The following is a 53,123-nucleotide window of genomic DNA, read 5'->3' on the forward strand; positions in this document are numbered from 1 at the left end:
CACACACACACACACACACACACACACACACACACACACACACACACACACACACACACACACACAGTGCGAGTGGGACACAGAAAAAGCATCAAATACCTTGAAATCTATTTGCCCACCCAGTGGTGCTATCAGGTACAGTCTGCTGTCCTTCAGGTGGTGTTGTCCATGGACTACAGTCAAGGCCATTGTACAACTCACACACACACCTCCATGGATTTCCTAGAGACATCTAGTGTAATAGGTAACACTGGCAAACATGTAACAGGAGGGCGGTGTCTTGGCTGCACTTGCCAATCAGTCATCCCCACTGCTCCTATGCTTCATGTCCCTCCCCATGGCTTGTGTGGAGCACCATATAAATAATCTGAATCAGAGTTTAGGATTCCACGAGCACAGTTTCCAGAACCTCCCCTGTCATCTAGCTGAGTTCTCTCTGCCAGGGAGTTAACACTAAACCTGGCCATTAGCCCTCTCTAGCACCAGGCACCTTTTGGTCTATTCTCCACACAGGTATTTGCCACGAGCATCTTAAGCAACCATGATCATCACTGTCTCTTTGATTTGGGTTGTGGTGATCAGCTTTTGCTGCTGTCTGTGGCTTGCTCTGGGGATCCGTAAGAGGTAAGCAGAGACCCACGCGTTTTATAGTAAAATGTCTTTACATGCAAAATGTTGAATGGTATTCAATGTTTGATGGTCAATAGTCTAATGAAGAACACAGCATAATATTGTGGAATGGAACATGTGTCTGATAATGTGAAGGCTTTGGGTGTGGTATTCCTTTTAAATTGTACAACAACGTGCTTCAACACCTGCTGTGCTTGCTGTTTGGGGTTTTAAGGCTGGGTTTCTGTACAGCACTTTGAGATAGCAGCTGATGTACGAAGGGCTTTATCAATACATTTGATTTGATTTGAACAAACATATTTACAGCTGACCCTTTTATTGTTTTCTTTCTTTGATGTTATATGGTTTTATTTGTGTCACCTGTATTGCTCTTAAAATATAAATGGGTTCCATGTTGCAAAAGGTTATTCATTTTTATGGAGACTTTAGTGATGTCTACTTGCCAAAAAAGCCAGCTGTAATTTCGTGACATGCAGTACTTTATTTTGCTGTACAAACCTGATAGTTAAGTATAATTGGTAGTGTTATTCTGAGATTGCTGCAGTGGCATTGGGTTTTGTTCTGCTGGATGTGACTTACAACTTTCCAAAGTTTTGTCATTTGAGCACATCACTAGATTCTGACATCACCTTGTTGTTGTTTGCTTTGGGTTTATAAGACAACATTTAAATTAGGTTCAGATACAAGTATGGATTCACTGGACATCTTTAGGTGTCCTTTGGATGTTGCTTAACTCACGTATTTTAAACATCTCATGTCTAAACATCACCTTTGTGTTTCCTATGTTCAAGTATTTCCGATGGCTTGCTTTGGGCATTGCTTTATCATTGCTATGATGCTAAATGATTGGTGTTGCTCTTCAAGAAAACCAGGTGAACCACCAGTGGAAAATGGTTTGATCCCATACCTCGGCTGTGCCGTCCAGTTTGGAGCCAACCCCCTGGAGTTTCTCCGGAGCCGACAGAATAAATATGGGCACATCTTCACTTGCAAGATCGCTGGCAAGTACTTTCACTTCCTGTGCGACCCTTTCTCCTACCACGCCGTCATCCGCCAAGGCAGGCATCTGGACTGGAAGAAGTTTCACTTCTCTACCTCGGTCAAGGTAAAGACATGCCTAACTATGAATTGTTGTTCAACTAAATATTTGCTGATGATGAGTTAATCTATCCATATCTGTCAATGCAGGCTTTCAAGAGTCTTAAATTAAACCTCTCTTTATCTCCACCCAGGCTTTCGGCCATGACAGCATGGACCCCAGGCACGGTTACACCACAGAGAACCTCCACCAGACCTTCATGAAGACCTTGCAAGGTGAAGCCCTCCCTTCGCTCATCGAGACCATGATGGAGAACTTGCAGTCGGTCATGCTGCAGTCAGACACCCTCAGCCCCAGCAAGGATCGATGGGACGTGGATGGCATTTTCGCCTTCTGCTACAAGGTCATGTTCGAGTCGAGCTACCTGACACTCTTCGGCAAGGATCTGGGTAACGACAAGAATGCTGCGCGCCAGGAGGCCCAGAAGGCTTTGGTCCTCAACACCCTGGAGAACTTCAAGGAGTTCGACAAGATCTTCCCGGCGTTGGTGGCTGGGTTGCCCATCCATGTGTTCAAGAGTGCCCACTCTGCAAGGGAGAACCTGGCTAAGACCATGCTGGCTGAGAACTTGAGCAAACGCGAGAATGTATCGGACCTGATCTCATTGCGCATGCTGCTGAATGACACCCTGTCCACCTTCAATGACCTGAGCAAGGCCCGCACCCACGTGGCTCTGCTGTGGGCCTCGCAGGCCAACACGCTCCCAACTGCCTTCTGGAGCCTGCTCCACATGATTAGGTATGTACAGATGTTGGATCTTAATTTGAGCCAGCTTACTACAGCAGGAAAAGTGTCCTGCAGCAACAAGACATTTTAATTATTATGTGGATTACAATTCATGGACATTTCTATAGGGGTTGATACATTTTTCATTAGGGCAAAACAAGTCTGAAATGTCAATCCTTTTTAGAACTCAAATACAATACAAGTTTGTATTTCCTGCATTGTGGGGGGGGGGTGTATCAGCTTAGCTATCTTGTTCAAACAGCTGAACATAGATGCTGTGCTCATTAGGGTGGAGATAAGGGCTGAGCAATGTATTTTGTAACAGTCCTGTACAGTAAATTGTCATTCTCAACTACTGACTGCGACTTAGTGCTAGCTCACAGTAACTCCTGTGATAACAGAGGTGTCAAGAATGACTCATTGGAGAAACATAGCATTCCCTTTATGTCATAGAGCTGCAGAGAACAACCTGGTCCAAAGTGCATGTTGGGAATATTTTGATACATGATCTGTATAGTCTGAACTTGATGGTTTGACTTACCCTCCATCTTGTCTTGCCTCTTCAGGAGTCCTGAGGCTATGAAAGCAGCCAATGAGGAGGTGAAGAATATTCTGGAGAGTTCAGGTCAGCATGTCGACCCTAGAAAACCACAACTCACTCTCTCCCGGAAGGACCTGGACAACATGCCTGTAATAGGTAAGGGGAAGCTGCAATATACCAAAACTGATTAAGTAGATATTTTTCCAAAATCATGTTTGACACGAAAGTCAAGCTGTTCAGTGAATATGGTATTATAAAGAACCATGTCTTCTTGACCCTGCAGACAGCATCATCAAGGAGGCCATGCGTCTGTCGAGCGCATCAATGAACATCCGAGTGGCCAAAGAGGACTTCCTGCTTCACCTTGATAACCAGGAGTCGTACCGCATCCGCAAAGATGACGTCATCGCCCTCTACCCCCAGATGCTCCACTTTGACCCAAAGATTTATGAGGATCCCTTGGTGAGTGATGCTCAGTGTCTTCCCTTTAAAGATGAAAGGCCATATAACTAGGGTTAGGAGTGTCAGTCTTTCCTCTAACTCCCCTCTCAATCCACAGACCTACAAATACAACAGATATCTTGATGACAACGGCCAGGAGAAGACGACGTTCTACAGGGAGGGACGCAAGCTGAGGTATTACTACATGCCTTTCGGCTCAGGGGTGACCAAGTGCCCTGGGCGCTTCTTCGCCGTGCATGAGATCAAGCAGTTCCTGGCGCTGGTTCTGTCCTACTTCAACATGGAGCTCCTAGACTCAGCCGTTAAAGTGCCTCCTCTCGACCAATCACGTGCAGGTCTGGGGATCCTGCAACCCACCTATGACGTTGACTTTCGATACAAACTGAAAACTCAGTAAGACGGACTCCACTCATCTACTTTCTTAATAATGTACATTGTACATATTGTATATTTAAGAATTGAAGCCACAATGATGTACATAGGCTGCAATGTATTGTTCTAATGTCTTTTTGAAAACAAAAGCCACAGAGTGGTTTGTGATCGCCTCAGAATGGTAGCACTGGCGAAACTCCCATCCCATTTCGAAAGTGACATTGGTAGAACTCCATATAAGTGTTATCAGTAATATTTACTGCATCTTCCAGTTAATCATCATAACTATATCCTTATTGTCGACCTCCATCTTTGAACTGTGAAATCATTCAACATTGCAGAGGTAATTCTGTTTGTGACCCTCACTATCAGTAGTTAGTTGGTAAATGCCACTATTTACTGTGATGTTGAATGGCTCTAACTACACCGACTGAGTAGAGTAATGTGCATTGTAGTTCCATTGAAAGATTCCCTCTGCTAGGATGAAATACATTTTGGTAATCTGTATTCATGTTTACTTTGATATACTGTACAAAACAAGTATTAAAATGCATGCAATGTTTAATTTGATATACTTTATAAAACGAGTATAAAATCAATACATTTCTATAACAGTCTATTGTGTCATTCATTTGTTCATTCAGTCATTCGTTTGACCACACTCTCATGGTATTAGGTAATTCCATAAACCTCAGATAAGGTATCTCTCTCTCTCTCTTCTACATTGGAAGGTAATGTGGTACACCAGGTGCTGGTGTCCCATCTCAGGTCCATAAGGGCTTGGTGGTTAGTACTATTTGGGTTTTAATTAGAAAACTAGCCTTGGAATGAATAATTTAGAAGATATCAAGACTATGACAAAATTCAGTAAATAGACCAATAGAACAATGGGTCAGCTCCTAATGTCCTGTGGTAACTTGTCCAGTCATCATTAGATCATAAAACATTGATCATATAGATAGATAGAGTCAGGTCCATAATTATTGGCACCCTTGATAAATATTAGCAAAAAATACTGTATGAAATTGACTATATTGTATGTAAGAAACGGGAAATTCTATTATTTTATACAATTGCTCAGAGAAAGAAGTAATACAAGAAATCCAGTGACATGTATTCATGGGTGCCAAAGGAACCCAGGCTTCCCCAAAAAATTGACCAAGAAAAAAAAAATTGAAAAACATATATTTTTTTATTTTGTCTCTGCGTGTTTCATAATTTTCCTTCAATTCGCAAGAGGCTGAATGTATCTCACCGGAGAATGTATCCAAATGAGTAAAACAGCGCCCCTCTGTCTCTGTATGTGTAGGCCATCTATCTAATGTTGTCTGGTCAAAAAGAGCATGACATTGTTGCCGCCCATACTATTTAATACAAGGGAAGCCAGTGAGCATTTGGCCTCCCTTGATAAAAAAAAGTATAAAATAATAGCCAATCAGTGTTGAGCTTAACTGAGTGAGCTCAACTGTGAATGGTCCCGGCGCACCAACAAAAGTGTCAAGGGAAGCGAGTTTGGATTTGGCTTCACTCCTATTACATCGCATTGAGAGAAATACGTGATTGACTGAAACAACTTGTTGCATCTCATTGTGTTGTCGTCCTCCGGTGGCTAGGTAGCTAGCTAAAATTGTCACTTTCCTAAATTAGCAATGGATGGAGATAGGGATTCAGACTTGTGGCTTTACTTAATTCTCCGTACTGGCCAATGATTATAAAGGCGATTCTGATCCCTCCGTAAATTCTTACATTGTGCCCATGGACTGAGAGGATGGAACTTCAATATGTAGCTAGATGTAGTAGGCCAACGTCAACTAGCTAACGTTTCCCATGAAAGGAAGTTAGGCTATTGAGGAAGTGCTTTAGCCACGTAGCCTAGGACATAACTTTTAAAAATTGTGTACGGTATGACAGAGTCATAAACCGTTTCATCAACATTAAAGAGAGGAAGATGGCAAATGGCGTTTCTCTACAAGTAGGGGCAGTCAACATGTTTTTTCAACTTGCACGCACGCATACACACACAAAAATCAGAACCATGGACATCATATTCAGCTTACGTTGATTGGACTAAATTGTTTTTGGTTTCTTTTAGTTGTCACTGTATTAGACTAAGCATAGGTGATTGTTTTGATGTTGAAGTTGAAATGACGCTGGAATAGTAGAGGCAGCTATTGTTTTCTTTGCGACTTGCTGTAACTCTCCGTGGTTCTAAATCAATAGTTGTTTAGTAGTCCCAAAAGGTTGAAAACATTCACTTCCTTGACCATACTGTAGGTCATGTAACTGTTTGTTACATGCAATATGCTTTGTGGGCTTCACCAGACAGAGGTTGCTCTCCAGTTTTGTGATGTAACAAAGGTGTGGTTTAATTTATTCTGCCACTGTGTCGTTGTGTTGTACTCGGCCTTAGGCATTGACACTGAGTGTACAAAACATGAAGGACACCTGCTCTTTCCCATGACAGACAGACCAGGTGAAAGCTATGATCCCTTATTGATGTCACTTGTTGGTCATTTTTGGGGAAAGCCTGGCTTCCCTCGACATCCATGAATACACACCACTGGAGGAATACAGATGAGCCTTGTTTGATGAGATTGGAGAACATTCCGGCAGGGTGTTTAGACCATTCCTCCACGAGGAATCCTACCAGATCCGTGATGTCCTTTGTCTGCTTTAATGGACTGCCCTCTTCAATTGGTGTGCATGGCCAAAGAGCTCTATTTTCATGTTATCTGACCATAGTACCGCCTGGAGTTTGATAAACGCCATTGGCACTTGGGTTGGAACAGGTGCTATGGTCAGATAACATGAAAATAGAGCTCTTTGGCCACACAAACCAGTGGTGGGTTTGGAGTCGAAGACAGAAGCATATGCATAAAAGTACATCATACCTACGGTAAAATATGGTGGTGGATCTTTGATGTTATGGGGCTATTTAACTTACACTTGTCATGGGGCCCTTGTTAAGGTCAACGGCATCATGAACTTTACCCAGTACCAGGACATTTTAGCCAAAAACCTGGTCATCTTCCAGGAAGACTATAACCCCAAGCACTAATCAAAATCCACAAAGAACCGAGTGTACAAAACATGAAGGACACCTGCTCTTTCCTTGACAGACTGACCAGGTGAAAGTTGTGATCCCTTATTGATGTCACTTGTTGGCAATTTTTGACAACAAAATCAACATTTTGCAATGGTCATCTCAGTCTCTGGACTTGAAACTCCTTGAAAGCCTGTGGTTTGAATTGAAGAAGGCAGTCTATAAATGCAGACAAAGGATATCAAGGATCTGGAAATATTCTGTATGGAGAAATTATCTAAGATCCCTCCCAATGTGTTCTCTAATCTCATTAAACATTGTAGAAAAAGGCAGTGTCGTTATCCTCGCCAGAGGAGGGTTCGAAAAAATTGAAAAGAGGGGTGCCAATAATTTTAACCCCTATCGTTTTTATATATTTTTTTATTACTTCTTAAATAAAATATATATCTTTGAGCAATTGTATTCGTATAAAATAATATAATTTTCCCTTTTTTTGAGAACAAAATAATACCTCAGTCTTGAAATGCTTTATTTTATACAGTATTTTCTTTATCATCTTCATCAAGAGTGCCAATAATTATGGACCTGCCAATAATTATGGACCTGACTGTATGTGTGCCAGCTGGGCTAGACATCAACCCCAGGATGATAAGAGAACCAGTAGGCACAGTGTCACTGGCACATCGTAACCCCAACTGCTGCTGTCAGCACAGCTGTCTCACCAACAGGCCAACGGGTGCATTTGTGAGCTACCGTCTGTGAAAGTAGTTATTGGAAGAGCATTTCATGCCTCAGGCACAGCTTGGCTGAGCAGCCTTAATGACTGCAACACAATTAATAACTTTGATCCTATTTGATCTGTTTGTTGTTTTATATCTGTGCTTGATTTAATCCCAAAATGATGGTTCTCGCTGTAGTGTTCTAACTGAAGAACCCATCTAGCTTTATTTCTTTGGAATTTGATCTGGTTATATATAACCTACACCCAAAAGCACATCCTTGATGCTAATGATGCTTCAGAAGTGAAACATGGACGATTAGATCGACTTGAATCTCGTTTAAACTAACTTGTGATTAAATTGTACTGCAGTGTTTGCTGTTGAAATATTACTGTTGAATTGCTTGTTTGCTCTTCAGAGAGCAAACATTTCCTTATCTCCAGCTGATGCAGGAGCTGTTTGTTAAGGCCATCAAATTAAACAGTTGAGTTTACCACAGTTCAGACCCAAATGTGCCAATGTGGGCTACCGTCAATCATATACCAATACCATGGTACTGTATAACGGAACTATGTTAAAAATACAAAAGACAGGATAACAGGAGAAGATAATGATAACTTTAAAGATAGTCTTTCTTCTCAACTTTAGGCTATTCAAGGTGTTATACAAATCATTTCATGTCAGAGACTCCTGAGATACACTGCAGTCTTAGTTCTTACAAATGTCACCATAATCCCAGAAGCTTTCATAACTCTGGTTTAACTTTCCCTAGCCTGGCACCAGTTCTGTAGCTATGTGCTTTACCCTGACATGACATGTACAAAATGACCGTTTGGCTTAAAGCACATACAGATCTGAGATTTAGCGAACCTTACCCGCCATTCCATCCTAAAGTAAACCTAAGACGAGAGCCATTCAAAACAATTGAAAGTGTGACCTTTGAGCAGAGATGTCGCTTTGGATAAAAGCGTCTTCATATGATTTGCGGTCTGAGCCACAAGCGCGGGTTAGGAGAGAGTGTCTGTGTGAGGTCATTTAACTGGAACAGGGGTTACTCTGGGGCAAGATGAAGAATGCTATGAATGAAATCTGTACAGCTGGTCATTCATTTGGTCCCTTTGTTGTTGGGTGACTAAAGTTCAAACAGAGTTGAATGGAATTGCCCAATCTAGGGGGCCAATGCCAATGCGTTAACCCACGTCATACCCAGTGTTCTAGAATGTAAGTGTTCGGTTAGTCGACATCTTTAACTTCTGTTCTTATTCCCGGCGTGACATAAAAAATGAAATAGTTCACAAAGGTTATGCACTGGGCCTTCACTAGTCCTGAATTAACGGGCCGATATAGTCGTCTGTAGCACGGGCGAAAAAACGTTTTCAAAAGAATTCTCAGTACCCCCACATCTTCCCACGGCTATGGACTGGTCACATTGTTTGCAGTGTTCACAAACTAGGCCTATGTTACACTTGTGAGAAAGAAGTTTTGATTTATTACATAACATTTATGTACTTTTGTTTGCAGCGCTCCATCTGTGCATGAGTCTAGTTTCTCTTGCTGCGTTTACACAGGCAGCCCAATTCTGATATTTTGCCCAATTATTGGCAAAAGAGCTGATCTAATTGGTCATAAGTATATGTATATACGTGGCCTGCGCTCCTCATTTGGGAGTCCAAGCCTAGGGAGGTTACTATGAGTTGTTAGAAAAGTATTGAAAGTGTTCAATTTAACATAAATGTTATGTAATAAATCAAAACTTCTTCCGTTATTTCTGATATATACAAATGTATCAAAGTAAAGACGGATATGTAAATTGCCTTTTACATTGTAAAACCAGTTAATTGGTTTACAATTTGGTAATGGTATGGTCACGTATGAGGGCAAGTAGGCCTATGGCATATTCACCATTGGATCACTAAGGCTGCGTTTACACAGGCAGCCCAATTCTGATATTTTTTTTCACTGGTATTTTTTGGTATTTTGACCAATCAGATCAATTCTGAAAAACATCTTGTGAAGAAATCTGATTGGTCATAAAATACCAATTAGTGGAAAAAAATAATCAGAATTAGGCTGCCTGTGTAAACACAAGATCTGCAAATATATATATTTTTTTAAAAGGTAGAACTTCAATCTGCCTTGACTTCTGTTGATTTCCTGCCCTTACAACTGCTATACATGGTCCCTATTTTGTTGTTGGAGATATTAATATAAGCCGAAAAATGTGTCTTAACCTGCCATGTTTATGAGTCAAATAACATTTGCAGAGAAAGACAACTTATTTTAACAAGGAATGATTTTAATCAAATTTAAATGACAATGTACCAATAGTATTTCTGCAAAGTTTGCAGAAATACATTCCATATACGCCATACAGGCCTACTACTTAAAGTCATTTAAAACAAAACAATTGTCTTGAGCCTGTCAACAAGAGTCGTAAAAACAAGTCAGAAAAAAGTGCTCAACCAGAGTCACTTCTGTTACAATCCAAATCTGTATTCACATAAAACAAATGGATCTCCTGAATGACAACATTCATAAGACAGCCACTCATGAATCCATTGAGTGTACAGTAGGATGTGTCCTCTTTTACAGCGTCAATCAAACAATATAAATCAATTCAATAACTGAATAAGAGAAAGCCATGATAAACATTCTCCTTGCACACAATTACAATGATAATAAACCCATTTTGAAATCAAACAATTACAATGATTGAAACGAGATCATGTCTACAAATCCAATTGTTACAAATATAATTTTTTTACAGAGTGTCTCAGGGGTGGATTTGATTTTTTTTGTTGTATTATTAAATGTTATTTAACGTGCATTTATAACAGAGACTATCGTGCACATTTCTCCAGCGGTTGAGGGGGTTAACCTCCTGTCTCCTGGGGTCAACTGGAAGGTCAGAAGGTCAAAGATGAAAAGTCAGTGATCAACGTGGGCTCAGTGAATAGTAGTAGCCTTGGAGCTGAACATACTCAGGCTAAAGGGACTAGAAGGAGAGAGAGAGAGACAACGGGAGAGATCATACAGTTGAAGTCGGAAGTTTACATACACCTTAGCCAAATACATTTAAACTCAGTTTTTCACAAGTCCTGACATGTAATCCTTGTAAAGATTCACTGTCTTAGGTCAGTTAAGATCACCACTTTATTTTAAGAATGTGAAATGTCAGAATAATAGTAGAGAGAATGATTTATTTCAGCTTTTATTTCTTTCATCACATTCCTAGTGGGTCAGACGTTTACATACACTCAATTTGTATTTGGTAGCATTGCCTTTAAATTTTTTAAACTTGGGTCAAACGTTTCAGGTAACCTTCCACAAGCTTCCCACAATAAGTTGGGTGCATTTTGGCCCATTCCACCTGACAGAGCTGGTGTAACTGAATCAGGTTTGTAGGCCTCCTTGCTCATACATGCTTTTTCAGTTCTGACCACAAATGTTCTATAGGATTGAGGTCAGGGCTTTGTGACGGCCACACCAATACCTTGACTTTGTTATCCTTAAGCAATTTTGCCACAACTTTGGAAGTATGCTTGGGGTCATTTGGAAGACCCATTTGCGACCAAGCATTAACTTCCTGACTGATGTCTTGAGATGTTGCTTCAATATAAGTACATCATTTTCCTACCTCATGATGCCATCTATTTTGTGAAATGCACCAGTCCCTCCTGCAGCAAAGCAACCCCACAACATGATGCAGCCACCCCCGTGCTTCATGCTTGGGATGGTGTTCTTCGGCTTGCAAGCCTCCCCCTTTTTCCTCCAAACATAACAATGGTCATTATGCCCAAACAGTTCTATTTTTGTTTCATCAGACCAGAGGACATTTCTCCAAAAAGTATGATCATTGTCCCCATCTGCAGTTGCAAACTGTAGTCTGGCTTTTTTATGGCAGTTTTGGAGCAGCGGGTTCTTCCTTGCCTTTCAGTTTATGTTGATATAGGACTCGTTTTACTATGGATATATATACTTTTGTACCTGTTTCCTCCAGCATCTTCACAAGGTCCTTTGCTGTTGTTCTGGGATTGATTTGCACTTTTCGCACCAAAATACATTAATCTCTAGGAGACAGAACGCGTCTCCTTCCTGAGCAGTATGAATCTCTAGGAGACAGAACGCGTCTCCTTCCTGAGCAGTATGAAGGCTGCATGGTGTTTATACTTACGTACTATTGTTTGTGCAAATGAACGTGGTACCTTCAGGCGTTTGGAAATCGCTCCCAAGGATGAACCAGACTTGTAGAGGTCTACAATTTTTTTTTTGATATCATGGCTGATTTCTTTTGATTTTCCCATGATGTCAAGCAAAGAGGCACTGAGTTTGAAGGTAGGACTTGAAATACAGTGGGGCAAAAAAGTATTTAGTCAGCCACCAATTGTGCAATTTCTCCCACTTGTGCAAGTTCTCCCACTTGTGCAGGTTCTCCCACTTGTTTGTAGGTGACCAAATACTTATTTTCCACCATAATTTGCAAATAAATTCATTAAAAATCCTACAATGTGATTTTCTGGATTTTTCTCCTCATTTTGTCTGTCATAGTTGAAGTGTACCTATGATGACAATTACAGGCCTCTCTCATCTTCTTAAGTGGGAGACCTTGCACATTTGGTGGCTGACTAAATACTTTTTTGCCCCAATGTACATCCACAGGTACACCTCGAATTGACTCAAATGGTGTCATTTAGCCTATCAGAAGCTTCTAAAGCCATGACATCATTTTCTGGATTTTTCCAAGCTGATTAAAGGCACAGTCAACTTAGTGTATGTTTTTTATTTATTTTTTATTTCACCTTTATTTAACCAGGTAGGCTAGTTGAGAACAAGTTCTCATTTGCAACTGCGACCTGGCCAAGATAAAGCATAGCAGTGTGAACAGACAACACAGAGTTACACATGGAGTAAACAATTAACAAGTCAATAACACAGTAGAAAAAAAGGGGAGTCTATATACAATGTGTGCAAAAGGCATGAGGTAGGCGAATAAATACAATTTTGCAGATTAGCACTGGAGTGATAAATGATCAGATGGTCATGTACAGGTAGAGATATTGGTGTGCAAACGAGCAGAAAAGTAAATAAATAAAAACAGTATAAAAACAGTATGGGAATGAGGTAGGTGAAAATGGGTGGGCTATTTACCAATAGACTATGTACAGCAGCAGCGATCGGTTAGCTGCTCAGATAGCTGATGTTTGAAGTTGGTGAGGGAGATAAAAGTCTCCAACTTCAGCGATTTTTGCTGTAAACTTCTGACCCACTGGAATTGTGATAAAGTTAATAAGTGAAATAATCTGTCTGTAAACAATTGTTGGAAAAATGACTTGTGTCATGCACAAAGTAGATGTCCTAATCGACTTGCCAAAACTATAGTCTGTTAAGAAGAAATTAGTGGAGTGGTTGAAAAACTAGTTTTAATGACTCCAACCTAAGTGTATGTAAACTTCCGACTTCAACTGTACATACCTGAACACATATGAAGATGGCACAAAAACACACACATCACACACACACAGAAACTCACCTCTTAAGGTTACTAGCTGATGATGAGGAGCTTTGCACCAGCCTCTTGGGAGAAGAGGAGGAGGAGAAGGGGACAGGGACCTGAGATAGCCTGGAACACTTGGGAGGGGTGATAGAGGTCTGACTGGTCTTTGTCAAATTCAACCTGGAGAAGGATGGTACAACAAACAATAAGGCTTTATAACCATTTAAAAATAGTATAGCACTAAAGTTGAACACAGGGTTATGTCTGTCGATGTACAATGCAATCAACGTCAACGAAGTATTGATGGATGTTTAACCACATTCACTTTCGCACAGCACACGCCCATACCGTGAAGTGGTGGCAGACCTGGATGAGCGACGGCCTTTCAAATCCCTGAGTTTATCTCCTTGGGTCAGACACTCCCTGTAGTTATTCTGCAGATGACAGAGAGAGGGCGACAAACCAAGACATGCAGTCACAATCATTTCACATCCTAAGCAAAATGCCAGCCCTCAAAAGACTTAGACAGGGTCAGACCATTTCAGATTATAATGCAATGAATAAAACTGACCTGAATCCTTATTGTACAGACAGTCCTATATGTAACACCACATGTGTCAAATACGGGCCGAGTCTGGCCCGTGACACATTTCTATCTGGCCCGTGAAATGATTTGGGATGTCAATTCATTTTGGCCCGCTTCCATACCGCCTGCTATGCGCTGCACTAGAAGTCACAGCAAGCAATGCACGAGCCAGCCAGTGTTTAAAAGTGGTGTAAGCCAAATGTCCATGCCGAGTTTCGGTACCGACTAGTCATTGCTGTAACCTACATAAAATGTCATCTTGGTTGTCAAAAGAGTTAAGATAAAGGATTCCCACGAGGGTATAAATTACTACTAAAGGACAATAGGACACACAAGCGAGTATAAATTAGTAAACTTTACAAAATTACAACCTGATTGCGCCCGCAATAGGTGAATTCAAAGTTCCTTTGCGCTGCTTTTCTGTGTCCCGTTTACGTTGCTTTCGTGTGTCCCATTTACAGCTCGCAGCAGAGGGAAAGTGTACAGACACATGCCACAGTCCTAGCTAAGCTACAAATATGTTGTGGTCTGGCAAATATGTTGTAGCTTGACAATGACTAGTCCAAAAAAAAAAACACCATTGTCAAAGGAATTGAACAATTCCTATAGATATATATTCATTAACCAATTCAATTGAAATCACTGTCTGTTTCTAAGAATTTGTAAGATCCTCATTTGCATAAAACAGACAGAGACCAGTCTTATCAAAATTAGCCAATCGCATTCTCGAGAGCGCTGCTCATAGACCCATGTACAACAGTTTATATATCACATATGAAGTCATAGGTTATAAAATGTCTCTCCTCCTCTCGACCAGGACAAAGCAGGTTCAAAAGTTAATTCCAACTCACTAGCGCACATACCTGACACACTATATCTGGATGAACTCCTGAAGTCTCACCATAGTCTATTACCACTTAGCAGACAGTTCCAGATACGGAAAACCTGGAGGGGCTCCCGCTGTCTTATTTGATCGCCACAGAGTTATAGCTGAGTCGGTTCAAACATAGGTTAATGACACTCTTTGCTTACTTTAGACACACACACATACATTCCTTCATCCACAATGGCTATAATTTCCAATTACCCCTTGTCCATGCTACATAACCTCTTCCTTAGGAACTAACATTATTAATCAGATATTGTAAAACAGGTTAGAGTTTAATTAGTTATAGTTCTATTTAAATGTAAATATTGTTTAGTCATTATTCATAAGATGCCTAACAACCATGCAAAGGAGAAACATGTGGGACTATTACAGCAACATTTGAGAAGTAGCCTAGGCTACCTACTCAAATCAAGACATTTTGATTGCACCATACAGCAATGTTGCATTCTGCCACACCAGTGATCCATGCAGTGCAAGATTATTATTATTTTTTTAATGTTACAACAACTGAGCTATGTTTTTGTTATTCGGCGTTATGAAATACTTTTTGATTAAGGTCACAGGAATGCACAAGCGTAGCAGCAAAGACTGGACAAATATCTCTTCTTTTGTTTCAATATGTTAAAATGCTATATGCAGAATCCTACGTAGATAAGTGGACATTATAAAATGGACATGGGTAGCAGTTGTAGGACTATGCAAAAAAATGTTTTTAACAAATATAATAGGCTATGTCTGGCCCGCAAATTCGTTGAGCTTTTTCAATATGCACTGGTTGAATTTGGCAGCCCTGTGTTTGTTGCACAATACATTTCTATCTGAACGTTCTGTGACATTACACCCTTCAGAACAGGACCAGGACACCCCATTCAAACTGTAAAATCACATTTAAAAAACATCGAACTAACTCTAACCAAACCGGATTTATCTCAGGTAGGCAATCTTTCTATAATATTCGCCGCCTATTTAAATGTACTTTATTCTATTTGCAGTACTATTTGCAGTACTAGAGAGATTTGGGTTTGGTCCTGTTATTCCTTTCCTGGATTAAGATGTTGTACTCATCCCCAGTGGATTCTGTTCACACCAACAATGTTACCTCCAGCTACTTCCTCTCCACAGAGGGCCAGGCAGGGTTGCTGTTTATCCGTATAGGGTAGGGTTGCTTATATCTGTGTAAGCCTCTTGCTATCGCCCTGCGGGCGGAGGAGAGGATTAAGGGAATACTAAGAGGCGACATAACTCACAAGGTGTCCTTATATGCAGACAATCTTCTTATATACATCTCTAACCCTATGCCCGCTCTCTTAGACATGCTACAAGGTTTTGGTTGTCAGCTAAACCTAACAAAATGTGTGCTCCTCCCCATTAATCCATTCGCAGAAGGAATTGGGTATGCCAATTTCCCATTGAAGCATCGGGTCATTATTTATTTGGGGATAAAGGTCACACGCTCATTTAAGGCTCTGTCCAAACATAACTTCAAAACACTCCTGGACCGCACTAAGCAGGATTTCATTAGGTGCTCGTCTCTTCCCATTTCATTAGCAGGTCGCATTAATTCTGTTAAGATGCCTGTACTTCCTAGGTTTTTGTACCTATTCAAAATGATTGACATTTTTCTGCCAAAGTCGATGTTCAAACAACTGGACAGTTACATTTCCAACTTCATTTGGAATAAGTCAAAATCCACGAATGAGAAAGGTATATCTAGAGAGGCCTAAGCCCACAGGCTTTTTTACACTACTACTGGTCGGCAAATATTTCTAAATGTGTTTATTGGGTTTCTACATTTGAAAACAAGGACGGCCCAACTTGGGCCATCATAGAGTTACAGTCAAGCCTTCCAACGTCTCCGGTATCGCTCCTGTGCTCCCCAATGCCCATGAACCTTTGCATCCATGTTTTGAACCCCATTGTTAAGAACTCCCTTAAAATCTGGTCCCAATTCCAAAGTCACTTTAGCCTTTAACAAGCAAGTGGCTTCTCTCCATTAACATCTAATCATCTCTTCCCAGCATCACCGATTGACACGGCATTCCAGTTCTGGCCTAGGAACGGTCTGCTGTTTTTTTGTGACCTATTTGTTGATAACACATTTGTCTCATTCGATACTTTGAGGGTTGACCATAATATTCCCAATACCCACTTTTTTTTAGATACCTGCAAACTCGCAGCTTTGCCAAAAAACATTTCCCTTCATTTCCACTTGAGCCCACTAAGTGTCCAGTCGAGAGGTGCTTAGATCTTAACCCTTATCTGAAGGGCACAATCTCTATACGACATAATACAGAACATTAATCCGCCTCCCTTTGCAAATACAAAGTCTGCATGGGAGCAAGACATACAATGGGGCAAAAAAATATTTTTTCACCAATTGTGCAACTTCTCCCACTTAAAAAGATGAGAGAGGCCTGTAATTTTCATCATAGGTACACTTCAACTATGACAGACAAAATTAGAAAAGAGAAATCCAGAAAATCACATTGTAGGATTTTTTATGAATTTATGGTGGAAAATAAGTATTTGGTCACCTACAAACAAGCAAGATTTCTGGCTCTCACAGACCTGTAACTTCTTCTTTAAGAGGCTCCTCTGTCCTCCACTCGTTACCTGTATTAATGACACCTGTTTGAACTTGTTATCAGTATAAAAGACAACCTGAAACAGTCACACTCCAAACTCCACTATGGCCAAGACCAAAGAGCTGTCAAAGGACACCAGAAACAAAATTGTAGACCTGCACCAGGCTGGGAAGACTGAATCTGCAATAGGTAAGCAGCTTGGTTTGAAGAAATCAACTGTGTGAGCAATTATTAGGAAATGGAAGACATACAAGACCACTGATAATCTCCCTCGATCTGGGGCTCCACGCAAGATCTCACCCCGTGGGGTCAAAATGATCACAAGAACGGTGAGCAAAACCAGAACCACACGGGGGGACCTAGTGAATGACCTGCAGAGAGCTGGGACCAAAGTAACAAAGCCTACCATCAGTAACACACTACGCCGCCAGGGACTCAAATGCCAGACGTGTCCCCCTGCTTAAGCATTTCAAGGTCCTGGAGTGGCCTAGCCAGTCTCCAGATCTCAACCCCATAGAAAATCTTTGGAGGGAGTTGAAAGTCTGTGTTGCCCAGCAACAGCCCCAAAACATCTCTGCTCTAGAGGAGATCTGCATGGAGGAATGGGCAAAAATACCAGTAACAGTGTGTGAAAACCTTGTGAAGACTTACAGAAAACGTTTGACCTCTGTCATTGCCAACAAAGGGTATATAACAAAGTATTGAGATAAACTTTTGTTATTGACCAAATACTTATTTTCCACAATAATTTGCAAATAAATTCATTAAAAATCCTACAATGTGATTTTCTGGATTTTTTTCTAATTTTGTCTGTCATAGTTGTACCTATGATGAAAAGTACAGGCCTCTCATCGTTTTAAGTGAGAGAACTTGCACAATTGGTGGCTGACTAAATACTTTTTTCCCCCACTGTAGGTGGCGGGCTACACGATGACATATGGCAACAGAGTATTGAGTGTATCCACACATCATCATTTTGAATAAGGCGTGGGATTTTGTCAAGTGACAGATTGGGAAAATACACCCAAATGTTGACCAAGTGTTTGAGATGCCACCAGAGTCCAGCGACTGTGGGACCCATTTGAGAGGCATTCTCACATATTTGTAATACAACTGTTAGCACCAACCCGGTCCCTGACATTTTTGGGGTACTTCCCCTAGACCAGAATGCTACCAAGCATCAAGCAAATGTGAAAGCCGCCCTCCTTTATGCAGTGGGTTAAGGAGGTGATGTCATCTCTGCCTCTGGAGAAGGTTAGGTACACTGTGCATGGGTCCCAACAACAGTTTGACTTAAACTGGTCCCCATTAACATAATACATGGAAAGTATTTTACTTAGTGTAACTTGCATAGTTTGGTAAGCGGTCATGTCTGTTCTAGTGGCCATTTGTGCTGATAAGAATTTTTATATAACTTTATCCCCATTGTTTTTATTTCTATTACTGTTTGTTTCTGTTTTTCTGTCCTATTTAACTTACTTTTATAGATGCCTTGGTGGGTGGTTTGTAGGGAGGGAGGGAGGGAGGGAGGGAGGGAGGGAGGGAGGGAGGGAGGGAGGGAGGGAGGGAGGGAGGGAGGGAGGGAGGGAGGGAGGGAGGGAGGGAGGGAGGGAGGGAGGGAGGGAGGGAGGGAGGGAGGGAGGGAGGGAGAATGAGGGGTTGGGGTTGTATTGTTTTTGTTGTTATATCTTAAGTCTATAAATAAAGTTAAAAAGTAAAACATACAAACAGGGATGGGGGGTAACGGATTAGATGTAATCCGTTACATGTAACAGATTACAAAAAAACAAACTAATATGTTATATTACCAGCAAAAATATAGTAATCAGATTACAGATACTTTTGAAAAACTAGATTACTTCTTAGCATTACTTTTAAATTCAGAAAGGATGTTTGCATCATTTTATTTGGACACCTTTTTGTTTTCTCAATGACATTCAAATCCTAATTGAAAAAAGGCTCAAGTTGACATTTGTTCCCACCTGAGCGAGTCTGACCACAAGTCAGAGACCACTATGATGACACACCAAATGCGTTTGATGAATCTCGGGGAAAGAGCAGGAATAGGCTTTTGAAGGCATATAGTCCAAGCTACATCTTCCAATGGAGTGACTGCTGTTTGGCAATCAAAGATTATCCAACTTGAATAAATGCTTGGAGGTAAGGATAACAGCAGTGGTGTAGCCTACGGGCGATTTTGGATATCACTTATTATCTAAACTGAACAAAAAATAAACGCAACATGCAAAAACCTTAAAGCTTTTACTGAGTTACAGTTCATATCAGTCAACTGAAATCAATTCATTTACGCCCATATCTATGGATTTCACATGACTGGGAATGTATTCATTTATTTTTATTTCACCTTTATAACCAGGTAGGCAAGTTGAGAACAAGTTCTCATTTACAACTGCGACCTGGCCAAGATAAAGCAAAGCAGTTTGACACATACAACACAGCGTTACACATGGAGTAAACAAACATACAGTCAATAATACAGTAGAAAAACAAGTCTATATACAATGTGTGCAAATGAGGTGAGATAAGGGAGGTAAGGCAATAAATAGGCCATGGTGACAAAGTAAATACAATATAGCAATTAAACACTGGAATGGTAGATGTGCAGTAGATGAATGTGCAAAGTAGAAATACTGGGGTTCAAAGGAGCAAGATAAATAAATAAATACAGTAGGGGATGAGGTAGTTGTTTGGGCTATTTACAGATGGGCTATGTACAGGTGCTATGTACAGGTCCTGCCAATACAGATACAGTATGCATCTGTTGGTCACAGATACCTTAAAAAATGGTAGGGGTGTGAATCAGAAAACCAGTCAGTATCTGGTGTCAACACCATTTGCCTCATGTAGCGCAACACATCTCCTTTGCATAGAGTTGGTCAGGCTGTTAATTGTGGCCTGTGGAATGTTTTTTGTCCCATGCCTCTTCAATGGCTGTGTGAAGTTGCTGGATATTGGCAGGACCTGGAACACGCTGTGGTACACGTCGATCCAGAGCATCCAAAACATGCTCAATAGCAATGTTCCTTTAAGCTGCACACATGCGTGGGCGCTCATCTCCCCTCGGCCTGCGCAAAGAAGTACTCGATTGAACTTCACTCAATTTTCTAGAGTTTTCCTCTTTAGTTAACACTATCAACGTTTCGCTCTACTGTGGCAATATTAGCCACATTCAATGTAACATATCGTAACAAAACAAACAATGAAGATGGTATGCTAAATTAACTTTGCTAGAGATTGTCTTGTAGGTACAGTGCATTGGAGTAGGATTCTATTGCATTGACAGGCTCGAATCAGGCCTGTACTCTACACAGACCGGTGCGCCATAACCAATCAGAGCTGTAGTAGGCCTATATGTAAATAGCCATTGCCATATATAGATCTGTGCCATTCACTTTGAACTGGACTATGTTTAGGCTACAGTGTGAGTGGTCGTGACTCGAAGTGGCGGTTCTAGCTAGTATGGCTCCCTGGGCGAACCCCCCTTTCAGCTTTTTTTAATCTAAAAAGTTATCCTTTTTAGATAAAACTATACTAAATATAATCACGTCACCAAATAACTGATTAAAACACTATTTTTCAAAGGTCTACAGTAGCCTCAGCAGCACTCTGTAGGGTAGCACCATGGTGTAGCCGGAGGACAGCTAGCTTCCGCCCTCCTCTGACTTCAATACAAAACCTAGGAGGCTCGTGGTTCTCAAGACCTTCCATAGGCTTACACAGTAATTATGACAACTTCCGGAGGACGTCCTCCAGCCTATCAGAGCTCTTGCAGCATGAATTGACATGTTGTCCACCCAATCAAATGATCAGAGAATTAAACTAGTACTGAAAGCATAAACTACTGCTAGCTAGCACTGCAGTCTTTAAAATATGTATTTGACTCAAAGAGTCAAATACCATGCTCTATGCTCTACCTACCAACTGACCAATAGTTTAACAGTTTAACAAATTCATTTCTTCCAAAATGATGGAGAAGCAAGAGAGAAAGATTTTTTTTTCACTTTCACTTACTTAGCTAGCAAATGCAGCTAGTTTAGCCTACTGAAACACCCTGCTCAAACAGAGGGATGCTATGTTACCTAGGTGGCTATGACTGTCCAAAACAACACTGGAACTCTTCCAAGTCAAGGTAAGCATTTGCTACTTACAAAAGTATTGCCACCGGGCCCGCCAGTGAAATGCATGATTGTAGCGGGTTTACTAACACGCTAGTTCTATTAGCTATGACGTTACTTTAGCTAATATGGTGACATGGTGTAGGCTGTGTGTAGCGGTTTGGCTTGGAAAGGTATTTTCGCCTGGTCACATACAGCTGATGTGTTGTGCATTGAAGTCCACAAACGGAGGGAAGAGGATACAACAATGGCTGTTATGAGAGTGAACTCCGTTTTACGCATGATCAGGGGTGTGTATTCATTCCGCCGATTCTGTTGAAAAAAACGCTTCTTAAATGGAAGCAAACAGAACAAAATGGGGATAAACATACCAGAATTTGTCCAATAGAAACTTGTCTCTCGACGTGTGTGCACCTATACAGTTGAAGTTGGAAGTTTACATACACTTAGGTTGGAGTCATTAAAACTTGTTTTTCAACCACTCCACAAATGTATTGTTAACAAACTATAGTTTTGGCAAGTTGGTTAGGACATCTACTTGGCGTGTGACACAAGTAATTTTTCCAACAGTTGTTTACAGATAGATTATTTCACTTATAATTCACTGTATCACAATTCCAGTGGGTCAGAAGCTTACATACACTAACTTGACTGTGCCTTTAAACAGCTTGGAAAATTCCAGAAAATTATGTCATGGCTTTAGAAGCTTCTGATAGGCCAAATTACATAATTTGAGTCAATTGGAGGTGTACCTGTGGATGTATTTCAAGTCCTACCTTCAAATTCAGTGGCTCTTCGCCTGACATCATGGGAAAATCAAAAGAAATCAGCCAAGACCTCGGAAAAAAAGATTGTAGACCTCCACAACTCTGGTTCATCCTTTGGAGCAATTTCCAAACTCCTGAAGGTACCACGTTCATCTGTACAAACAATAGTACGCAAGTATAAACACCATGGGACAAGACCCATCATACCGCTCAGGAAGGAGACGAGTTCTGTCTCCGAGAGATGAACGTACTTTGGTGCAAAAAGTGCAAATCAATCCCAGAACAACAAAGGACCTTGTGAAGATGCTGGAGAAAACAGGTACAAAAGTATCTATATCCAGAGTAAAATGAGTCCTATATCGACATAACCTGAATGGCCGCTCAGCAAGGAAGAAGCCACTGCTCCAAAACTGCCATAAAAAAAGCCAGACACGGTTTGCAACTGCACATGACAATCGTTATGTTTGGAGGATTAATGGAGAGGCTTGCAAGCCGTAGAACACCATCCCAACCGTGAAGCACGGGGGTGGCAGCATCATGTTTTTATTTTTTATTTCACCTTTATTTAACCAGGTAGACAAGTTGAGAACAAGTTCTCATTTGCAACTGCGACCTGGCCAAGATAAAGCATAGCAGTGTGAACAGACAACAACACAGAGTTACACATGGAGTAAACAATTAACAAGTCAATAACACAGTAGAAAAAAAGAGTCTATATTCATTGTGTGCAAAAGGCATGAGGAGGTAGGCGAATAATTACAATTTTGCAGATTAACACTGGAGTGATAAATGATCAGATGGTCATATACAGGTAGAGATATTGGTGTGCAAAAGAGCAGAAAAGTAAATAAATTGTTAACAGTATGAGGATGAGGTAGGTAAAATTGGGTGGGCTATTTACCGATAGACTATGTACAGCTGCAGCGATCGGTTAGCTGGAGGGGGTGTGGGGGTGCTTTGCTGCAGGAGGGCATGGTGTACTTCACAAAATAGATGGCATAATGAGGTAGGAAAATGATGTGGATATATTGAAGCAACATATCAAGACATCAGTCAGGAAGTTAATGCTTGGTCGCAAATGGGTCTTCCAAATGGACAATGACCCCAAGCATACTTCCAAATTTGTGGCAAAATGGCTTAAGGACAACAAAGTCAAGGTATTGGAGTGGCCATCACAAAGCCCTGACCTCAATTCTATAGAAAAGTTGGGGGCAGAACTGAAAAAGCATGTGCGAGCAAGGAGGCCTACAAACCTGACTCAGTTACACCAACTCTGTCAAAAGGAATGGGCCAAAATGCACCCAATTTATTGTGGGAAGCTTGTGGAAGGCTAACCGAAACGTTTGACCCAAGTTAAACAATTTAAAGGCAATGATACCAAATACTAATTGAGTATATGCAAACTTCTGACCCACTGGGAATTTGATGAAAGAAATAAAAGCTGAAATAAATCACTCTACTATTATTCTGATATTTCACATTCTTAAAATAAAGTGGTGATCCTAACTGACCGAAGACAGTGAATTTCTACTAGGACCAAATGTCAGGAATTGTGAAAATCTGAGTTTAAATGTATTTGGCTAAGGTGTATGTAAACGACTTCAACTGTACGTTGTAAACTTTCATTCATAGGCTAGGTTAGCAACCTCATGATGGGTATAGGGAAAATGTGAGTATCATGTAGTAGCCTAAACCTATTGCTGTTACATTGAACTGGGAGAATGGAATATGAAGTCATCTGTCACACCCTGATCTGTTTCACCTGTCTTTGTGATCGTCTCCACCCCCCTCCAGGTATCGCACATCTTCTCCTGTGTATTTATACCTGTGTTCTCTGTTGGTCTGTTGCCAGTTTGTCTTGTTTGTTCGAGTCAACCAGCGTTTTGTGTTTCACCTGCTTTTTCTAGTCGCTCTTTTCTTGCCCTCCCAGTTTTGACCCTCGCCTGCCTGACCACTCTGCCTGCCCAACCCACAGCCTGCCTGACCACTCTGCCTGCCCAACCCACAGCCTGCCTGACCACTCTGCCTGCCCAACCCACAGCCTGCCTGACCACTCTGCCTGCCCAACCCACAGCCTGCCTGACCACTCTTCCTGCCCAACCCACAGCCTGCCTGGCCACTCTTTTATTGTCCCCTGCACAAGGTGGACATGTGTAATGATCATGGTGTTTAATCAGCTTCTTGATATGCCCCACCTGCCAGGTGGATGGATTTACCTTGGTTAAGGAGAAATGCTCACTAACAGGGATGTAAACAAATTTGGGCACAATATTTTTGAGAAACAAACTGTTTGTGCGTATGCAAACTTTCCGGGATATTTTATTTCAGCTCATGGAACATGGGACCAACACTTTACATGTGTTTGTATTTTTGTTCAGTGTACGTAGGGCATTGATGTGAATCTCACTGCTACTCTCTCATTTAGCTATTTGTGCTTTACGGTGTTGTGAATGGCTGTTCACAAATGTATATGTGTATTTTAACACAATGGTTGAATTGAAGAATTGTAAGCTGCTTATTAATCATTGTTTTTGTGACCAGGGGTTTTATTCATCAAGAAATCTGTTACCGTTTAAGAACCAAACTGAAGCAAACAGAGTAAAATAAGAGTTCCTATCAGAGAATTCAGGTAGGTCCCTTCCCATTTTGTTCCGTTTGCTTTCGTTTTGTAACAGAATCGGCATAATTAATATGACCCAGTGGACAGCCAGTAAACTCCCCTGTGGTACTGTGCTCCGTACTGTCAAAAATTAGTTTAATAAGACCACGAGTGGGGATTTTATTGCTCAATCGAAAGCTGATAAAAAAATGTTTTTAAATACATAGGCCTAACGGACAAATGCCCAAACTCACACTCTTTTGATAGACCCAAACAGCTGCAAATTATCAAGATATCAGTGTCACCAACAAACACGTAAACAATAGGCCTCTATAGCAAATGCAGCATATGGCATACATTTTTCACATGCAAAAAGAAAGCAATGTGTTAGAAGCAGCCTATATAACCAACCCATTAAGTAAAATCCAACATCCATTTATTACCAGCTATGTAAACTCTAACAATGATTTATCCTGCAATGGATGCTGTTCAATTGGTAATATTGACTTATGTCTTATTCTAATGCCTCTTAAGCAGGTTGACATTTATTGGGATGAGTCTTGTCCTTGAGGCAGAACTGAGAGATTTCCACTAGATGGGCCAGCTGCAGAACACAAATTGTCTATATTGTAAAAATGTATGAAAACCAAAAATACAATTTGGTCTTAATTTAAGGTTAGGGTTAGGCACTAGGGGTTAGCAGTGTGGTTAAGGTTAGGTTTAAAATCGGATTGTATAACTTTGTGGCTACTGTGTGCCACCTAGTGACCACTCTGCAGAGCTGCCTCCAGGACAAGATGCATAACGAAAATGCTCTTAAAGGGAAAGTAATCAAATCACATTACTGAGTTTGGGAAATCCCAAAATGACATTACTGATTACAATTTTGGACAGGTAACTAATGGATCACATTTAGAAAGTAACCTACCCAACCCTACAAAGAACCATTGCCAAAGTCACTAACCTCATCCAGGCTGAAGGACTTATAAAGAACGGTGTTGATTGACAGGTCGTCCATGCTGGAGACGAGGCAAGTCACTTCCTGGTCCAGCTTTGGCCGCTGGCGACGCTGCTGCTGCTTCTGTTTGGTGCGATGCATGTCACCCTGCACCCACATACTGTGCTGCTTACTAAAGAGAGAGATAAGGAGTCAGGAGGAGAAAAATATTCAACTGTACCAAACTTCCACAGATATAAGAGGCAGATTATAAACTAAAATTGATTAAATTGTTTTCCCCCTCAATCTACACACAGTACCCCATAATGACAAAGCGAAAATAGGTTTTTAGAAATACCTTATTTAAATAAGTATTCAGAACCTTTGCTATGCAACTCGAGCTCAGGTGCATCCTGTTTCCATTGATCATCCTTGAGATGTTTCTACAACCTGATTGGAGTCCACCTGTGGTAAATTCAATTGATTGGACATGATTTGGAAAGGCACACACCTGCCTATATAAGGTCCCACAGTTGACAGTGCATGTCAAGCCATGAAGTTGAAGGAATTGTCAATAGAGCGCCGAGACAGGATTATGTCGAAGCACATATCTGTGGAAGGGTACCAAAAAATGTCTACAGCATTGAAGGTCCCCATCAGCATTGAAGGTCTCCATCATTCTTAAATAGAAGAAGTTTGGAACCACCAAGACTCTTGCTCGAGCTGGCCGCCTGGCCAAACTGAGCAATCGGGGGAGAAGGGCCTTGGTCAGGGAGGTAACCAAGAACCCGATGGACACTCTGACAGAGTTCCAGAGTTCCTCTGTGGGGATGGGAGAACCCTCCAGAAGGACAACCATCTCTGCAGCACTCCACCAATCAGGCATTTATGTTAGAGTGGCCAGACGGAAGCCACTCCTCAGTAAAAGGCACATGACAGCCCGCTTGAGTTTGACAAAAGGCACCTAAAAGACTCTCAGACCTTGAGAAACAAGATTCTCTGATCTGTTGAAACCAAGATTAAACTATTTTGCCTGAATGCCAAGTGTCACATCTGGAGGAAACCTGGCACAATCCCTACGGTGAAGCATGGTGGTGGCAGAATTATGCTGTGGGAATGTTTTTCGGCGGCAGGGACTGGGAGGCTAGTCAGGATCGAGTGAAAGATGAACGTAGCAAAGCACAGGGAGATCCTTGATGAAAACTCTCCCCAGAGTGCTCAGGACCTCAGACTGTGGCGAAGGATCACCTTCCAACAGGACAACAACCCTAAGCATAAAGACAAGACTCTGCAGGAGTGGCTACGGGACAAGTCTCTGAATGTCCTGGAGTGGCCCAGACTTGAACCCGATCAAACATCTCTGGAGACCTGAAAATAGCTGTGCAGCGACGCTCCCCATCCAACCTGACAGAGCTTGAGAGGATCTGGAGAAGAATGGGAGAAACTCCCCAAATACAGGTGTGCCAAGCTTGTAGCGTCATACCCAAGAAGACTCAAGGCGGTAATCGCTGCCAAAGGTGCTACAACAAAGTACTGAGTAACGGGTCTGAATACTTTTGTAAATGTGTCCATTTTTGTCCATTTTTTCTTTGTCATTTTGGGATATTGTGTGTAGATTGATGAGAGAAAACAACAACAATTGAATCCATTTTAGAATAAGGCTGTAACATAACAACATTTAGAAAAAGTCAAGGGGTCTGAATACTTTCTGAATGCACTGTATCTTTCACTGGGTCTTAGTGTGACATATTGGGGTTTATTCCTTACTCTTCTAGAAAGTCCTGCTGAGGTCCGATGATCGATCCAGGCCTGCAGATCCTGATCCAGGCGATGGCGTCAGCCGCTGTGAAACGATAGTGCTTCATCAGGTAACAACCTATCAGAGTCCCCGTACGACCCAGACCCGCTGTGAATGGACAGAGGGGAAGAGTGGGCATAAAAGAGTGAGAGTGAAGAGAAAAGACAGTTCTTTATGAGTGTCACACACCTGTCTTTGTGCTTGTTTTCACCACCCTCCAGGTGTCGGCCATCTTCCGCATTATCCCCAGTGTACTTATACCTGTGTTCTCCGTTTGTCTGTTGCCAGTTTGTTTTGTTTCATCAAGCCTACTAGCATTTTGTTCCATGCTCCTGCTTGTCTCTAGTTCCTGTTTTCTACCATTCCCGGTTTTGACCATTCTTCCTGCCCTGACCCTGAGAAAGCCTGTCTTTCTGTACCTTGCCATACCACCCTGGAGTACTGACTTCTGCCTGCCCTTGAGCTGCCGTTTGCGTGCCCTCCCTGTTTTTGTAATAAACCTTTGTTGCTTCGAAACAGTCTGCACCTGGGTCTTCTCCTGAGCCTTGACATAGAGTAATGGTGAGAGAGGAGTAAGCGTACTGTTGAAATGTCAGCCTATTGCTGCCCTCTAATGATGAGTCTCTGTGTCACTGCATGCTAGAGTCCAACACTGAATAATGACCTTATTTACTACTGAACAAGCAACAGAGCTAAGTATAACGTACACGACGGCTTTATGAACTCATTAATACACACACAAAGTCTCTCACCCTTGCAGTGGACAGCCACAGCGCCCTCTGTGCTCTCACACACGTGGAGGAAGCGTCGTGTGATGAGGTCACTGGGAGTGGTTCCATCCACGAAGAACAGGTCATGGTGCTCGAAGCCGCCTTCAGTGAACCGCCGTCCGTCGTAGATCTTCCTGTTGAGCCGCACCACGGCGGTTACATGATGCTCCTGGAAATACCGGAAGTAGGCCTCTGGAGCATGGAGAGGGTATCCTGTGAGGGAGGGGGGGGACAGGGTTGGGGTCAGTGCCATTATAGTGGAGGTTGATGAAGGACAGTCATTTGGGGCGGCAGGTAACCTAGTGGAGAGTGTTGGACTAGTAACCGAAAGGTCGCAAGATCAAATCCCCAAGCTGACAAGGTAAAAAATAAATCTGTCATTCTGCCCCTGCACACGGCAGTTAACCCACTGTTCCAAGGCCGTCATTGAAAATAAGAATTTGTTCTTAACTGACTTGCCTAGTTAAATACATGTAGGTATTCTGTACTATCAACTGCCATTCAATTTACTGTGGCATGACAAGCGCTGTAATTGTCTCTTAAAACCATGAACTATGAAAAACATGTATAGGCAGCAAGGGAAAAGTCACCATTCTCTATCTTGCTTCTTGGGTGAGGTCCACTAAAGGCCAAAATCTTCCCAGGAATAATCCAGTTCATGTCTCCATTCTCCACTCGCTCGTAATGCTCATACTCTTCCACATCAAACGTCTCAAAGTTGAAGAATCCACATTGCAGGGCCTACGGATGGAGAAAAAAAAGAAAAGCACACAGGGTGGTATTGAATCAAACCTGACATTAATTGTTGTTCACAAGAAGACCAGTACTTAGGAGCCACTTACATACACTGTAGAGTCATTACTATAGACATATCCTTGCAGTCACAAGGACCTGTGTCAACGTGGGGCCAGGAGAAATTGCGGCTCTTCCTCATCTTCTCTTTTTCTCTTATTGATTACGCACTCCATTGCGCAACCCTTCTGGTCTTCGCAATTCGCTGGCACTTGATTGGTTAACCAATCCATTAACTGGATATAGAGTCCACACAACAGGTTGCGTGTGAAGAATTGACTCCCTGACTAAAAGGCTAGGGTGACCACCATCACATAGAGCAGGATCGCATCCAGGCGAGCAACATTTTGAAATGCTCAGATAGAAATGTTTTGCAGAGAACTAAGATAAGTCCATATTCTACATAGTTGAGAATCATGTCTAATCTAAATTCTATATTTCTATCTGAACGGAACATTCTGGAGTGAACCCATGATGTAACCCTTCCTCCATGTTGATACATGCTAACCATGTTTCTCCCCCTGTGAGCATAATTGGACTAAAAGATTAACACTGCGAACAAGACAGAGAGAGGGAGGGAGAGAGAGGGGGATATTGAGAAAGAAAATGGATTCGTTGAGGCTATTTAACCTGTCTATGGGTCCTTTCAAACTCATAAAAAGGCTGGGTAATATGTTATAACATGTTTGAATGCTACACTATTGTAAATGCCATAACTGTTAATACACAATGGAATACTCATTTATTAAGAGGATGTACTACTTATAAAAAGTCTATTAATACTTATTACTGACAGTTATAACTAATATCAAGCATTGGAAGACACCAAATACCCAGGACAAGAGGGACAGTCTAATAATATCTCCTTGTTTATAGTAAATAGCAACCCAAGGCTCAACTGAAAATAAACAATGCATTTTTACCTTGCGTATTCCTTGTAAACAGTCTAGGATGGTCAAATTGTACGTGCAGTCTCCGAGAGCAGCGTCCCTAAAAGAGAAGAACAAATGGTGAGTTCATTTCACATTTAGAGACTATTGTTGGCTGTGCATCACAGTGTGTTGAAATGGCCTAACATGCTTGCTGGAAAAGCACTATTTCCAACCATCCTGTTGAACATGAAATGGTCGTCACTTCAACAGCTAACCTCATTATAAACGTTTCCAATTATATTTACTCAACATACACCCAAACGGTGACAGTGTCATTTGGTATGGTGTCGTATCATCCTGTGATGTCAGGATGATGGGGTTACAATGTGGCATTGAGTCATCAGGAATCTAGAAAGTTCTGCAGGAATTTTGCCATCATTCGTCCACATTCTCATTTCAGTCAGTGGCACAGCCCGGCTAAACTGTGATTTGCGGCATATCGGAGTCTAATGCGAGCACATGGATACCAGTTATAGAAAAGAAACAACAAATATTCCCCTTTGTTCAGCGGTACGCTACTTTAACATTATCGGTGTCAAACATTAGGCAGTTAGGCATAAAGGCATTCGGAATGAAGTTTGGCAGTATTTGTGTATGAACCATTCATGCAGGGTGTTATGTACGCAGCATTAGCCTACCAACCTCTAAATGTAAGATTGGGCGCTAGAGTAACTGAATAGTTAGCTGGAGAGGTGTTTTGTTTGTTTACCTGAAAGGCAGATATGCAGTATTGTTTCCTGAGATGAGGCTCCTGTAGGCCTCCTCTGGGCTTCTCTTCAAATAGATCACCTGAAACAGACGTGTGCATGCGTGCGTACGCATTAGAGACAATAAGAGAATAACATAATAAAGACAAGAAGATGAACACTCACAGAATAGGCACCAATAAGTACTGCAGCATTGGCCCTCTTCCTCTGGTCATAGCTGGTGTAGTGAATCACCCTCTTTCTGGAATGAGTGAAGGACTGAAAGAAACCAGACTATCAACATTTCAAATCATGAGGTGTTTGTTAAACGGCTTCTACGTTTGGTTTTATAGGAAATATTGTGTTGGAAATGACATTGCGATTACACAGTAATAGGAGCAACTTCATGGAAAGGGTTATCAAAAGGGGTAAAGTAAAGTGCATATTGAGGAAACCCCCTTGGAGTAATGGTAATGTATCTGTGTCTTACCTTGAGCTTCTTGTTCAGTTTACAGCAGTACCTGTACAGCATGCCCAGATTCAGGGGTCCAAAGTCAGCATAGAAGCTGAGACACAAGCCCGAGAGAGCAAATGTAAATAATGTAAGGAATAGTATAACTATTACTCTTCAGTGGAGGAAGGTAATATTACGTAGGCCTGAATACTGTAAATTAACAACTACAGAATAAGGTACATGTAATACACATTTTTTAAATTTAGAAATCAGATTATAAAATCCAATTTTACACATGGTAACTGGTTGCCATTAGGCCTAGACCTACTGATTATTGGTTAGGCTAAATCCAGAGGCAACACGTGTTTTATCTATGTGGGCTACAGTGTCCTGAGTGACTCCCGAGTGGCGCAGCGGTCTAAGGCACTGCATCTCAGTGCTTAGAAGCGTCACTACAGACCCTGGTTTGATTCCAGGCTGTATCACAACTGGCCGTGATTGGGAGTCCCAAAGGGCGGTGCATAATTGGCCCAGCGTAGTCCGGGTTAGGGTTTGGCCAGGGTAAGAATGTCTTAACTGATGTTCCTAGTGAAATAAATGTTGAATATTTTTTTAATAATAAAACAGTTGGGTCTGACATTTTTGACACACTTGATGAAGGTGAGCAAAGATTACTGTATGAAATAAATTATTTAAATGCTAGACTATATTGTACACTCACATTTTTGGGGTACCAAAAAATGTCTGCAGCACTGAAGGTCCCCAAAAACACTGTGGCCTCATTCATTCTTAAATAGAAGAAGTTAGGAACCACCAAGACTTGTCCTAGAGCTGGCCGCCTAGCCAAACTCAGCAATCGGGAGAGAAGGGCCATGATTAGGGAGCTGACCAAGAACCCGATGGTTACTCTGACAGAGCTCCAGAGTTCCTCTGTGGAGATGGGAGAACCTTCCAGAAGGACAAAAATCTCTGCAGCATAACACCAAATCAGGCCTTTATGGTAGAGTGGCCAGATGGAAACCACTCCTCAGTAAAAGGCACATGACACCCCGCTTGGAGTTAAAGCCAAATTAAAGGACTCTGACCATGGGAAACAAGATTCTCTGGTCTTGAGAAACCAAGATTGAACTCTTTGGCCTGAATGCCAAGCATCACGTCTGGAGGAAACCTGGCACCATCCCTACGGTGAAGCATGGTGCTAGCAGCATCATGCTGTGGGGATGATTTTCAGAGGCAGCGACTGGGAGATTAGTCAGGATCGAGGGAAAGATGAACGGAGCAAAGTACAGAGAGATCCTTGATGAAAACTTGCTCCTGATCACTATGGACCTCAGACTGAGGCAAAGGTTCACCTTCCAACAGGACCATGACCCTAAGCACACAGCCAAGACAACGCAAGAGTGGCTTCAGGACAAGTCTCAATGTCCTTGAGTGGCCCAGCCAGAGCCCGGACTTGAACCCAATTGGACATCTCTGGAGAGAGCTGAAAATAGCGGTGCAGCGACGCTCCCCATCCAACCTGACAGAGCTTGAGAGGATCTGCAGAGAAGAATGGTCGAAACTCCCAAAATACAAGTGTGCCAAGCTTGTTGCGTCACACCTAAGAAGATTCGAGTTTGTAATCACTGACAAAGGTGCTTCAACAAAGTCCGGAGTAAAGGGTCTGAATACAAGTTGTGATACTAGTTTTTCAATTTTTAATACATTTGCTAACATTTCAAAAAAACTGTTTTTGCTTTGTCGTTATGGGGTATTGTGTGTAGATTGATAAGGAAAATGTTTTATTTAATCAATTTTAGAATAAGGCTGTAACGTAACAAAATGTGGAAAAAGTGAAGGGGTCTGAATACTTTCTGAATGCACCGTAAACCCCTGGTGCTTTGGTCAGATTACATGAAAATAGTGCTGATCATGAAATTTCTCCAGTACATCTGTCTCCAGACATGAAACCCATTGAAAACCTGTGGTTTGATTTGAAGAGGGTAGCCCATACAACAGGCCTACTTACTTCTCATAGAGAAATTCATCATCTGTGCTGAAGTAGTGAGAGTTTGCTGTAGTTTTCGGTTTGGTTCTAAGGGTTGCAAAATACAACCGGTCTGTAAGAGAATGAAGACCATGTAAAACAAGGGCAAAGAGATAACAACAATAAGAATAATCATATTTATTTTCCCACGCTCAGTGACCCACATTGGTGGTTCTTAAACCCTTTCCATTTCCCGAGGCTTAGCCTTCTTTGTTTCTTCCAAAACATCAAACATTCATTAACACCGGAAATATAAAGTTACTCTTCCATTAAAATGTGAGTCCATGTAGGCCTATGTTTGGGCTGGTGCAATCAAATTTCCGTTCTGGGATATTAATAAAGTACTAAAGTCACTAGAAACTGTACAAACAATGCTCATAGAAACTAACTACACGAATGAAAAGCATTGATTCCACATACAAATGAGTTAAACAGCTGTTAAATCACGTTCTAAACGTTGGTGGGCGAAAGCAATCTAATGATGTGCCTGAACAACACGTCCATGAACTCTCGCGCAATAAGTGGATGTTATTCAAGCCAAGTTGCGCAACTACTTTTATTGTGTTACCTTTGATGAACTCGGACGCTCCAAGTAGTACATATTCATCTGCCATTTCATTCGTCGTTAAAATCTCAAAATTATATAGGGTCCTTCAACAGATGAATTGGAGATGGAGGGCGCAAATTGTTGGTGCAAAAATAAGTTATTTATACGCGTCCCCTTTTCAACTAAACTACAACACACAATACGAAATATTCCTCTTGTTTATCTTATATTGACGAACTGGTGAAGAGTCAATAAAACATATGTTTCTTAACCTCAACACAGGGCACGTCGCTATGGTTTAGTTGAGTCCGGCCAATCAGCATTTAATAGGAGGCGGCTCTGACCTAAGAAGTAAATCCCCTGTCAAGTGTCTGGGCTGCGCAGTGATGGTTACTCATCTAGCCTAGCCAAGTACAATAAGTGCCACGTCTTTTACGCATGAGGATTCAAGAATGTTCTTTGTGGATTTGTGTGTCATATTTCAGTTGTTATTTTACATTCTTAAGTTTACTTTTCCACTTTTAGTCTTATAATAGCCATTTTACAATGTTTTTTTCAGTCAGTCTTCGTTTTGATATGTCTGAATTAAAAGTACATAGACCTAACTGTAGGTTTGTAAAAGCTGTAAAACAGTCACATTTATAGTGTGGTTAACATTGAAGTGATGTAAGGTGCAAGCCACCAACACAAATGGCACACTCATCTTGGTGTGTGTGCTTGGCATTCCCTGTGGCACGTGATGCAGTCCTTTAACTAACTATATCTTCCCACCTGACTATCATTATGCCTTGCTACATCTCCAAAGCAGGACGTGCCACTGAAGTGTTTAACACCCCCGACATTAATTGGGGCCAAGCTTCCTGCCATCCAGTACCTCTTTACCAGGCGGTGTCAGTGGAAGGCCTTAAAAAATTGTCAAAGACTACAGCCACCCTAGTCAGAGACTGTTCTCTCTGCTACCGTACGGCAAGCGATACCCGGAGCGCCAAGTCTAGGTCCAAGAGGCTTCTAAACAGCTTCTAACCCCAAGCCATAAGACTCCTGAACATCTAGTCAAATGGCTACCCAGACTATTTGCAGTGACCCCCCCCCCCTCCCCACCCCACCCCACCCACTCTTTACACCACTACTACTCTCTGTTGTCATCTATGCATAGTCACTTTAATAACGCTACCTACATGTACATACAGTACTACCTCAAATAACCGGTGCCCCCGCATACTGACTCTGTATCATTACCCCCCTGTATATTGCCTCGCTATTGTTATTTTACTGCTGCTCTTTAATCACTTGTGACTTTTATCTCTTATTCTTATCTGTATTTTTTTAAACTGCATTGTTGGTTAGAGGCTCGTAAGTAAGCATTTCACTGTAAGGTCTACACCTGTTGTATTCGGCGCATGTGACTAATACAATTTGATTTGACTTGAATAGCTGACAGGCAGTGGAGAGGCCAGGTGCATCACTGCACATAAAATAACAGTCAAGGCATGAGACACGCAGCTCAAAAAGCTCTGCTGTTGATCTTTTTTTCAGCCATACAAATGTAATTTACTGTAGAACGGATTCCCCTCTTTTCACACATCTCAAAATATTTAATTAATATGAATCAATTATTTTTGAAAGATTATTATTCATTAAGTGAATGATGTTCTTCACCATTGTAGTCGGTTAAGTCTCGGTGAATCAAGTCATGCCCATCAAAATAGTCATTTGGGAATCGCAAACAGTAAAAGGAAACCATTTAGCTGTAACCTTCCTTTCGAATTGTGTCGTTGCAGAACATTTAGTAGATACACTACTTTAAGTTGATTTGCACATTGAATTTATGGGAAATATCAGCTCAATAGATGCTAGTAGTCAGCCTGATGTAAACACTTCTAAAAAAGGTAAGATATAAAGCATATCGGCTCTATAAAAAGTTTTTCCCCAAAAACCTTCCCAATTAAATGTTGACTGCAAAGTAGGCCTACCTGGCAGAATGATATCATGATGATTTGTATCAAATTTGTATTGCATACTCTGCCATCACATGTGCAGTACAGAAACACAGCTAGCCTAACACAAATGTACTGTGACTAAAACTGCACAGGGTGTTTGCCTTTCACACCAGTGAGCCGGTTGCACTTCCTTGTTCTGCCGTTTACTACATTGGTGTCAGAAGTGGGAATACCAAAAGGCTAAAATCTCACGGTGAGGTCGCTAGGGGTTGTACAAAGGTTGTTTCGTATTATTACAAGCAGTGCAACTCTTATTTTATTTCTTATTATGATGATTTTTTTCCCCCACTGGCTCACCTCACTTTTCTATTTTTTTGTAACTGTTACAGTTTATTAAATTTGTATGACCTTGGGGACAATACCTAGACTAGCCTCTACCTAGACTAGCCTACAATGCCACAATGCAATGAATATTGCATTATTGTTTTCAAGTGAGTACAATTCTATTCTAGATGTAAACTGCAGTGCAAATCTAATTTAAATAATGGTGCAAAAGGCCTGTTATTTGAATATCTCATTCCATTTGGATCAGTTGTGGGTCGACTCTCGACAGATTGTATGGTCTAGAAAGGTACGGTACAGGACAGTCTGGCTGTATTTGTACTTCTGATACTGATGCGCTGTCTGTTCCCGATCCTTATTCTCCCAAGTCGTCCTAGGCCTATGTTCTCATAAGGCCCAGTTATTCAGGACAGCTTAAGCTTACAAAGCTTAAGCTTACTACAAGCTCAATGCAGACGCAAGTTCTGGAGTGTTGCAATGTCATTATTCGTCACAAAAGGGATCACACCTTGAGATCTCCTTGTAATAAGCTTCGGCATTCAACATTCTTTTTTACTTCCTGAAAATTGAGACACGCTTATCATTCCTTCCGCAGCAATGGAGGCATTGTCGTTGCTTGATTCCTTGATCTGATCTATAGCAGTGGAGATCGGTGCCGTTTAAGATGAGGATGATATTTTTTTGAATGAGCATGGCCTTATTTCTATTACAGCATATTATATGACTGTCATTCATATTCCGATCACCCAGCTCAATGTAACATCGACAGTGTAGCGACCCGCACAGACAGCTGTGTGTTATGAGTCATGCTGTTCGTTAGTTGTATTGTACTTAGCAATACCCAGTTTTAGCAGGTTGACTGGCATGTCGGACCACCGGAATGCCTGCAATGTTCTGGTGCCGGCCATCCTTGTGGTTGGTGGAGCGGCGGGGGGTAGCGGGGGGTGTTGGAAGGGGGGTGGAGCACCGCAAATTTAAGACCATGCTTAGCCATTGTTCTCCCTCTTTTACGGCTGGTCTTAACAAGAGAAGGGTCATCGTTGTTTGATACTGTTGTCCTTGGTTTATTTGGCGTGGGCTATGGCCAAACCTGTGTTGAGTTTGGTTAATAAACCGGGAATTCGTAAACGCAATCCTCTGGACATTTGTTCATTTCTGATCTAGCCAGGTCATTACATTGGTGTCAGAAGTAAAAACTTAGAAAAAAGTTAGCCAGCTCGCTAGCTGACTACCATGGCTAGCAAACGTTGCGTGAGAACAGGGGTTGAAAATGTTTTAAGGGAATCCGAAAGTGAAGGAGACAGGAGACGATTATGGCTAAGGAGGTGCGTGTGCATGGACATCGGAGGATCTGGCCGAGGGGATCTCCAGGGCATCAGAGCACAGAAGCCTCTTGAGGGTGAATGTTAGAAGGATGGCGGCTGAAGCGGGCATGGGTGCTTCTGCAACTGTGCTTCGCACGGATTCTGGGCGGCGGACCGAAGGGGTGAGGTCGACGACGGACCGGGGAGCAAGACGAGTGCAGATGGAGCCTGTTGTGGTGGGCCGGACTTTTGTCATGTCCCTGTCACTGTGGAGTGGGTGCCCTACTCTGCCCTGGAGGACACTGGGTCCACAGTAATCCTTGTGAGGCCGGATATTGTGCCAGTTTGAGCCCACAACTCTGCAGCTCGGCACAGTTACAGGTGGGCTGGCAGCCATGAAAGGGAAGGGAATAATGACTCTGACAAGTAGGGGGCAGGTCTGTGCGTCATCCTGTGTGGGTGGCGGCTGTGCAAGACCCTTGTATTCTGGGGTTGGACTTTCTTAGGAGCACAGGCTGCCAGTTAGACCTAAATGGGGGCACAATGAGCTTCCAGGGAGGGCCGGCAGTCAACATGGCGCCCCCTAATGTCACATTCACATAACCAAATAATCCCCTTACTTCAACAGTTAAAGCAGCAGAGACTCATGGCAGCCCCTCTGTCACCTACGGCTGTGTGTGTTACAGTCCCCCAGCTACCTCCATGACACATCCCTCCGTGAGCCCTGTCCATGTCCCTCCAGCCAAGCTACCCCAGATGGGAGAGGAGAGGACACTGTCTGCAGTGAGGGAGATATGGGGGAGGAACTGTGTTGGTCTTGACACCGAGCAGCAGGAATGGTTGTGGCAGTTGCTGTTTGAGTTCAGAGACAGCTTTTCCCTGTTTGAGCAAGAGGTGGGTCAGACTCATCTGGTGCAGCATGAGATCGACACAGGTGATGCTCGGCCCATCAAGACAGGTCCCCACTGTATCCCGTAGGCATGCCAGGATGCAGCAGACAAGGCTGTCTGGAGATGCAGTGGGCAGACTTTATCGAGCCCTCAGACAGCCCCTGGGCGGCACCAGTTGTTATGGTTCCTAAGGGGGGCAAGCTGAGGTTCTGTGCAGACTACAGGCGGCTGAATGAGGTAACCAGGAAGGACTCATCCCCCATACCACGCATCAATGAGTCGGTGGACCTGGTTAGGGGGTCCGCCTGGTTCTCCTCAATAGACTTCCAAGTGCCCCTCTCCCCAGAGGCCGGAGACAAAACTGCATTTTCCACTAACAGAGGACACTGGCAGTTCAAGGTCCTGTGCAACGCTCCAGATACTTTTGAGCGTTTGATGGACAGGGTGCTGGATGTCATCCCCCGACAGCAGTGTCTGGTATACGTCGACGACATCCTGGCCCATGGCAGCTCATTCCAGTCAGTCCTGGGTGTGCTAGAGCGTGTGCTGGAGAGAGTGGCTACCGCAGGCCTGAAGCTCCACCCCGAGAAATGCCATTTCATGAGGAGAGAGGTGTCCTTCTTGGGCCACCGAGTGGGGAAGGAGGGGATCAGCACCATGGAGGACAAAGTGGAGGCTGTCCGAGATTGGCCCAACCCCACCGACCAGCAACAGCTGAAGAGCTTTCTGACCAAAACTGATATGGGACTGAATACACAAGCACCATAACAAACTGGGAAAATGTTTAGGTTATACAAGCAAATATAAGAGTACTGGCCAGGGAATATTTTTAAATTATAAATCTGATTATTTCACATGGAGATGTGGGAAACTAAAAAGGCTAACTAGCTTGGTATGTTTTTGGCCAGTCTAAAGCCAGCTAGCCAAGCTGCCAGCTAGCACTTACTAGCAAGGGAAGGTGAATTCCTTGTTTTCACAAACTGAAAAGACAACAAAAGAAACACACAAAAAACGTTGCTATCGTCCCATTGTGAATGGGAGTGGGACAGATGAAGATATCATGTTGCCAAAATGTGTCCACTACTAAAAAATCTGACTCCACTCGTGCTCGCACACACGTAGGTCAATGGAGTTAAGCTTGTAGTAACCTTTAATGCGTGTTCTGCCTCCTTTCCAATCCGAGCGACTATTCCTCGATCTCAAACCTATGTCCCATACCCATCGTTTAAAAAAAAATTAATTATTTCACCTTTATTTAACCAGGTAGGCTAGTTGAGAACAAGTTCTCATTTGCAACTGCGACCTGGCCAAGATAAAGCATAGCAGTGTGAACAGACAACACAGAGTTACACATGGAGTAAACAATTAACAAGTCAATAACACAGTAGAAAAAAAGAGTCTATATTCATTGTGTGCAAAAGGCATGAGGAGGTAGGCGAATAATTAAAATTTTGCAGATTAACACTGGAGTTATAAATGATCAGATGGTCATGTACAGGTAGAGATATTGGTGTGCAAAAGAGCAGAAAAGTAAATAAATAAAAACAGTATGGGGATGAGGTAGGTGAAAATGGGTGGGCTATTTACCAATAGACTATGTACAGCTGCAGCAATCGGTTAGCTGCTCAGATAGCAGATGTTTGAAGTTGGTGAGGGAGATAATTGTCTCCAACTACAGCGATTTTTGCAATTCGTTCCAGTCACAGGCAGTAGAGAACTGGAACGAAAGGCGGCCAAATGAGGTGTTGGCTTTAGGGATGATCAGTGAGATACACCTGCTGGAGCGCGTGCTACGGATGGGTGTTGCCATCGTGACCAGTGAACTGAGATAAGGCGGAGCTTTACCTAGCATGGACTTGTAGATGACCTGGAGCCAGTGGGTCTGGCGACGAATATGTAGCGAGGGCCAGCCGACTAGAGCATACAGGTCGCAGTGCTGGGTGGAATAAGGTGCTGTAGTGACAAAACGGATGGCACTGTGATAAACTGCATCCAGTTCGCTGAGTAGAGTGTTGGAAGCAATTTTGTAGATGACATCGCCGAAGTCGAGGATCGGTAGGATAGTCAGTTTTACTAGGGTATGTTTGGCGGCGTGAGTGAAGGAGGCTTTGTTGAGGAATAGAAAGCCGACTCTTGATTTGATTTTCGATTGGAGATGTTTGATATGAGTCTGGAAGGAGGTTTTACAGTCTAGCCAGACACCTAGGTACTTATAGATGTCCACATATTCAAAGTCGGAACCATCCAGGGTGGTGATGCTGGTCAGGCGTGCGGGTGCAGGCAGCAAACAGTTGAAAAGCATGCATTTGGTTTTACTAGCGTTTAAGAGCAGTTGGAGGCCACGGAAGGAGTGTTGTATGGCATTGAAGCTCATTTGGAGGTTACATAGCACAGTGTCCAAGGACGGGCCAGAAGTATATAGAATGGTGTCGTCTGCGTAGAGGTGGATCAGGGAATCGCCCGCAGCAAGAGCAACATCATTGATATATACAGAGAAAAGAGTCGGCCCGAGAATTGAACCCTGTGACACCCCCATAGAGATTGCCAGAGGACCGGACAGCATGCCCTCCGATTTGACACACTGAACTCTGTCTGCAAAGTAATTGGTGAACCAGGCAAGGCAGTCATCCGAAAAACCGAGGCTACTGAGTCTGCCGATAAGAATATGGTGATTGACAGAGTCGAAAGCCTTGGCAAGGTCGATGAAGACGGCTGCACAGTACTGTCTTTTATCGATGGCGGTTATGATATTGTTTAGTACCTTGAGCGTGGCTGAGGTGCACCCGTGACCGGCTCGGAAACCAGATTGCACAGCGGAGAAGGTACGGTGGGATTCGAGATGGTCAGTGACCTGTTTGTTGACTTGGCTTTCGAAGACCTTAGATAGGCAGGGCAGGATGGATATAGGTCTGTAACAGTTTGGGTCCAGGGTGTCTCCCCCTTTGAAGAGGGGGATGACTGCGGCAGCTTTCCAATCCTTGGGGATCTCAGACGATATGAAAGAGAGGTTGAACAGGCTGGTAATAGGGGTTGCGACAATGGTGGCGGATAGTTTCAGAAATAGAGGGTCCACATTGACAAGCCCAGCTGATTTGTACGGGTCCCGGTTTTGCAGCTCTTTCAGAACATCTGCTATCTGGATTTGGGTAAATGAGAACCTGGAGAGGCTTGGGCGAGTAGCTACGGGGGGGAGCGGAGCTGTTGGCCGAGGTTGGAGTAGCCAGGCGGAAGGCATGGCCAGCCGTTGAGAAATGCTTGTTGAAGTTTTCGATAATCATGGGTTTATCGCTGGTGACCGTGTTACCTAGCCTCAGTGCAGTGGGCAGCTGGGAGGAGGTGCTCTTGTTCTCCATGGACTTCACAGTGTCCCAGAACTTTTTGGAGTTGGAGCTACAGGATGCAAACTTCTGACGTATTTCATTACGCCGAAGATACCGCTGTAGCTAGAAACCTCCACCTAATAATTATCATCAAAAACAAACATCATCACCATCACAATAAACTTAAATGGGAGGCAACAGTCATAATGTAGTTGGCTTAACAGACAATGTGTATTATTTAACATTACTATTAAAATAGTACTCAATTGTTTACAAGTTGCTAGCTATCCCATAATGCCATCACCGAAAACCACATCTTTTTATCTTCTTCAGTGGTTTGGTCACTTCCTGTTCTTTGATGGACTCTGGCTGGACTGAAAACGACGGAAAGTTAGAGAAAATTCAAAGTATGTAGCGTTAATCTTGCAACGGAACCGTCAACCACAAGGGGGTGTTACGATTTCACTCCGTTGTGGACTTCCCCATTGAAATGAATGACATCCGGCGCATACTTTTAAAATGTATTACCTATTATGTGTGGCATAAACACGACCAGTCACAATGTTTTAATCTGATTATGCTATTTCAAATGTCTCCTGTAGGCTACCTGTGCATGTTCATCCACTCCAATATAATTCCAGCATCCAAACTGTGCACCGGTCATTCGAAGAATGGGAAGAGACATCGGTTAGAAAACAAAACACCAAAACGTTTTATGACAATCGAAGTTTGTCAAGCCAAGCCGTCGATGCTGAGTAGGAAGGGATGTATTTTGTGTTTGTTCGAGATTGACAAACTTTATATAATTTTGGTGTTGAAAACGCAAACCATGATGAAGCACTCAAAGTCGGCAATCGGGATGCAGTTATACATTGCTTTTGGGTTGTGTATGGTGCATTGACACAGAAACCTGTTGGTGGAAAATTTGTTACATATATTTGATATAATTATAAATATAGCCAGTGGCAACCTGTCATTCAGGACAGGTGGGTTTGAGCCCCACATGTTATTTTGGCATTAATACGTATCACATATCAGTTTGAAAACAATGTAAAAAAAATAAATCATTGAGTTGATAAATCCACGTACAAACATGGTCTCTTTTTTGATTTCTTCAGGAAGGCAGCTCCAAAATGCAGGTTTTTCAGCCTAGCTCAGTGCTTTCTGTGGTGGTGAGACACTCCATCACCGCCAAGTCTAAGGGTATACCTCCAAAATCCAAGCCTCTTGGGTGGTACCATAGAGTTACATCCAAGAAGGCTCAAGGTCATTGGCCACAGATAAAATTATGTCAAATCACATTATATCTACAGTAGCTTTCATTGGACTGATCATGTCAACATCATACTTTCAAAATCTTAGTTAGCAGTCATCATGAATCAAGTCAACAATCTACTGGCAAATCCTTTTTAGTCCTTGTCATATGAAGAGAAATAATGAAGAGAAATTATAGACAAAATGTATCAGTGCTCATCAGCCATTGGACCTAAACATTACACAACAAGTTGGAAATCGCAAATTCAACAATGAGTGGTTTGGAAGGAATCAGTGACAGTGGATAACTGCAAGCACTGTAAAGAAATCACTAGCCTGCGATTCAGTGGAGTGGCTGTGTGGTCCCAAATCTGGGATTGAGTGTCTCTTTTCCAAGTTTAAAATGATAAACATTCAACATTGGCCATGCTGTCAATGAAGCATGATTTGTGCTGCGTTCAAAACAACTGTTAACTCTGACCTGCGAAACATTGACTTCAGTGAGTTCAAGACAACTTGGAATTCTGGGGTACCGAATGGGAAATACTGGGAAATACGTTTTGAACGGTCATTCTACTTGGAATTGTAAATCGGGAACTCTGGCCTCTTTCTAGAGCTACGACCTTTCAGAGTTCCCAGTTGTCTTGAAAGCACCATAAATCCAGAGAATGCCAGACTGATGACAACATTTTCCCACGAAGGATCGCCGTCCCACCTTCATGTTCAAGTGAGCACAGCACAACAAGGTGAGTCCAAAAATGTCTTGTATGCTGCTGCATAAATTATGTAATATGCCAGGGAGATATTATTACTTTCTTAGCTACAGTATACATAAGTGTATGTTGTGTAGTAAGCTGTTAGTAGCCCATGTGCCTCACCCTAATAATTTGATCTATTTACTCCTCTTAATTTTGCCTACTGTTCTGACTTGGTGGTGCACATGTAGCCTATAACCTGTTTTAGAGAAATGTGATCATCAAAATTTGTAAGAGCGTTCATTGTCTGCTTATATGCCCCCTTTATTTATCCTATGGTTCTGACTTGGTGTACAGGGAGAACACTGTAAGAATTCTGTCTGAATTCTGACGGTGTACATTTCAAAAGTCCTAAACAAATAATTATATTGACTACATCCATCCTAGTTCACTCATTAATCAAATCAAATAATCAAATCAAATTTGATTTGTCACATACCAATGGTTAAGCAGATGTTAATGTGAGTGTAGTGAAATGCTTGTGCTTCTAGTTCCGACAATGCAGTAATAACCAACGAGTAATCTAGCTAACAATTCCAAAACTACTACCTTATACAAACAAGTGTAAAGGGATAAAGAATATGTACATAAAGATATATGAATGAGTGATGGTACAGAGCGGCATAGGCAAAATGCAGTAGATGGTATCGAGTACAGTATATACATATGAGATGAGTATGTAAACAAAGTGGCATAGTTAAATTGGCTAGTGATACATGTATTACATAAAGATGCAGTAGATGGTATCGAGTACAGTATATACGGCAGCGTAGCCTAGTGGTTAGAGCGTTGGACTAGTAACCGGAAGGTTGCGAGTTCAAACCCCCGAGCTGATAAGGTACAAGTCTGTCGTTCTGCCCCTGAACAGGCAGTTAACCCACTGTTCCCAGGCCGTCATTGAAAATAAGAATGTGTTCTTAACTGACTTGCCTGGTTAAATAAAGGTAAAATAAAAAAAATACATATGAGATGAGTATGTAAACAAAGTGGCATAGTTAAAGTGGCTAGTGATACATGTATTACATAAATATGCAGTAGATGATATAGAGTACAGTATATACGTATACATATGAGATAAATAATGTAGGGTATGTAAACATTATATTAAGTAGCATTGTTTAAAGTGGCTAGTGATATATTTTTTCATCAATTCCCATTATTAAAGTGGCTGGAGTTGAGTCAGTGTGTTGACAGCAGCCACTCAATGTTAGTGGTGGCTGTTTAACAGTCTGATGGCCTTGAGATAGAAGAGATAGAAGCTGTTTTTCAGTCTCTCGATCCCAGCTTTAATGCACCTGTACTGACCTCGCCTTCTGGATGATAGAGGGGTGAACAGGCAGTGGCTCGGGTGGTTGTTGTCCTTGATGATCTTTATGGCCTTTCAGTGACATCGGGTGGTGTAGGTGTCCTGGAGGGCAGGTAGTTTGCCCCTGGTGATGCGTTGTGCAGACCTCACTACCCTCTGGAGAGCCTTACGGTAGTGGGCGGAGCATTTGTCGTACCAGGTGGTGATACAGCCCGACAGGATGCTCTCGATTGTGCATCTGTAGAAGTTTGTGAGTGCTTTTGGTGACAAGCCGAATTTGTTCAGCCTCCTGAGGTTGAAGAGGCGCTGCTGCGCCTTCTTCACGATGCTGTCTGTGTGGGTGGACCAATTCAGTTTGTCTGTGATGTGTACGCCGAGGAATTTAAAACTTAAAACTTGCTACCCTCTCCACTACTGTTCCATCGATGTGGATAGGGGGGGGGGGTGTTCCCTCTGCTGTTTCCTGAAGTCCACAATCATCTCCTTAGTTTTGTTGACGTTGAGTGTGAGGTTATTTTCCTGACACCACACTCTTAATCTAAATTAAACTAAATTAATCTAAATTACGGATTGCCTCTTATCCACTTGTCGCCCCCTTATGCCATAGTTTGTGCATCCAAATTGTCAGTAGAAATCACATTTGTTTAAGCAAGTCATCCATATCGGCTATGTTTTTTTTAAAGGCAGTAAATGAGGATGAATGAACTCTTTCGCTGCCAGACAAGGCTCTGCTGATAGTCAGTTGTAGCAGTGGTAAAATGTTGGGACTGCTGTTGGGACAGCTTTATGTAGGCCCTAACAGTTTGTGGGCACCGTTTGTCACCGTTAAAGTGCAATTAATGTATTGTTTAGTGTTGTGTTGTGTAGTGGCTTTGTGGGCATGCATCCCACCTTATTTAATTTTTTGTGCCACCAAGATGCACATCCTAAAAATCGCCATTGAATATAGCATCAAAATGTTGATCTGATTTCCCCCTAGCTGATCATTGTCTGCATCCGGCTCTGATCATAGTGTAATGAGATGAAACTGGCAGGGAGAATGAGCTCCTCAGTAGTGGTCAGCGAACACTTAACCTTCTGGCCCATAGCCCTGCATTGCATCAACTGTGCCACAAAACAATGCTGGAGGGGTCAAGTCGATATTCACGTGTATAAGGACAGGTTTGCTACAGGCATTGTTATTTGTAGTAATCCCTAATGTAGCTAGAACTAGTGGTGTCTCAAAGCAGCCTCATAAAAGTTTAGTCATACAGTCACGCTTGCTATTCAGAATTGAAATATCTAGCCAACATTTTAAGTTGAATAACATTGCTTGTGAACTTTAGAGCTGTAACAATTTGATGCTTTGGTTTAAGGCAAGTACAAACGTATACTAGTAGTTGCCTAGTCATCGCTCCTGCTCGAGTCATTATGAGTGATGCGAAACAACGTCATCTCACTGGCTTCTTCTCTGGTGATCTAGCTCTCATTGGCTATTGCTGATCACACGTTCTCAAAACTTGTTGTTGCAAATCTCACACTAGACGAGCATTGCATATTTTGTCCCGAGAAAATCCAACGTGTTTGAAAATATCTGTATTTCTGGGACTGCTCAAAGGCACTTTCAGTAAAAGTAATTTGGTTTAGCTAACTAGCAGATTTTGCCTACATCAACCATCATCTGATAGCCCAGCATATTTTTCTGATGTCAATCATGTGTTTAGGAGGCACTAACTAACTGCCTTGCATACAATTTGTGATGAGAGAGGGTGTTGTTGCAGAAATAGGCCTATGCTACAACATCAAAAATAGTTAATTTTTTCAAGCAGGGTGCCTCTTTTTTTTATTTTGAGCATCTGGCCCCTGAAAGTCATGTTCTGTGCATGGCCCTGATCCAAGATGAGTGTAATTTATACAGCGAGACTGAGATGATTTGCCCTACAGTCTTAATATGCTGAGGTCTAAATCTAAAAGTAGACTTGTGCAACATTCCCTGGAGTGTACTGGTTACTCTAAACTTCCCCTATATCATGCCTGACATGTAGACGGTTCCATCTATTCTTATCTCCAAACCATCTGCCCTAATTAATCAATTAGGTGAGAGCTTAGACAGGGTCATGGAAACATGGCCCAGCACACAGTCATGGATACTAATCCCATGGCCGGTGGGAACTAGGTGAGATGAGACACTACTCAGTAGGTAAAGCTGGGACCTTCAGGTATTGCACATCTTACTATCAGGAATTGGTTGCCTGGTTACATCCCTGGACACCTCAGCACCATGACTGAAGCTTTATAACTTTCCTTCCATTTTATTCCATCACTAACACTGATCTGAAAGCACTGACCACTTGAGAGCAATATGGTGGATACCTATCCAGCTATTGTGTGTATCAGTGGTCATATAGGAGTAGGTAGTTGCCCCCAACCAGCAGTGAAGAGTCAGATGTTAGAATTGCAGGTATGCAAAGAAATCTGATCCTAGATCTGTGTGTAAGGGCAACTTCTGCCTCAAGCGGTCATTAGTGAAGGACAAGATGGAGGCCCATTAACGGCACTGAGATCTGGATCTGTTTTAATCTCTTGAAAGGGATGAGCATACTGTTCTGCTATTGTTAAGAGAAAGGGATTGAGGTCATAATGCTCATGTATTCGGGAAAGCAGGATTACTGTGATGTTAAGTAGTAAACAAACAAATAATGCCAGAAACTGTGTCTGTACTGTGTAACAGCTGATAACGCTATTCAAGATTTAACTAGGGTAAAAACTAAGGTGTGTGACCGCATGCAACCTGGGATTTCACCTTCATCCAATATCGGCCCTTCCCCAATATCAAGGGTTAAAAGCAAGTGGAGTATGTGTTGTAAGACAAAGCATTCATCCTTTGTTCATTTCCTTTCTCATTGGTGAAATCACAAGGCCACTGTCCAGCTAGATAAAGTGGGTGTGGTATAGCCTGCTGCTCCACAAAGAGTCACATGGTTTGATGCTGTGTTAAGACAGAACAGATGTGGTTCCATCACAGGGAACTAATGACTGAAAGTGCAAACTAGGAAAATAGGAAAAGGTTAAGCAGAATGTCATTCTCTGTCCATAGCATTTCTGTTCAGCTATGTTATATGGCGAGATGTTCTTATGAACAGAGTGCACAATGTACCGAATATGGTGACAGGTTTATAATGGAATGACATACCGAATCTGAAGAATAGAGCCATTGAATCATGTGTTTAGACTGGACACATGCACATCCATGGCTGGCCAGAGGCATCTGTGAAACTGAGCTCATCAGTCCTGACTAATCAATATGAATCTAACATTCTTTATCAGTGTGGCTGAAATCCTTTGAACTGTGCATCAAGGTACTTTGTGTGGCTATACTGCTCTCTCGTGGCAAACTCAGACCGGTATGTCCATCGCTGAATTATGCAGTTTATTTGGATGGCTCCTATATATTTTAAATCTTGATATAGTTTGTAAATATTCTGATAGGCTTGTTGCTAAAAGACCCAAAGTGTGTGCTGCGTGAGTATCTGACGAGAGTAGGCCAATTAGAATTAGACCTATACATAATTGACGGTTTATTCACGTGTCATCATGCACAGCCAAGCCTAAGACACAAATGTTCACACTCGGCATATGGAAATATTGCTAACTTGTGGAAAAAAATATAGATGGACGTTTTTTTTGCAAATAGCTATTTGAGAAAAGGCTGGTAAAATTGCAAGCGCAGCAACAGTCTCAAGGGCATTGGATGAGGATGAGAAGGATTTTGGAGCATCTGTCTGCATGGTGACGTCACTGACCCTGCTCGTAATCCTCTCGCGCTGAAAGGATGCTAAATTGCTATCGTCAAGAACGACTTATAATAGTACAATTCTCACCGAAGAAGAATGCCGAACGAGGATGTAGGCTATTAGATTTGATTTGAAACTATTTTTTCCCGGCATCGAATCAAAATCCCTCGAATTCTGGAGACGACCTCAGACGTGATATGAAGTGCTATGCGACTGGGGATCATTCCTGAGGAAAGAATGCGTCATGGACCAGAATAGCCTATATGCAGTTAAAATCTGTGTCGTTTTATTTATGTGGGTTGTATTTCAATAAGTTATTTCTCTTTAGATAATAGACAACATATATGCGCACGGTTGGTATTTGGCAGAATTTGTATGTTATTTTATTTACCCTAATCATTGTTGCCCTTCAAACAGACACGGGCTAAAAGTGTCATCCTTTTGGTGATTTCTGTATTTTGTATTTTTCATCTTTGCGTTTTTCGGTGAATTTGGGCGTTGCAGAATTTTCAAATGTTTGCATGCGATGTCGGATTAGTGGTGTTGCAGGCTATGGTGTTTGTTTGGCCTAGATGATCTCCCCTCCATCTCTGAATGAATGTCTGAGGAATAACGGCCTTGGTATTTTTATATGATTATTCTAGTCATACTACTATGGTAAATAACATGTTTGCTTATGCTTTATGACAGGCGCGTAAGGACATCAAATGTGCCACCGCTTTTCATTTTAAGGCGTTTCATTGTGGTAGCCTACAACCTCCAAATCCAGAGCAATGCATACCCTTTCCTACAAGGACTAAAATGCACTGCCGTCCCTAACCAACTTGATTATCTTATAATGGCTGCCGTGGATTATCTCGTAGGCGTATTGGTGATCTCCTTATGAATAGCCGAGGTTGAGTCAACGACATTTCAGGGGCCAAACATTATCCAAATTCGAGACGCAGGTTTTAGGGATAGACAATTGAGTTATTGTTGACCGACTCAATTGGCTGCAACATCTTATATGGAAATTAGGCTACGCTATATGGAATGCACCCCCATTCGAAGGGACAAGGACCGGTTTTCTCTTTTGGTGAGAATATGGATAGCCTTGCCTAAAATGGATACCGGTGACGCCTTTTTCTCTCCATCCATGATTTAGACTCCGGCTCTCCGTGTTCACAGCGGACCTTGATTTAAAGTCATTCAATTAAGGCACGCGGTGAATGCCAAGAGCCGAGCCCTCGGCCTACAGCACTAAATGGACGCTGTTTTTTATTTATTTAACTAGGTAAGTCAGTTAGGAACAAACTAATATTTACAATGACTGCCTACCCCGGCAATACCTGGACGCTGGCACAATTGTGCGCCACCCTATGGGACTCCCAGTCAAGGCCGGTTGTGAAACATCCTGGAATCGAACCTGGGTCTGTAATGAGGCCTCTAGCACTGAAATGCAATGCCTTAGAACGCTGCGCCACTCGGGGGCTCATTTAAAATCATTGCATATGTAGCCTAATCAATAACGCTTAAATTAGTGATTCTACCACCAAATATAATTTCCTATACAGATTTCACTTCGTTATCGTTGCAGGGAGACATACATGTTTGCCATTTCAAGCCAGCATTATGTGGTGTGGTGCGGCACAGAGGCGCTGTCCACGATACATGGTGCTGAATTTGACCAAAGTCCGATGGGGCCAGTGTCATCATGCTGTTAGTCTGCCTTTGGCTGTCTAGAGCGGATGTTGACATCAAAACAAAGCAAACTCAACTCTTATGTAATTGAAAGGCAAGAGTAATCCATCTCAAATGCTGTCCTCCATTGTGCATGGTGTGTTAGGCCCACATTTTTTTTAAATCACTGTTTTTTTAACTTCATGCCTAATAAAGATTTATTGAGAAAAAAAGTTGTGTTTAGGTATTGATGATCTCTCCCTCTCTCTCACACACACACACACACACAAACTCACACACACGCGCACACACACTCAAGCACACAACGCACACACTCAAGCACTAAATAGTTATATAACAGAACTAGTGTCATACTACAGAGGTGGAGCTGACTTTGCAGCATATTCACACAATCAAAAATCAGCACACATGCAGCGAAGCTTATTTCCCGAGTTCAATTACAGTAATTCAAGTTTCATTCATTTTCATGGCCAAGAGGATTTAACTTTGTGGGGTCTTGTCATTCTTTAATATAGGGTTAACTTAGCATGTAAACATCCCTCTTTTGGGGTGAGTACTAGCTGCCCTTTTCACAACAGTATTCTGAATCCTTACAAGAAAAACTAAACATTTACACAAAAATTATGATTTGTGAGAATTACAGAGTAAAATCCCTGTCCGCAAAGAATATATATATATTTGACATTTATTGAAGATATTCATCTTCTTTTACAAGCAGCCAGAGGAATCCAGGGAGATCCCGATTGTGGCGATGCTTTACATTTCCTGAAAACTTTCTACCCACATTTACATTGAGAAAAAAACCGAAACGTCCCTTGTCTGTCACAAATGTTGAATACAATTATGTTTGAACTTACTCTGCCAATTGCCCAATGGGGTAGGTCTCTCAGCTGGTCAACATTTGAGACAACATATCCACAGGAAAGAATAAAATAAACCCATGCGCAAAACCATGTAAACGCCTGCAAGACTTCAGTTAGTACATTTAAGTATTACATTTACATTTAAGTCATTTAGCAGACGCTCTTATCCAGAGCGACTTACAAATTGGTGCATTCACCTTATGACATCCAGTGGAACAACCACTTTACAATAGTGCATCTAAATCTTTAAGGGGGGAGGGGGTGAGAAGGATTACTTTATCCTATCCTAGGTATTCCTTAAAGAGGTGGGGTTTCAGGTGTCTCCGGAAGGTGGTGATTGACTCCGCTGTCCTGGCGTCATGAGGGAGTTTGTTCCACCATTGGGGAGCCAGAGCAGCGAACAGTTTTGACTGAGCTGAGCGGGAACTGTACTTCCTCAGTGGTAGGGAGGCGAGCAGGCCAGAGGTGGATGAACGCAGTGCCCTTATTTGGGTGTAGGGCCTGATCAGAGCCTGGAGGTACTGAGGTGCCGTTCCCCTCACAGCTCCGTAGGCAAGCACCATGGTCTTGTAGCGGATGCGAGCTTCAACTGGAAGCCAGTGGAGAGAGCGGAGGAGCGGGGTGACGTGAGAGAACTTGGGAAGGTTGAACACTAGACGGGCTGCGGCGTTCTGGATGAGTTGTAGGGGTTTAATGGCACAGGCAGGGAGCCCAGCCAACAGCGAGTTGCAGTAATCCAGACGGGAGATGACAAGTGCCTGGATTAGGACCTGCGCCGCTTCCTGTGTGAGGCAGGGTCGTACTCTGCGGATGTTGTAGAGCATGAACCTACAGGAACGGGCCACCGCCTTGATGTTAGTTGAGAACGACAGTTTGTTGTCCAGGATCACGCCAAGGTTCTTAGCGCTCTGGGAGGAGGACACAATGGAGTTGTCAACCGTGATGGCGAGATCATGGAACGGGCAGTCCTTCCCCGGGAGGAAGAGCAGCTCCGTCTTGCCGAAGTTCAGCTTGAGGTGGTGATCCGTCATCCACACTGATATGTCTGCCAGACATGCAGAGATGCGATTCGCCACCTGGTCATCAGAAGGGGGAAAGGAGAAGATTAATTGTGTGTCGTCTGCATAGCAATGATAGGAGAGACCATGTGAGGTTATGACAGAGCCAAGTGACTTGGTGTATAGCGAGAATAGGAGAGGGCCTAGAACAGAGCCCTGGGGGACACCAGTGGTGAGAGCGCGTGGTGAGGAGACAGATTCTCGCCACGCCACCTGGTAGGAGCGACCTGTCAGGTAGGACGCAATCCAAGCGTGGGCCGCGCCGGAGATGCCCAACTCGGAGAGGGTGGAGAGGAGGATCTGATCCGTCTCTGTGTGTGGCAATCAATATCTGTTTTCTTATGACTTAATGCAGGTGCACAAGACGGAAGTACATGCACGAGATGAATGCATACTAACTGAAGTCTTGCAGGCGTTTACATGGTTTTGCGCATGTGCCAATTAATATACATTTCAAAGGCAGTACTGGACCTCTAAAAGGTTGGATAAATAATACTTTCCTCTTGGATATATATTTTTTTTAAAGCCAAAAATGTTGATCAGTTGAAGGACCAAACGCACAGACAATTAAACATGTTTAATTAACTAATTAGACTAGACTCAGCTGCTATCGCATTGGTACCTTTAGGAGAGCCACCTCTTAAGTCGACCAGAACTGTAAACACTTGTTCTATAGTAAACGGCCTTATCTTCTTTACCCACCAGCTTTGGCGCTCCCTATGGGCACTGCTTGGTGACATTACGCTCCAGGCATATCTGATATTGACACTTGAGGGCGCTGTTGTCAAAAGAAACTCACGTGCCGCGTTTTGAGAGAGCGGGAACAGTGTCGACTGTGAGCATAGCCTGCTGCTCTGTACCAAGAAGTCTGGACCTAAAAGGTAGTTGTGCATTTGGCCTGGAATTGCAGGTTCAAGTCCTACTCTGACTCTTTCCCTCAATCCCTACATGACATGTATCCTTATTATTATCTAGTGACTACGTAACGATGTGTCTTATTCTGTTGGTTGCATACCAAGGAACAGTCTGAGCTCTGTTCATAACGCCT

The 53,123-nt window shown here is 42.4% G+C and overlaps 2 protein-coding genes across 4 annotated transcripts; one reads left to right on the top strand and one right to left on the bottom strand.

Moving 5' to 3' along the window:
* The first annotated feature begins 384 nt into the window (after positions 1-384).
* LOC124009846 (cytochrome P450 7A1-like) lies at positions 385-4,447 on the top strand. The gene is made up of 6 exons (XM_046322047.1): positions 385-624; positions 1,495-1,735; positions 1,863-2,467; positions 3,022-3,152; positions 3,280-3,458; positions 3,556-4,447. Exons 1-6 carry the CDS (start codon positions 542-544, stop codon positions 3,853-3,855), a joined length of 1,539 nt encoding a protein of 512 aa, XP_046178003.1. The 5' UTR covers positions 385-541; the 3' UTR covers positions 3,856-4,447.
* A 5,423-nt stretch (positions 4,448-9,870) lies between these two features.
* On the bottom strand, positions 9,871-33,919 carry LOC124010242 (dual specificity protein phosphatase CDC14AB-like). Of its 3 annotated transcripts, none has more exons than XM_046322692.1 (13): positions 33,612-33,917; positions 33,026-33,116; positions 31,054-31,129; positions 30,750-30,857; positions 30,587-30,666; positions 29,869-29,935; positions 28,744-28,894; positions 28,136-28,366; positions 27,353-27,491; positions 25,613-25,778; positions 13,435-13,520; positions 13,123-13,266; positions 9,871-10,587 (listed from the first exon to the last, which is right to left on the bottom strand). In XM_046322692.1, the coding sequence occupies exons 1-13, from the start codon at positions 33,655-33,657 to the stop codon at positions 10,539-10,541; spliced, it is 1,434 nt and encodes a 477-aa protein (XP_046178648.1). In that variant the 5' UTR covers positions 33,658-33,917; the 3' UTR covers positions 9,871-10,538. The 3 variants fall into 3 exon arrangements, with proteins under 3 accessions (XP_046178648.1, XP_046178649.1, XP_046178650.1); XM_046322693.1 differs by having other exon boundaries at positions 30,750-30,842; positions 33,612-33,916; XM_046322694.1 differs by lacking the exons at positions 9,871-10,587; positions 13,123-13,266; positions 13,435-13,520 and adding an exon at positions 20,071-20,232 and having other exon boundaries at positions 33,612-33,919.
* Positions 33,920-53,123: the final 19,204 nt, after the last annotated feature.

This window comes from Oncorhynchus gorbuscha, linkage group LG22 (genome assembly GCF_021184085.1).
Source record: "Oncorhynchus gorbuscha isolate QuinsamMale2020 ecotype Even-year linkage group LG22, OgorEven_v1.0, whole genome shotgun sequence".
In the NCBI taxonomy this organism is placed as follows: Eukaryota; Metazoa; Chordata; class Actinopteri; order Salmoniformes; family Salmonidae; genus Oncorhynchus; species Oncorhynchus gorbuscha.

Coding starts and splice junctions, on each gene's coding strand:
- LOC124010242 (XM_046322692.1), bottom strand. CDS start 33,657: ATGGCAGATGAATATGTACTACTTGGAGCGTCCGAGTTCATCAAAG. Junction 30,667..30,749: donor TACTTATTGGTGCCTATTCT/GTGAGTGTTCAT, acceptor CGTCTGTTTCAG/GTGATCTATTTGAAGAGAAG. Junction 28,895..29,868: donor GTTTACAAGGAATACGCAAG/GTAAAAATGCAT, acceptor CTCCATCCGTAG/GCCCTGCAATGTGGATTCTT.
- LOC124009846 (XM_046322047.1), top strand. CDS start 542: ATGATCATCACTGTCTCTTTGATTTGGGTTGTGGTGATCAGCTTTTGC. Junction 1,736..1,862: donor ACTTCTCTACCTCGGTCAAG/GTAAAGACATGC, acceptor ATCTCCACCCAG/GCTTTCGGCCATGACAGCAT. Junction 2,468..3,021: donor AGCCTGCTCCACATGATTAG/GTATGTACAGAT, acceptor TTGCCTCTTCAG/GAGTCCTGAGGCTATGAAAG.